The sequence below is a fragment of the Lycium barbarum genome, chromosome 7, assembly GCF_019175385.1.
Source record: "Lycium barbarum isolate Lr01 chromosome 7, ASM1917538v2, whole genome shotgun sequence".
NCBI classification, from domain to species: Eukaryota; Viridiplantae; Streptophyta; class Magnoliopsida; order Solanales; family Solanaceae; genus Lycium; species Lycium barbarum.
In genome coordinates this window covers 7,416,381-7,488,469 of record NC_083343.1, presented here as the reverse complement: position 1 = coordinate 7,488,469, position 72,089 = coordinate 7,416,381, and the positions used below count along the sequence as shown (strand labels likewise).

At 34.3% G+C, this 72,089-nt stretch overlaps 1 protein-coding gene across 6 annotated transcripts; it reads left to right on the top strand.

Moving 5' to 3' along the window:
• Positions 1–37,001: 37,001 nt before the first annotated feature.
• LOC132603055 (protein ENHANCED DISEASE RESISTANCE 2-like) lies at positions 37,002–61,032 on the top strand. Of its 6 annotated transcripts, none has more exons than XM_060315921.1 (22): positions 37,006–37,413; positions 40,882–40,947; positions 41,025–41,078; positions 41,409–41,474; positions 42,534–42,592; positions 43,007–43,083; positions 45,310–45,435; positions 46,253–46,287; positions 47,693–47,793; positions 47,864–47,959; positions 49,673–49,737; positions 50,253–50,324; positions 51,184–51,351; positions 52,609–52,802; positions 53,581–53,647; positions 55,785–55,954; positions 57,227–57,328; positions 58,259–58,306; positions 58,766–58,909; positions 58,979–59,074; positions 59,683–59,784; positions 60,598–61,032. In XM_060315921.1, exons 1-22 carry the CDS (start codon positions 37,177–37,179, stop codon positions 60,688–60,690), a joined length of 2,238 nt encoding a protein of 745 aa, XP_060171904.1. In that variant the 5' UTR covers positions 37,006–37,176; the 3' UTR covers positions 60,691–61,032. The 6 variants fall into 6 exon arrangements, with proteins under 6 accessions (XP_060171906.1, XP_060171904.1, XP_060171909.1 ...); XM_060315924.1 differs by lacking the exon at positions 37,006–37,413 and adding an exon at positions 37,843–37,993; XM_060315922.1 differs by lacking the exon at positions 37,006–37,413 and adding an exon at positions 38,709–38,844.
• Positions 61,033–72,089: the final 11,057 nt, after the last annotated feature.

Sequence of the window (72,089 nt, the reverse complement as noted above, 5' to 3'; positions counted from 1 at the left end):
CGGTAAGTGTTTATATATATATAGACACACACACACAAGGATGGATAAATTTCAAAACCTATATACTATAAATCAAATCACAAATTGATAACGGAAAAAAAGGAAATTAAATTAATTTTCCTAATTGTGGTTCATTGTAAATCTGTAGCATAATTGGTAATGCGTTAAATAAACATCCATTTTGTCTCGCAAAATCTAATTAAAGCAGTAAAGAAGGAAAAGTTGTTATTTGTGTAGATATAGAAAAAATAAAGATTTTACCTTAAAAATATTTTTGTGACGAGTAAACTAGTTTAAGTAGATAAAACTTAAATTTTATCTCTCAAAATCTAATTAAAGCAGCAAAAAAGGAAAAAGTGTTATTTGTGCAGATATAGACAAAACTTCAAGATTTTATCTTGAAATTATTTTTGTGACGAATAAACAAATTTAAGTAGCTAAACCCTTTTTTAGAAACTCGATAAATTTTTATCTCAAATGATCCCTTAAGTTTAGGAGTATGCGTGTCTTTTCGTATTCTTAGATACTGTATTTAGCTTTCTTACATAAGCATTATGTGTATTACATGACACTAAGTATGTTAACTTATAATGAATAAGTACATTGAAGTTCGACTTGTTTAGACCAAAATATTCCCACTTAATAAACATTGATTATATCTTTTAGTGTTATATAAGATAACAAAAATATATCAACCTCCACACTTAAAAAGTCGTAATTAACCAATTCCTTTGTTTTAGTCAACCATGTTGGAGTTCCTAAGGACTCTAAGCATCCTATACAGATAGAGGCGGATTCAGAATTTCGAAAAGGTGGGTTCATTATAGCGAAGAGGTGAATTCAGGATATATATTTAACTAGTTTAACCTTTAAGTTCTTGGAATTGAACTCTTTATGTTTTTTAAATTATGTTCAAAATTAATTACTCTTATCTGAAATAGTTTTTTTTACATATATGATTATACTATTTGTCGAAGATATTAGAATTAGTCAAAGCCATTACCTATATGCTTTATCATCTAATTTAGTTTTAATATACTCATTGGGTTTATCTATATAAAATTTTACGGTGGTAATAGAAAAATAGGAATTACAGTATGTCAGATTTAAAATCTTTGAAAGATTAATCAAATAAAGAAAGAAAAACAAAAAAGTATTTAATTAAAACACAAGAAGTAACATCATGAGTCACTTCGAGAGGTGCACCAATTTTAGAAAAAGAACACGATAGAATAAGATTTGAACTTCTAACCTAACTTAGAAATTAAAGTGCACCAAAGCATCACATTATACAATATTATATTTAAAGAATTTTGGAAATATATAACATTACTATACATGATCTAAGGAGGGGAACGTGGACTCACATGATGTCATGCCCCGAATCATGGCATGTGCGCAACACGACACTCGGTGCCTGTCTGCATGTGACCAAGCGAACCAACTGGCTAGCTGAATCAACATGTGATATCAAAACATACTAAATGCGAAAATAACACTAACACATGTTGATCTACTAAAAGTCTGACTGAAATATCACAAATGCGAAAATACTGAATAGGCCCGCAATCTGAATAAGTAGCCGACAAAGCTAACACAAAAGCCAGCTAAACATCTGACTAACTGCAATTATAGTCTATGAAGCCTCTAAAGAATACTGAAAATGCTAATTGTCTACTAGGACAAGGCCCCCGGCTTACCTGACTAACTGAACTACTATAAAGACTGGGAAAGGGAAAATGCCCCCAAAGACTGGGGCTCACTAACAGCTGATACGAGATGTCCTTGCAAGTAGAGCCTCAACCTATAAATCGTTACCTGCATTGTGAGATGCAGGCCCTGGGCAAAAAGGGACGTCAGCACATATGAATTGTACTAGTATGTAAAGCAACTGAAAGAAAAAACTGTAATAGTAAAATTGAAACTGAACTGATAACTGATAACTGAATTGAACAAGGAAGTAAAGATATGAATACTCCTTGTTCTGAATGGAGAATCGCCTCTGCTCTGTAATGAACCATACTGGGGTCTGTAATCCATTTTAACTAAGAGAATAGCTATTTCAAACAATGCACCATAGGTCGTGACATGGCAGGCAGCATCACCCACTACCTGTCTATATCTCAAACAATCCACCATGGTTCATAATATGGTGGGTAGCTTTATTCACTACCTGGCTATGTATCATAATGCACTGAGGCTTATAACATGGCGGGCAGCATCATCCACTTCCAGGCTATATATATCAACCAATGCACCATAGTTCATACTATGGTGGGTAGCATCATCCACTACCAGGATATGTATCATATCATCATGCATCATGCTTCATAACATGGCGGTTAGCATCATCCACTACCAGGCTATGTACGTGTTATCTGCTATGGCTACTCGCGTATACATATAAAGGTGATAGTCAACCGAAACTTACGGACCTATAAAGCAATGTATCACGAAAGCATGTTTAAACATCACTTTCCACGTTGTTGAAGGCATTCTTAGACTTAGACATGCTTGTCAATTGACACCATTTCATCTAGGAGCTGAGCATATTGTGGAGATTTCCCTTTACTTTTATTTTTCATTTTTCTTAAAAGGAACTGGTCCCAATGTTGGGGAAACAGATCTGGCCATTTGTTTTGTTCTCCGTCGAATGTTTGACTCACCTCTGCACCCTCTGTTGACTGTATTCTCCATTTTTTTAGTGTACATAGAGTGTATTTTTTATATTTTCACCGAAGATCCGACCGGATTTGACTGTATTCTCTATTTTTTTTAGTATGCTTAGAGGGTATATTTTGTATTCGCTTGTATTTCTGTATTTCGAAGGAGAAAATATGTATTTGAATAATCAAATATAGTGAATATTCCAAGTATAGAGCCTATTTTTTTTTGTGTAAATATAGGAAAAATTGTTTTGTGTTTTTTTAATGATAAATTAGATTAAATAAAAAAGAAAATGGTTGGAGTCGTTGAGATCGTGTCACGTGTCCCTGTTAAACGGAGTCGTTAGACGCGGGGGTATATATGAACAAACGCTTACAGCAGGGGTATATATCATCGAAAAAACAAAACGGGGGATGCACACAACTATTTGGGGATAGTTCAGGGGTATATATGACCCTTTGCCGTAAAAAAAAAAAAAAAAAAAAAAAAAAAAAAAAAAAAAAAAAGAGAGAGATTTATTAAGAAATTTTGATTTTGAATTGGGGAAGTTCTCAAGGCCCATCCTAAATAAACATACAAAAGGTTGAGACTTTGGCCTAAACGGACATCTGGAAGGTTGAGACTTACGCCCAACAATACTTGTGTCCTGCCAATACAACTCAATGCATTTTTAGTCCACCTCGCCAAGAGCTTGTCCACAGCTGACGCCCAAAAACACATATGAAAATGCTAAGTATAACCTCTTTATTTTCAATGTCCTCTTGAATACATCACGTAGTTCAATATTCTCTTATAATTTTGAAGAGGATAAGACATCTAAGCTTATAATCAGATCAAATATATTCCTCAATGGAAATGCCTATACAAGATGACAGATCTACTAGTAAAGCAAGGAGCTAAGAAGTACTTTTTCATAAATTTGTGTATCTAGCAATCTCTTTTTTGTTTGCTGATAGACAATTTATGAACAACTTTAGTACTTTTTTCAAGTAAACTTCGAAATTACTAGGTTACAAGGACATAATGTCTATCGTAACACTGTACTTTGTTATGATGCATATTAATTAGTAATATTACTATTGTTTGAAACCTATAAAGTAAATCAGGCTAAAGGTTCGAAGAAATTATATAGACCCTTCTTGTTCAAATTAATCTAACCAAGTATTTTGAAGCAACGAGCTTTGTGATATAATATGATTAGCAAAATAAACAGGTAAACTAACATAGTTTAAAGATAAAATTACTTCACTAAATCATCTTCAAAATCATTTCAACAAAACTATTTTGGCATTTTGAATTTTGTTTTCTTTTTTCCCAAATATTTGTCTTTCTAAAAAAAAAAAAGGTAGATAACATTGGTGGTTTTCATTTCTAAGCTTCAACATTAGCCTTCCAATGAATTGATTTATCTTATATAATAAATGCACACATACATATACATAATGTGTGTGTGTCTAAATTCTTTTTTAAAAAAAATAGGTTTTTTCTTTAAAAGGTTAATAAATATAGAAAATGCAAATTAAAATAAAATAAAGAGAAAAACCTAATGAAGTGCGAGAACAACTATAACATCGATCAATCACTAGATAGCATCACAAGACCAATAATCATGACACTTGGAGTAAAAATAAAAAGAGAAATATAGAATGACAAATGCTATTTTTAAAACAGACTTAATTATTCAATATAGGAAAATTGAAGGTAAGATCCCAGGTCTTCCCCCTTACACTAAAAGTGTATAATTTTTCATATTCAATAAATTGATAGGGTTCTATCTAACCCCTGCATACAGATAACTTTAATTTCTCAAACTAACAACACAAAAAGAATAACAACAATAATAAATAAATAAAACTTGATCCATATGTAAGATAAGGTTTGACCTTCCTTATCGTCGCGACTTCTTTGATCAACCCAACCTCATCTTCATCAGCTTCCTCTTGATAATATCAATTTGAATTCGAAAGTGTCAGAGGAAATTAATAAAACAAACAGTTATAGTAATCAATTTTATCAAAGATTGAATAATTTAAGGAATCATAATAATTTGCTTGCACAAAGTGGATGGACCAAGTAAGGAAGTTCAAATCTACTTGTTAGATAGTAACTATATCATATATGAATAACTTAAAACTTAAAAGATGCATTTTGCATCTGATTTGATTAAAATAATTGAGGAAACAAAATCTAAGACGACCATTATAAACGATATATAGTATTGGACATGGATCCAGAGATAGTGGATCAAGATACATTAGGTTTGGCATATATTTCTGAAGTTCAGGGGTTGGGGTCCAAGGAAGTGGTCGAGCTTGTCCCAAAGGGAAAGATACTGCTGTGGACAGTAAGAATAGGAAGAAGTATGTTAAACTTCTAATTTGATTTTGCCATGTCACGTCTATTGCTGAGATGGTAGTCCATTTTTCTAAAGGTTTTACTGATATAATAACTACCTCAAAGCTCCAAATGGATAAATCTTGAAGATCTTGACTCGATGCTAGATGGAAGTGGAATTGTTGTTTCTTTAGAAGATTGAAAAACAGCTCTTCCGTTGCTTGGTTATACATTGGGCTACTTAATTTAAATATTTTGAAGATGACTATTTCCATCTTTTTTTTCAAAATTTGAAAGTTGGTCAAGGAAAAATCTTTTCTACTCACAAAATTTCAATTTGTTAACAAGTTAAATGCATGTCAAAACACAACTTTAGTTCCTAAATATTATTTTTCAACTTAAGTTCAAACACTACTTTTTTTAAATCACACGTTTATGTCCAAACGCCTATTTAGATTCCAATAATTACGACCTTCCTATCACACAGGCTTACAAGGAGCACGCAAATATGCAGTGCCAGTCGATATAATCACACGGCGATAGAAACGCCTTATATCGGTGATAGCAAGAAATATACTGCTCAAGAGGAGCAAAAGGCCCTTGTTCCATACAAGGGAAGTGGCACAACTATCACATATGACAGATTGATACTATCAAAAGACGTAAGCCACAGCCCAAAGTGGAACATGACCCAGAGAACAACCGACTATGGAACCTCTTAATGGGAAATGAAGGCAGTACAAAGACAGTGCGGAGATGAAAGGAAAGTCATCCGTGGATGGGTAGACTCTTTTTTCGCACGAACGCGCCTTGTTCAAGGTAACAAAGAATCACATATACCATTCATTCTTCAATTTAGAAGTCAAGAATAGTTGTTGATTTCTAAACTGAAGAATGAATTGTGTATGGGATTCACTGTTATCTTGAACAAGATGCATTCGTGCGACAAAAGAGTCTACTCCTCTGCGGACGATTTTCCTTTCAGCATGGCTGTAAAACCTCCAAGTACCATCCTCTGTGACATAGTAATTAAGGTGCAATTTTTTATTCAAATAAAACGAAAATTTATCCTCCGACAAATTTTGGTTGTCGTTCTTGAGGATGTCATTTTGATGCTCGATTTTAAGGTTTCTAAACATTGTATGGTTGAATTGTCGAGCCATATGACGTTATAGCAAGAATGAAAAGGACTAGAATGAGTGGATTACGGGAAGAGAGGCAAAAAGTGAGATTGTGCTTGGATGAAAGCGATAAGTGAAGACTTTATATATATATATATATATATATATATGTGTGTGTGTGTGTGTGTGTGTGTGTGTGTGTATAAGTATGGATAAATTTCAAAACCTATATATTATAAATCAAATCACAATTGACAACGGCAGAAAAGGAAATTAAATTAATTTTCCTAATTTGTGGTTCATTGTAAATCTGTAGCATAAGTGGTAAAGCGTTAAATAAACTTCCATTTTGTCTCTCAAAATCTAATTAAAGCAGTAAAGAAGGAAAAGCTGTTTTTTGTGTAGATATAGAAAAAATAAAGATTTTACCTTGAAACTATTTTTGTGACGAGTAAACTAGTTTAAGTAGATAAAACTTAAATTTTATCTCACAAAATCTAATTAAAGCATCAAAAAAGGAAAAAGTGTTATTTGTGCAGATATAGACAAAACTTCAAGATTTTATCTTGAAATTATTTTTGTGACGAATAAACAAATTTAAGTAGCTAAACCCTTTTTTAGAAACTCGATAAATTTTTATATCAAATGATCCCTTAAGTTTAGGAGTATGCGTGTCTTTTCGTATTCTTAGATAATGTATTTAGCCTTCTTACATAAGCATTATGTGTGTCACATGACACAAGTATGTTAACTTATAATGAATAAGTACATTGAAGTTCGACTTGTTTAGACCAAAATATTCCCACTTAATAAACATTGATTATATCTTTTAGTGTTATATAAGATAACAAAAATATATCAACCTCCACACTTAAAAAGACGTAATTAACCAATTCCTTTGTTTTAGTCAACCATGTTGGAGTTCCTAAGGACTCTAAGCATCCTATACAGATAGAGGCGGATTCAGAATTTCGAAAAGGTGGGTTCATTATAGCGAAGAGGTGAATTCAGGATATGTATTTAACTAGTTTAACCTTTAAGTTCTTGGAATTGAACTCTTTATGTTATTGAAATAATGTTCAAAATTAATTACTCTTATCTGAAATAGTATTTTTTACATATATGATTATACTATGTGTCGAAGATATTAGAATTAGTCAAAGCCATTACCTATATGCTTTATCATCTAATTTAGTTTTAATATACTCATTGGGTTTATCTATATAAAATTTTACAGTGGTAATAGAAAAATAGGAATTACAGTATGTCAGATTTAAAATCTTTGAAAGATTAATCAAATAAAGAAAGAAAAACAAAAAAGTATTTAATTAAAACGCAAGAAGTAACATCATGAATCACTTCGAGAGGTGCACCAATTTGAGAAAAAGAACACGATAGAATAAGATTTGATCTTCTAACCTGACTTAGAAATTAAAGTGCACCAAATCATCAAATTATGCAATATTATATTTAAAGAATTTTTGGAAATATATAACATTACTATACATGATCTAAGGAGGGGAACATGGACTCACATGATGTCATGCCCCGAATCATGGCATGGGCGTTACACGACACTCAGTGCCTGTCTGCATGTAACCAAGCGAACCAACTGGCTAGTTGAATCAACATGTGATATCAAAACATACTAAATGCGGAAATAACACTAACACATGTTGATCTACTAAAAGTCTGACTGAAATATCACAAATGCGAAAATACTGAACAGGCCCGAAATCTGAATAAGTAGCTGACAAAGCTAACTCAAAAGCCTGCTAAGCATCTGACTGACTGCAATTATAGTCTATGAAGCCTCTAAAGAATATTGAAAATGCTAATTGTCTGCTGGGACAAGGCCCCTGGCTTACCTGACTAACTGAACTACTATAAAGACTGGGAAAGGGATAATGCCCCCAAAGACTGGGGCTCACTAACAGCTGATACGAGATGTCCTTGCAAGTAGAGCCTCAACCTATAAATCGTTACCTGCATTGTGAGATGCAGGCCCTGGGCAAAAAGGGACGTCAGCACATATGAATTGTACTAGTATGTAAAGCAACTGAAAGAAAAAATTGTAATACTAAAACTGAAACTGAACTGATAACTGATAACTGAATTGAACAAGGAAGTAAAGATATGAATACTCCCTGTTCTGAATGGAGAATCGCATCTGCTCTGTAATAAACCATACTGGGGTCTGTAATCCATTTTAACTAAGAGAATAGCTATTTCAAACAATGCACCATAGGTCGTGACATGGCGGGCAGCATCAACCACTACTAGTCCATATCTCAAACAATCCACCATGGTTCATAATATGTTGGGTAGCTTTATTCACTACCTGGCTATGTATCATAATGCACTGTGGCTTATAACTTGGCGGGCAGCATCATCCACTTCCAGGCTATATATATCAACCAATGCACCATAGTTCATAATATGGTGGGTAGCATCATCCACTACCAGGATATGTATCATATCATCATGCATCATGCTTCATAACATGGCGGTTAGCATCATCCACTACCAGGATATGTACGTGTTATCTGCTATGGCTACTCGCGTATACATATAAAGGTGATAGTCAACCGAAACTTACGGACCTATAAAGCATTGTATCACGAAAGCATGTTTAAACATCACTTTCCACGTTGTTGAAGGCATTCTTAGACTTAGACATGCTTGTCAATTGACACCATTTCATCTAGGAGCTGAGCATATTGTGGAGATTTCCCTTTACTTTTATTTTTCATTTTTCTTAAAAGGAACTGGTCCCAATGTTGGGGAAACAGATCTGGCCATTTGTTTTGTTCTCCGTCGAATGTTTGACTCACCTCTGCACCCTCTGTTGACTGTATTCTCCATTTTTTTTAGTGTACATAGAGTGTATTTTTTATATTTTCACCGAAGATCCGACCGGATTTGACTGTATTCTCTATTTGTTTTAGTATGCTTAGAGGGTATATTTTGTATTCGCTTGTATTTCTGTATTTCGAAGGAGAAAATATGTTTTTGAATAATCAAATATAGTGAATATTCCAAGTATAGAGCCTATTTTTTTTTTGTGTAAATATAGGAAAAATTGTTTTGTGTTTTTTTAATGATAAATTAGATTAAATAAAAAAGAAAATGGTTGGAGTCGTTGAGATCGTGTCACGTGTCCCTGTTAAACGGAGTCGTTAGACGCAGGGGTATATATGAACAAACGCTTACAGCAGGGGTATATATCATCGAAAAAACAAAACGGGGGATGCACACAACTATTTGGGGATAGTTCAGGGGTATATATGACCCTTTGCCGTAAAAAAAAAAAAAAAAAAAAAAGAGATTTATTAAGAAATTTTGATTTTGAATTGGGGAATTTCTCAAGGCCCATCCTAAATAAACATACAAAAGGTTGAGACTTTGGCCTAAACGGACATCTGGAAGGTTGAGACTTACGCCCAACAATACTTGTGCCCTGCCAATTCACCTCAATGCATTTTTAGTCCACCTCGCCAAGAGCTTGTCCACAACTGACGCCCAAAAACACATATGAAAATGCTAAGTATAACCTCTTTATTTTCAATGTCCTCTTGAATACATCACGTAGTTCAATATTCTCTTATAATTTTGAAGAGGACAAGACATCTAAGCTTATAATCAGATCAAATATATTCCTCAATGGAAATGCCTATACAAGATGACAGATCTACTAGTAAAGGAAGGAGCTAAGAAGTAATTTTTCATAAATTTGTGTATCTAGCAATCTCTTTTTTGTTTGCTGATAAAATTGTTATGATAGACAATTTATGAAACACTTTAGTACTTTTTTCAAGTAAACTTCGAAATTACTAGGTTACAAGGTCATAATGTCTATGGTAACACTGTACTTTGTTATGATGCATATTAATTAGTAATATTACTATTGTTTGAAACCTATAAAGTAAATCAGGCTAAAGGTTCGAAGAAATTATATAGACCCTTCTTGCTCAAATTAATCTAACCAAGTATTTTGAAGCAACGAGCTTTGTGATATAATATGATTAGCAAAATAAACAGGTAAACTAACATAGTTTAAAGATAAAATTACTTCACTAAATCATCTTCAAAATCATTTCAACAAAACTATTTTGGCATTTTGAATTTTGTTTTCTTTTTTCCCAAATATTTGTCTTTCTAAAAAAAAAGGTAGATAACATTGGTGGTTTTCATTTCTAAGCTTCAACATTAGCCTTCCAATGAATTGATTTATCTTATATAATAAATGCACACATACATATACATAATGTGTGTGTGTCTAAATTCTTTTTTTAGAAAAATAGGTTTTTTCTTTAAAAAGTTAATAAATATAGAAAATGCAAATTAAAATAAAATAAAGAGAAAAACCTAATGAAGTGCGAGAACAACTATAACATCGATCAATCACTAGATAGCATCACAAGACCAATAATCATGACACTTGGAGTAAAAATAAAAAGAGAAATATAGAATGACAAATGCTATTTTTAAAACAGACTTAATTATTCAATATAGGAAAATTGAAGGTAAGATCCCAGGTCTTCCCCCTTACACTAAAAGTGTATAATTTTTCATATTCAATAAATTGATAGGGTTCTATCTAACCCCTGCATACAGATAACTTTAATTTCTCAAACTAACAACACAAAAGAATAACAACAATAATAAATAAATAAAACTTGATCCATATGAAGATAAGGTTTGACCTTCCTTATCGTCGCGACTTGTTTGATCAACCCAACCTCATCTTCATCACCTTCCTCTTGATAATATCAATTTGAATTCGAAAGTGTCAGAGGAAATTAATAAAACAAACAGTTATAGTAATCAATTTTATCAAAGATTGAATAATTTAAGGAATCATAATAATTTGCTTGCACAAAGTGGATGGACCAAGTAAGGAAGTTCAAATCTACTTGTTAGATAGTAACTATATCATATATGAATAACTTAAAACTTAAAAGATGCATTTTGCATCTGATTTGATTAAAATAATTGAGGAAACAAAATCTAAGACGACCACTACAAACGATAGTATTGGACATGGATCCAGAGATAGTGGATCAAGATACATTAGGTTTGGCATATATTTCTGAAGTTCAGGGGTTGGGGTCCAAGGAAGTGGTCGAGCTTGTCCCAAAGGGAAAGATACTGCTGTGGACAGTAAGAATAGGAAGAAGTATGTTAAACTTCTAATTTGATATTGCCTTGTCACGTCTATTGCTGAGATGGTAGTCCATTTTTCTAAAGGTTTTACTGATATAATAACTACCTCAAAGCTCCAAATGGATAAATCTTGAAGATCTTGACTCGATGCTAGATGGAAGTGCAATTGTTGTTTCTTTAGAAGATTGAAAAACAGCTCTTCCGTTGCTTGGTTATACATTGGGCTACTTAATTTAAATATTTTGAAGATGACTATTTCCTTTTTTTTTTTCAAAATTTGAAAGTTGGTCAAGGAAAAATCTTTTCTACTCACAAAATTTCAATTTGTTAACAAGTTAAATGCATGTCAAAACACACGTTTATGTCCAAACGCCTATTTAGATTCCAATAATTACGACCTTCCTATCACACAGGCTTACAAGGAGCACGCAAATATGCAGTGCCAGTCGATATAATCACACGGCGATTGAAACGCCTTGTATCGGTGATAGCACGAAATATGCTGCTCAAGAGGAGCAAAAGGCCCTTGTTCCATACAAGGGAAGTGGCACAACTATCACATATGACAGATTGATACTATCAAAAGACGTAAGCCACAGCCCAAAGTGGACCATGACCCAGAGAACAACCGACTATGGAACCTCTTAATGGGAAATGAAGGCAGTACAAAGATAGTGCGGAGATGAAAGGAAAGTCATCCGTGGATGGGTAGACTCTTTTTTCGCACGAATGCGCCTTGTTCAAGGTAACAAAGAATCACATATACCATTCATTCTTCAATTTAGAAGTCAAGAACAGTTGTTGATTTCTAAACTGAAGAATGAATTGTGTATGGGATTCACTGTTATCTTGAACAAGATGCATTCGTGCGACAAAAGAGTCTACTCCTCCGCGGACGATTTTCCTTTCAGTATGGCTGTAAAACCTCCAAGTACCATCCTCTGTGACATAGTAATTAAGGTGCAATTTTTTATTCAAATAAAACGAAAATTTATCCTCCGACAAATTTTGGTTGTCGTTCTTGAGGATGTCATTTTGATGCTCGATTTTAAGGTTTCTAAACATTGTATGGTTGAATTGTCGAGCCATATGACGTTATAGCTAGAATGAAAAGGACTAGAATGAGTGGATTACGGGAAGAGAGGCAAAAAGTGAGATTGTGCTTGGATGAAAGCGATAAGTGTTTATATATATATAGACACACACACACAAGGATGGATAAATTTCAATACCATTTACTATAAATCAAATCACAAATTGATAACGGCAAAAGGGAAATTAAATTAATTTTCCTAATTGTGGTTCATTGTAAATCTGTAGCATAAGTGGTAATGCGTTAAATAAACTTCCATTTTGTCTCTCAAAATCTAATTAAAGCAGTAAAGAAGGAAAAGGTGTTATTTGTGTAGATATAGAAAGAAATAAAGATTTTACTTTGAAACTATTTTTGTGACGAGTAAACAAGTTTAAGTAGATAAAACTTAAATTTTATATCTCAAAATCTAATTAAAGCAGCAAAACAGGAAAAAGTGTTATTTGTGCAGATATAGACAAAACTTCAAGATTTTATCTTGAAATTATTTTTGTGACGAGTAAACAAATCTAAGTAGCTAAACCCTCTTTTAGAAAATCGATAAATTTTTATCTCAAATGATCCCTTAAGTTTAGGAGTATGCGTGTCTTTTCGTATTCTTAGATATTGTATTTAGCTTTCTTACACACGCATTATGTGTTTTACATGACACTAAGTCTGTTAATTATGAATAAGTACATTGAAGTTCTTTAGACCAAAATATTCCCACTTAATAAACATTAATTATATCTTTTAGTGTTATATAAGGTAACAAAAATATATCAACCTCCACTTAGAAAGACGTAATTAACCAATTCCTTTTGTTTCAGTCAATCATGTTGGAGTTCCTAAGGACTCTGAGCATCCTATACAGATAGAGGCGGATTCAGAATTTCGAGAAGATGAGTTCATTATAGCGAATAGGTGAATTCAGGATGTATATTTAACTAGTTTAACCTTTAAGTTCTTAAAATTGAACTCATTACGTTTTTTAAATTATATGTTCAAAATTAACTACTCTTATGTGAAATAGTGTTTTTTACATATATGATTATACTCCGTGTCGACGATATTAGAATCAGTTAAAGCCATTACCTATATGCTTTATCATCTAATTTAGTTTTAATAGCCATTACCTATATGCTTTATCATCTAATTTAGTTTTAATATACTCATTGGATTTATCTATATAAAATTTTACAGTGGCAATAGAAAAATAGGAATTACAATATGTCAGATTTAAAATCTTTGAAAGATTATAACTATATATAAGAGAGAATGAGAGTTTATTTGTAGTCCTCACAGGGCTATTTTTGTCATTTACAGCCCTTCCATTCCACCATGAAAGAGTGACACATGTTGAGTAGAATTTCAACTCTTTGAACTTTACACGTGGCTAGCTGCTGTAATTGTTGTTTGTCCTACATATCATTTTTTACTTTATTCATTTTATGAAGCCCACTCCCTCATGGGCTTTTACAATTAGATGTGTAGTCCAACTATTTAAGGATCTGTTTTAGGCCCTTATCGGATTACTTTCGGTATAATAGTATATGGTATTTTAAGTTTTTTATTCAATTTAAAATAAATAATATTTTAAATAATCAAGAAGTATTAAATTTTTACATAATAAAAAATTATATTAAATAAATACTATTTAATTACGAAGAATTTAGTGAAAATAAATTTTACTTTTTAGAGTGAGTTAAATTCAAAAAAGATGTGTCTAAGCTATTAAATTAATAATGTGTAAAACAATAATTGTATTCTGGGTGTTTGAATCATGATCAATATTTAAAAATAGACTTAAGTAATGTGTTTATTTTCTATCTCGATTTTAAAACATGACGGAAGCACCTAATGACCTAAGATTTGATGATCAATGATTAAATATTCAATTTTATTGTGGATCTCCAAGATTCACAATATTACGGAACAATAATAATAAATAAGTTGCATCATTGTTAATGGTCCTCACATATGTTCCATCGCCGCTCTTGATTTTATTCCCTTTTCTATTTTTTATTTTTTTTTGGAATTGGCGATTAATAATACCTTACAATACGAATGCTTCTAGAAAATAATTTCAAACTATTTACTATTTGTTAATAAATGATTCTTGAATCTTAATTTATGGGGAGGATTGTCCAACAACATATAAAGATACTAATTTCACATCTTATAATTGATGTCGGACTGGATAAATTAAATAATGAGATGGAGGTATTGATACCATATTACTACTATTTATAAGTGAGGATAGTGCGTTTTTGTAATCCTCACATCCTCACAACACCAATAAGATGCTTACTTGTGCCTTCTCTTATTGACTTTTTCTTGCATGTTTTCATTTTTCATTTTTTGCTCTCATTCATTTTTTTTTTAGACCACTCCACATGGATTTTGATATTACCAACTTTTTGTAGTCCTCAAATGAATTTATTTTATATTTTTACCCCTAATTAAAGTTTTTATGACTTTGTGAATCCTCAAACATTTTGGTAAATTTTGAGAATTTTAGGGACTTTTTTTATGCCACTAAAAGTAATGATGTTATGGAAAAGATTATAGTGGACCCCACAAAGCCTACTCATATGTATTTGAATATTTTGGGGAAATATTATTAAACTTGTTTTAAAATATATTCTTCCTTAAGAATTTATTATAGACACGTAAAGAATTATCCTGTCATTCAAATTCTATCTTAGTGTAGGCTTAATTATTGAATTAACATATTATTCTTATAATACTATGTAGTATTTGTTGATATTGTTTATTGATTATCATTTGCTATTTTTAGTTTTTATTCGTCTAGTTAGACGTAAAGTTGTTTTATTTTCTCCTGTAATTTTGTGTCGTACGTGCTGGCAAAATAAGTAATTAGCAAAGATTTCACTTAAGGTAGAATTAAGTTTAAAATTAAAGTAATAAATACATATAAACTTATATTAATGTTAAATACTTTTAAAATGTAAATTATAGTCCTTTCGTTTCAATCGAAAAATGAACTTCGAAGTACAATAATAATTAATCAAAATTTAATTGCACACAATTTTAACATAAAACTTATCTAATACTGTAATATCATATAGTAAAAAATAAGTTAGCCAATATGGGTTCAATTCGAAGAATCAAATGAAATTAATATGACATATGAAAAGCTCAACTAGGATAATCGGAGAGTTTAATCTCAAAATATTTAAGTAAAATATAAATTAGAAGAGCTTTCTATTGTTTGATTTTTTTTTTTTTAAGAATCTAATACAACTAAGAAAAATGTTTTCTAACTTTCATATACGTTTTTTTACTTTGAAATTTTAGAAGTCTTTTTAAAGTGTCAAATTAATGTTAGAAAAATAAAGAAGCAAGAGGAGAAAACATTTTAAAAATATCTACAAATTAAATTTTTAACGTCAGTTTGGGCCCGGGCTTAGCACGGGCCAAATGACACTAGTTAATCAAATAAATAAATAAAGAAAGAAAGAAAGAAAAAAGTGTTTAATTAAAACGCAAGAAGTAACATCAATAACCACTTCAAGAGATGCAACCACTTTTAGAACAAGAACATGATATAATAAGATTTGAACTTCTAACCTGACCTAGAAATTAAAGTGCACCCAATCATCACATTATACAATATTATATTTAAAGAATTTTGGAAATATATAACATTACTATACATGATCTAAGGAGGGGAACATGGACTCACGTGATGTCATGCCCCGAACCATCGCCTGGGCATAACACGACACTCGTTGTCTGTCTGCATGTGACTGAGCGAACCAACTAGATGGCTGAATCAACATGTGATATCAAAACATACTAAATGCGGAAATAACACTATCACATGCTGATCTACTAAAAGTCTGACTGAAATATCATAAATGCGAAAATACTGAATAGGCCTGAAATCTGAATAAGTAGCTGATAAGGCTAACACAAAAGCCTGCTAAACATCTGACTGACTGCAATTATAGTCTATGAAGCCTCTAAAGAATACTGAAAATGCTAACTATCTGCTGGGGTAATGCCCCAAAAGACTGGGGCTCACCAACAGCTGATACGAGATGTCCTAACAAGCAGAGTAGTCAACATGTAAATCGTTACGATGCAGGCCCCAGGAAAAAATGGACGTCAGCACATTTGAATTGTACTGGTATGTAAAGCAACTGAAAGAAAGAACTGTAAATATTGAAACTGATAACTGATAACTGAACTGAACAAGGAAGTAAAGATATGAATACTCTCTGTTCAGAATGAAGAATCACTTCTGCTCTGTAATGAACCATACTGGGGTCTGTAATCCATTTTAACTAAGAGAATAGGTATTTCAAGCAATGCACCACGGGTCATGACATGGCGGGCAGCATCACCCACTACCAGGCTATAGCTCAAACAATGCACCATGGTTCATAATATAGTGGGTGGCATCATCCACTACCGGGCTATATATATATATATATATATATATATATATCAAACAATGCACCATGGTTCATAATACGGTGGGTAGCATCATCCACTACCAGGCTATGTATCATATCATCATACACCATGCTTCATAACATGGCAGGTAGCATCATCCCCTACCAGGCTATGTACGTGTTTCTGCTATGGCTACTTGCGTATACACATAAAAGTGATAGTCAACCGACACTCATGGACCTATAAAGCAATGTATCATGAAATCATATTTAAACATCACTTTTCACGTTACTAAAGGCATTCTTGGACTTAGACATGCTTGTCAATTGACACAATTACACCTTTTAAACTCTATATAATTTCGTGAATCCTGTCATGAGTTCGTAAACTATAGAGTCATCTTATTTCTACCCCTTTTCAAGAAGTATCATAAGTTGAGGAACATTCATATTATTGTTCTAACATGGATATCAAGCACAAGTCTATATTTATTATGTACTGAGCTCGCAACGTTCGGAATGAAATTCATGAACAAGTTACGAAACTACATCATCTGGAGAATAGAAGTTCTGCAACTATTCGTGGAACTAAGACATAACTATGTTTCTGAGGCAAATCGTAATAGTCATAGAAGAACGTGGCATAGGGAGAATCATCAACATTCCCAAATGTAGAGAGTTAGCCTCACATACCTTAATTCCAGCTTTTGAGCATAATACAACGTTCGTCAATCCTTTCAACTTTAATATATATCAAAACAAGTCCAAAGGGATTCCACATTAGCAATAATATCCATGTTTTGGTCACATAAGCATTTTATCAAACACTTGGTGGGCATAAAGCTCCACAACCTTCTTTAATGGTGTTTCCTTCACCCAATTCCCATTATATTACTTCCAGGTGATTCTACAATCTCAATTAGGTGTAATTAACATCATTCTCCATCACTCATATGATTACAACAATCCAAAACTCTAGCATAGTTCATATGATACTCTCTATCAAACCCATTTACTACTCCCCCAATAAATCATCAATTCACAACTATAAGTGATTAGAGAGTAGAAGTATAACCTTTTTGAAGTTCAATCCTCTTGAATTCGAGTTCTACGGTTCTTTCATCCAAAACCAAGTATCAATCGATTACCTATAGATTTGAAGATTTTAATCATGTTAATAAGGTATTGGGGAATTGAAATCAACTTAGAATTATCACTAATACTCACCTTGAAGTGTTCTTGAGGCTTGGGACGAGTTCTATCTCCTTCTAATTCGTTTTTTGTGTTTGGGGAAGTTGGGGAAATAAATCTGAACTTAATTATATAACAAAATATGTAATCTGGAAAAATACGACACCTGCACCACTCTTGCATCGCAAGTGTGGCGCACAAGGAAAAAATTGGGTCCAAACAGCTTCTTCTTGTGCCACCCTTGTGACGCAAGGGTGTCGTTGCGCTGTCTGCAGTAAAATAGGAATAACTCTTTGTACAGAGCTCTGTTTGGGCTCCACAATATACCGTTGGAAAGGTTTTTCAAAGGGCTACAACTTTTGATGTTTTAAGGTGTCTCAAATTCTCAACGGATTTTCAAGAAATTGGGATGGAAGGCATATGTATCGAAAACTTAACCGATTCTATCGAATCTTAAGCGCCTTACTATTAGCCATATTGTGACGATCATATCTCCTGCTTCAATATCTGATAGGCCTGGTACTTATATGGTTGGAAAGTTATTTCTACATACTATAACTTTCATTCAGGGTACTTTCCCAAATTCCCAACTAATCAAAGGGTTACAGCTGCCCGAAGTAGGCCTATCAACCATTGTCGCAAAACGTTCAAACCTTCAGTTTTTTCACTAAAACCCTAACAATACGAGTCTAACCTTAGTTCTAAGATACGGGGTGTAACACGTGAACCCAGGATACCTCTTGATACGCTCCTATTTACACGTGAATATTTTAAATAGAGAGACTTCACTCAACAAGTGTGAGCCTTGAGAAGAGGTAGAAAAATAGGCTTAATGGGCTAATAAGTCAGTCAGGAGGAAAGTTAGCTGCTCGATGGACTGAATTTTAGAGAAATATAGACAAGTCATAGCAACTACATATGAGCTAAGTTGCGAGAGAACGATTTTGGTTTATCAAAATTTGTCTCTGGTACGATGAGAAAGAATGTGATTATCCAATCCAAACCTTAAGGCAATGGGTGGCATTGTCAAATTAAGCTAAGCTAGCTTAAAGGGGGAGAGGATTTCCCAAGCCTTATAAGGAGCTGAGGGTTCTCTTTCGTCACTGATGAGACATGTTCTCTTCAGCCCCCCCCCCCCCCCCCCCCCAACCTCACTCCCAAAATTCGGACATTTTTTCTTTCAGGGTCTATTGTCCGGTTTAGCGAGTGCACATTCATAAACTTAGGGTATTTTCAACCCTCCCCCCTCCACCCCCCCCCCCCCATCGGTCCGAGGACATTCTGGCCCTTTTTTTAGGAGCCCACTGTCACGCCCCGAACCATGGCCTGGGCGAAACACGGCACTCGGTGCCTTACTGCATGTGACCGAGCGAACCTCATGGCTTGCTTGTCAACATGGGCATCAAAACAATATACTCTATATGATGCAACTTAAATGAATCGTGAAAATGTAATTTGCGGAATAAAGTCTTGAAATTATCTCATAGCGTGTGTTGACACCCAATTTCGTCCCTCCTTTATTCCTATTTATTTCCTTGGGTTTTAAATTTATTAACGAGCTAAACACTTTATTTTCACTATTATTTTTTACTGCTACTACCATTAATATCATTACTTTCATTTTCACTATTCTACTATCAACAATACTAGTATTACTTTATCACAAATTTTTAAATGGTTCGTCTTCGTTTCGTTTTAGGATTTGTACTCGTTAAATAAATTTTACTTTATTAAGTCCTTTACTTTCTACATACTAATTACTATTTGTCTTCACACAATATATATTGTACTAATTATTAAATTAGAAGCCCAATGGAATAACTAAAATGGAGGAGAAAAGATCAACATTTTTCAGCCAATTAATGGCCCAAACGGACCAGCCCATTACCACTATTTCTAATTAACCCTACAATTAGCCCATCACCAACTATTTCTAATTACCCAATCGGCCCATTATCCGTTCCACCGATCCAGCCCAACAATACCTTACCCACGACCCGACCGGCCCAACCCATCTCCCTTCACTTATTCATCATCAACCCTAACAAAATTAACAACGCCGCACATGGTCATCTTCTCCTCTTTTCATTTTCAGACAAACTGCCATGCTTCCTTTCAACCATGGCAGATCCGTGCCCTTCATTTTCGTGCAATACGCACAGCTCCTCCGTCCCTTTCTCTCTCCCCTCTCCCACTTTAGCAAAACGCAGACCCCTTTTAGCGAAAGCAGTCCATGTCTACCCCATTTCCACACAAAATCGTCCTCTCATTTGGCTTTACGTACTTAGTCTGTCGTTGAAAGGGAGAGCCTTCCCATTTTTTCGTTTCAAACACACCAGATTCAAAAAGAATAGAAAAATCGAACCATTTTCGGTAACCCCGAATCAAATCACGTGAGTGAATCCCTCTAACGTTCGGATTTGAAAGGAATTCAATTTCAAATCCCGCCCAAAAAATGAGTGAAAACCCTAGTTTCATCTACTATAAATGTGGACATAGTCTTCAGCCGACAGGGAGGAAAAATTATCATCAAGATTGCCTCACTCTAAAAAGAACAGACAACGTATTACTCTATTTCACTTCTCAGTTTGAAACTTTGGTTACTTTAATCGGGTTCGGGTTCGTTCGGGTTCGTTCGAGTTCGAGCATAAATCTGAGACCTCGACGTCCCATTTCACTGCACCACGAACAGGTAAAATCCGACACATTTTAACTTACTGTTCCGTTAGAATTCCGTTAGTATAGAAAATCATGTTGTGATGTCTTGTTACTACCATTTCACTCAAATATATGCTTAATGTTACTAATTGGATTGGTTTAGACACTAGCGCATTTTTATGTTTGTTATCGTTGTATGACCTTGTTCCAGCATGTGTTACGTTTTGTTGATGTTTTAGATTAAATTTTCCTTTCTTCATTTATTTTTTGTATTTAATTTCTGCTCTGTGTTTGTATGATTAGTTTAGTTTATTTGGCAGATGTTGTTTAGTTTGGCATGCTAGTTTATTAGATTAGTATATTTTAAATCAGATTAATTGTATTTAATCATGTATTATCTCACTGTTAGCTCAGTTGCTAGAATGGTTAATATCAATCTTCCACTTAACATGTTTAGTTTATTGTCTTAGCTTAATTATTAGACTAGTCTTGTTGTGTTTTCTGGCTTAATCTGAGAATTATTGCTAAGTGTTCAAATCAATTCATTTTCTTGGTACTATTCGGTTAGCCTAAACCTACCCATGCCTAATTTAGCTAGTCTGCGAGTCTGTTCAGATTTCCTCCCTGTTTAGTGTGACGGATAGTCTGGTTGAGCATGTGTAGTCACTTATCCACGACTGTTCAGGTTGTTCATGTTTAAATGTTGCTTAGCTTGGTTAAATGTAGTCAAATATGGTTTATTCAAGCCAGCATGAATCAGTAGAATGACTATGTGTTTAGTTTGAAGGCATAAGATAACCTGCTCTTTGTTGAATCTATTAAACCGAGGGAATTAACAAAACCAGCATTTTTTCTTTAAAAGACTTGGGCTGTAACTTGTTTTGACGGGGTTATTGATGATGAATACTATGCTTCAATGTAGAACCATCTGCTACTTTGTCATGTCCTTGATTTGTTGCAAGAACCACATATAGTTAGACTAGTTCAGGTCTTTTTGTGCCTATGTCCGTAAAAAAAAATGATCAAGTTTGATGTTTATGCTGGATATGACTATGTAAACATTTTTCTCTTCCCATATTCCGTTTCTCAGACTGCTTCTGTCTTTGCACCATCTTGCATGCTAATAGATTCATCAGCCTTTTACATGCTATTAGACATAGAAGTGATTTCTAATCTTTATCTTTTTTTTTTACATGTACACATCGGAAAAATGGAGTCCCAACTCGGGACTCGTCATCTTCCGCATTCGGTGTTGGGCAAAGCCCAACGAAATCTCTCTCGAGTCAGCCCCATCAGCCTCACCCGCAGCAATGTATTAATTTGTTGGGCCAAAGGCCAACAGCAGCGAACAACAGCAATTCTGAAATGGGCTGAGCCCATTTAAATCATTTTACTCCTCTGTTTTACGTTTTATTTGGTGCAATAATTTGTATTGTGCAACTAGTACCTTACTTTGTTTGTTTTGTCTTAGCTAGAATGAACCTTAGTGGGATTAATGGGTTAGTTTTAGTACGATGGGTAGTTAATTTAAAAGAGAAACTAACAATTAGTTCATAGGTTTCATTCCTCCTTTTTATGTTAAACCATTTATAGTATCTACAATATTTTATTAGAATAATTGATTTTCAAAATAGCATGACTACATATTTTGAGTTAAAAGAATCAAGATTCACTCTTACTATCTTAGAAATTTAAAACGTTACATATTTCACACTAACGCTAACTTATTTGAGAAATAAAAAGGCAAACTAGTTCTGTGGATAACTTCTTCACTTTAGCTTTTTTAACACTTGAAACATGTATTTGTTACAACAACCTTTACATAATCTATATTGAACTAATAGTCTTTCTATAAAAATTTTAAACTTTACCGATATTAATTTTACAATAACGCTTTTAAATTTGTTAGTCGGCATAACCTACTTTCTCCAAATATTTATAAAATGTTGTACAAATCCATACTTCCCTAGGTTTATTTATAACTAAAGTCTTTTTATACAAACTATTATCCTTTTCACAAATCTTATTTAAAACAATATGATCATATTTCTTACTATAACCTTAGCAACACCCACAAGGTATTTTCTTAAATACGTAAAATATTATATTTGCATTCTTAGCCTAATTAAATTTTAGTCCGGTCGGTTAACCATTATTAATGGAATTTATAGGATGTCGAATACCTTCCCTCTAGGTTAGTTGAACCCGTACCTAGAATCATTTGGTTTCGTAGACTTTAAAATAAAATAAACTTTAAAAATTACTTTAATTAACCTTAGGTGCCCTAATTCACCATAAATAATTAGGTGGCGACTCCTAACTTTAAATAACCCCGGAATTACCGAAATGTTATAAACTATTTTGACCTAGGTTAAAATAGGGTATAACACCGTGAAAAATCATGAAAACATAATAGTCTGCAAACATGAAAGCATAACTGACTCTGTGAACTAACATCTGTCTATGAAACCTCTAAAACATGTCTGAATACTAACTACCAGGACATGGCCCTGGACTACCATAAACTGAATACTAATGCAGACTCCATGTTGAACCCCGAGAGGAGTGGGGCTCACTAATAAGCTGATAACTGAAGTGATCCTACTGCGCAGGTGTATGCTCCTGAAAATCGGTATCTGCACCGTAAAGTGTAGGCCCCGGGCAAAAGGGACGTTAGTACATGGTGAATAGTACTAGTATGTAAAACCTGCTGAAACGAAGAACATGGCACAACATAGGTATAGGACATGAATTGAAACAGAATGTAACTTGAACATGAGCATGAAACGTGAGTAAAGTCTGAAAACAGAAAATCAATGGAAATACATGTATGTAAAACTGCTTGTAACGTGGGGAACGCTATAGTATAACCAACAACATGGTCTGGTACTTGCGTCCTACCAGCAGAACACTCACAACCTTGCCAGGGTTATGAGATTTAAGTAATAATAAGCATGTAAGGATCCAAACTGCATAATGAAGGTGTTGCCTCCTTGCTGACAACCCTTATCCTACGGTGGCAACGTAGTTTCAGGCTATCTAAGCCTTCTCGGTTAACTAAGCAATTCCCAAAAATATGGACATGATATAGTTGGCTAAGAAGCCCATGATTTTCGTGAAATAACTTGTAACATGGTTTCATGAAATATCTTGTAATATGGTTTCATAAGATAACTTGTCATAGTTTTGCAAACATGTTCTTGATTCATGAGTAATAACAATAGTTCATAATTATATATATATATATATATATATATATATATATATATAATTGACTTGAAACATGCTTGTAACTTGCTAGATAAAATCATAAAGTTTCATATAAACATAATGAGAACACATGAGGAAGAATTAATGATTCATGGATTAAGCTAGGGTTCCTAATAACCGTGATGGAAGATTAGGAATACAATAACGAGTATAGATACAAAATGCATATATATAAATACATAAATACGGGCTACCAATATGTTGGATTTAATGCCCTAGGAGTTGAACTTCATGGATATCAAGAAACGGAGCATGGGGAAGAACGTAGAGATTCCCACATGTGGATGGAAGTTCTACATACCTTAATTGCTCCAAAATTTGAATTAGAGACTTGAGTTTTGAAGAAGATTTCCTAAATCTTGATTCTTGAACCTTGAGATGGATTTTCTTGAAAACCCTAGTTTTGGAATGATGATTTCTTGTTTAGATTACAAGGATATTTATTAGAATTGACTTGGAATAATTAGAGTAGGCTTACCTTGGTGTTCCTGATGATGGAAGAGGGTAGGAGGTCGCTCCAGGGCTTGAAGGAATGAAAAATAATGATTTGAACTGATATGGACGAATATTTACTGTTCTGGAAAAATAGGATTTTCGGCCCAGTTAAATACTGGCCGTATTTTGAAATACAGTCCGTATTTTGAAATATGGTCTGTATTTTGAAATAAGGACTGCACTGCGTCTCTTCAGTAAAATGGCCATAACTCTTTGCACAGATGTCCGTTTGACCCCCATAATATACCGTTGGAAAGGTATTTCAAAGCTCTACAACTTTCATCAAGGAAGTTTTCCCAAATTCCAAATACGTTTTGAAATACGGGCCGTATTTTGAAATACGGGCCGTATTTTGAAATACAGTCCGTATTTAACCATATGACATCCAAATGTCAAATTCCAGAATGCTCAGAAATCTTTGGTACCAGTTTACGACTTGAATTACGGCCCGTATACTGAAATACGATCACTGTTCATGGGCGTAAACCCCCATCTTACAACTGAACAGGGAAATTCCAATTCCCACATTCTTTATCTGATTTTCTAAGTCTAGGATCATGGTCAAAGCTTAGGTTAAAGGTACGGGGTGTTACAATATCTCCCCCTTAGGATCATTCGTCCTCGAATGATGGGTCATGGTGAAGAACATGGCTGGACATGGCTTGAATACATGAACATGAAAAAAAAACATTACGTAAAACATAAGAGCTTGACATGGTTACATGGGAACATGGTCATGGATCATGAGAACTGGATACGTGATTACATGGAAACATGTACATGGGGAACATGAAACTGAGTAGCACCCACATGAATGAGAATCATGAAACATTTGTCCTCGATTTATGACTAGTGGTTAAGAATCGTTACTAACTCTTGAATCTATAAAATTTATGGTAGGACTTCCTTCATAATCCGGACCCTCACGACATTTCTCAAACGCCTGCCAACTAACTAAAGTACCAACACAGAACTCACAGGGTATCTTAATAGGCATGATGTGACATAATGTGATTACTGAATCTTGAATGTAGCTAACATAAATACTGAGCTGGCCTGAACACATGATTATTAGCTGAATGATTACATGATTACTATACATGGGGTTTGGAAGAGAATTTGTGGCCATGAATGACATGAGTACTGGAAAATAGGCACAAACATGACATGATTACTTGGACGTGAGGAGCATGACATGGGACATAAATGCATGAAGACTGGATGACATGGATACATGAGTGCTAAACTGTCATGAGATACGAATACGAGTAAATATGGATATCGTAACATGGGATCTGAATGTCGAAAACATTATTGTTACAACATGAGGGTTAAATACTAAGCGCAGGTAGGATTTGAATACTTAGAGACTTAATCATAGACGTTCATATATCACCATGGTAATATTAGATAGGAGTATGACTTAGGCTTTGAATGTAAGCGCAACTCGATGTGAATGCGACAGACTTGAATCGTATAACAAGAATATGATCCTAACATAGGTGTTCATAAATCTCTAGCATAGGCATGACATGAATACGTCGAATCTGAGTAGAATACTCCCGAGATAAGTACCATAGGGTACATTAAAATATATCTATTTGAATATAGGAATGCACCTTACTTCTGATTATCTTGTTAGCTGTTAATCATGATTATGAATACCTTAGCTCATCTTGCTCATTCTCGTGAGCGAATTATAGAGGACTGAGAGAAAAGGAATTATTGGTACTATTCATATAAAATACTTTGCTTTAGAGAACAGACATGACATGGTGCATTGTACATGGAGGACGTAACGTGGAACATGCGTATATGGGAACGTGATTCATATGGCATGAAACGTGAATACGTGAATAGCATGACATGGGACATGGGTACATGAAAAATTTGGCGTTTATATGAATACCTACACACCATGGCGTATGGACTTGAGTTCATGAGTATTGAACTCATGCTAACAAGATAATCAACAAAATTTGGCGTTTATATGAGTACCTACACACCATGGCGTATGGACTTGAGTTCATGAGCAAGTCAAATAGGAAAAGAAAAGAGTAACAGCAACACAACAACATGCTAAGCAAAGCACAAAAGAGAGTAAATAATAACATAAATCAAAGGACAAGAAACTACAGGGGAAAAAATACTGCGACTACTAGTAAAGCAGAAAATGAGAAACAACACGCCACTTCCCTACTAAATTTCTACCCTAATCCATGTCCTCTACAACTTCCTATCTATGGTCGTGTCCTCGATAAGCTGCAACTGCGCCATGCCCTGTCTAATCATCTCTCCCCAATACTTTTTCGGTCTACCTCTACCTCTCCTGAATCCATCCATAGCCAATCTCTCACACCTCCGCACCGAGGCATCTGCGCATCTCCTCTTCACATGTCCGAACCATCTCAGCCTCGCTTCCCGCATCTTGTCCTCCATCGAGGCCACTCCCACCTTATCCCGGATAACCTCATTTCTAATTTTATCTCTCCTAGTACGTCCACACATCCACCGCCTCATTTCCGCAACTTTCTTCTTCTGAACGTAAGAGTTCTTGACTGGCCAACACTCAGCCTCATACAACAAAATATATATATATATATATATATATATGTGTGTGTGTGTGTGTGTGTGTTTGTTTTCATATAAAGAATTGAGAAATCTGATATTTTGGACAATGAACCGCCATGAGAATGAATGCGGTCTGTAGTATGAGAATATATTATATATATATGTGTGTGTGTGTGTTTGTTTTCATATAAAGAATTGAGAAATCTGATATTTTGGACAATGAACCGCCATGAGAATGAATGCGGTCTGTAGTATGAGAATATATTATATATATGTGTGTGTGTTTGTTTTCATATAAAGAATTGAGAAATCTGATATTTTGGACAATGAACCGCCATGAGAATGAATGCGGTCTGTAGTATGAGAATTTTTTGGCACTGCCTATGAGAATTTTTACAAGAATGCATATAATACCATATATCTCATGTCTAAATGAATATTTGAGATATTTGAGTGGGGTACTAATCATGAGTTGCTAGCCATCAAAGAATTATATGACTATTGTTATATCTATGTTCAAATTTAGACTTATATAACTTTGAAGCTAGCATGTTTTGATTCATTTTTCCTATATGAAGCATGGAAGCTATTTCTAGCGTTATATAACACGAAAATAACCAAAAATACCTCTAAACTATTCGAAATGGGTCAATTTTACTCTCCGTTACGTTTTTTGCTCAAAAATGTCCTCGCCATTAGTCAAATAGCTCAAAACTAAGCTCCAACTAGTCAAATAACTCAAAAATACTCTTCATACTAATTGTTGCTTCAAAACAAGAGGAAAAGGGCTAATATTACCTTTAAACTATTTGAAATGGGACAATTCACTCGAAATAAGAAGATATACTAAAGTCAAGCAACCCCCAGCTCTCCAAGATATATGAATATTGCTATATCTATGTTCAAATTGAGACTTATACAACCTTGAAGCATGTTTTGATCAAATTTAGGTGGGAGCTTTTTTAAGTTTTGAATAATTTTAAAACTAGAATAGGAACTTTCCTGTCAATTTTCACCACAAAATGGCCAAAATGACTTTATTATGAAAATTAGTAAAAGTTAGATAATTTTCTGGTTGAAAAAAATTAGTTTGATGAAACTACAAATTCGACGACTTATGTGAAAATAACCCTATAAATGTGTATATAACTAATTGCTATGAAACAAAAATCATGCATCCAAGCTAATCCCTCAAGGACTGATTGAATAATATTTACATTTTGTAATCAAAACCTAATTTCGTCATATCAAATATCAAATATCAAATATCAAAGCTATGATTGATAATAAACAGACCATGCATATACTAAAAAAATAAAGTGAAAAAGGTACACAAATATAATTGTTATGTGAAGCTGATAAGAAAGGAATACCAGATCAAGAAGAATTTCATATGTTTAAACTACACTATACCTTTTATTTTATTTTTTGCTCAAATGAAAGGGGGGGAGGGAAAGGATGATATTTCATTTTCAAAAGAATAAATTCTAAGTTGATATTCTTAAACAAATAAAAATAAAATATACTTCTGCTATGACCACTAAAATTTGCTTTTCTTTTTGGGACCATAAAGCATCATTTTCCACTAGTCTATGCAATTTTTGTTTGTTAAAAGAAAGATTGATTAGGATTTAGGCGCAAATACATTAATCTGTCACCTAATTCTGAGTAGGCGTTTGCACATGATTTCAAATTAATCAGGTTGATTTGAAGTTAAAAAAAAATTGGACATTTAATTTGGATTTTAAAAGTTGTCTTTTTTCTCATAAATATGAAAACCCAGAAAACTATCAAAACTTCTCAAAATTTTACAATCTTATCAAATGAGCGAACCATAGTTCATAAACAAAATATCAGAATATTCTAAGGCGCCATATTAATAAAACATAAATTTCCATGTTCCTTTGATAAATAAATATTTGTGATTATATGTTATTTAAACTTTTAAATACACATAATTTTACAAAAATTCACTAGTCCAATAAATCAACAATAGTAGTAACTAGCTATTATAACTTTCCCACATGGTACGGACAATCTCTTCATGTTGAGCATGGGTATGTTTCTGCATTTAAAATTTGGGTCTTTTTTTATAAGTTAACGGTTGCTGCTGCTGTTGTTGTGTGTTATCATCATTATTATTATATGATTTTCTTGCACTGTCGATATATATATTTTAAATCCAACAATAATTTGCTACAATTTTACAACTTAGGGGTGTGAACAAGTCCTCAATGCTTAATTGGTCATGTGCTGCAGGCCTACAAGTTTTTAAGGCCTACAAGTTTTTCTTATTTCAGGTAAGAAAGTTTCTTGAATATTTATTTTTATTTTATGAATTATACTAGAGAAAATTTCAGAGACCTCCCCTCACGTTTTACTTTGTTTCACTGATCTTCCCTCACATTTGCAATATTACGGCTACCTCCCTTATTTTAACTTTTTATGTAACAACTTTTTTATTCTATTTATTATTAATGAAAAAATAATATATGTGGACTGATTTGTCCTCCCTAAAATCATGCTTAATTAAAAATGGGGCCTCAAAAATTTATTAAAAAATTATTTTATGTATATAGAAACTACATAAAAGCCATTGCTTAATCTTTTTCTTGCACGGATTACCCTTCATTTGGGGTGGTCTTTAATTTTTTTTCCCTTCAAATTAGTGGTCTTTAAGTTTTTCTCTTCGCCTAATACCCCGAGGTTGTGGGTTCGAACCCCAACTCAGTGGAAAAAAAAATCGCAAGGCAGAATTTTACAAATCTGTCCATCCAAATTCTTCCTTAGGAAGAATTTGGGTCTTAAGGGAAAAAGTTAAAGACCACCAATTTGAGGGACAAAAATTAAAGATCACCCCAGCGAAGGCCAATCCTGCAAATTGCCTTTGCTTAGTTAGCATAAAACTTCATCATTTTTTTGCGCAGATTGCCCTTCTTTTGGGGTGGTCTTTAAATTTCACCCATCATATTTGTGGTCTTTAAATTATGCCCCTCATATTGTTGGTCTTTAATTTTTAACCTTCGCGTTGCAACCCTGAGCGTTCACGCAGAAATCATGAGGTTCTGGGTTCGAACCCCCGCTCAAGCATAAATTAAAAAAAAAAAAATTGCAAGGCAAGGTTTGGGTCGCGTTTATGCCGGACCCGGCATACACTTGTTAAGGAATTACCAAAGTTATGTCAGACCCGGCATACTCATGCCTTACGGGCAGACTTGGCATAAGTATGCCGAGTCCAGGATAACTTTGGTAATTCCTTAACAAGTTTATGCCGGGTCCGGCATACTTATGGGCAAACTTTTAGTTAAGCCTTAACTAAAAGTCTTTTCCTAGTTATGCCTTATGGGGTAGACTTTTAGTTAAGACACAACTAATAGTATGCCGCATAAGGCGGAACTTTTCCTCAAGGCATAACTAAAAATTTGCCTTATAAGACAAAGTCTATGTCTTAAAGAAAAGTTATGCCTTATGGGCATACTTTTAGTTATGCCTTATGGGGCATACTTTTAGTTATGCCTTAATTAAAAGTCTGCCCCATAAGGCATAACTAGGAAAAGACTTTTAGTTAAGGCTTAACTAAAAGTTTGCCTATTAAAAGTTTGCCCATAAGTATGTCGGACCCGGCATAAACTTGTGAGGAAATTACCAAAGTTATGCCAGACCCGGCATACTTATGCCAAGTCTGCCCATAAGGCATAAGTATGCCGGATCCGGTATAACTTTGGCAATTCCTTAACAAGTGTATGTCGGTGGGGGCATAGCGAAATTTAAACTCTGCCTTGCGATTTTTTTTTTAAATTTTGACTGAGCGGGGGTTTGAACCTGGAACTCATGGATTTTAGCCGAAGGGCAAAATTTAAAAATTTCAAATATGAGGGGCAAAATTTAAAGACCACCCCAAAAGAAGGGCAATTCTGCGAATTGCCCAAACTTAATTAAAAATGGGGGCCCAAAGCCATTGTCTTAGTTGCTTTGGCCTTGGGCCGGGCCTGTTCGTAGTATAGAGACCTTTACCTTTTAATCCCCATTCATCAAATCCAGTCCAACAGAATTGAGATGGTATTTTGTAAATACGTAATTATCTTGAATATATTAATCATTTTTTCTTTTCCGATCGCCTGAAAGAGACAAAAGAAAGAATACTACTTAATTCGTAAAAGCAGAAACACGAGGAGCACTTGACATACTTACTTACAAAAAAGATTGCAAGTAAATTGCCTTTATTTTCTGAAAACAACTCAGTAAAAAGTAATTGTTTTTTTTTTTGTTTTGGCAGAAAATATAATGAGAACATTGGAGAGAGGTGAAGAGGAATAGGAAAAGAGAGCCCTTGCTGAGAAGACTGAAGAGCACTTTGCATATTTTGTTTTCAGTTTATCGAAAATGAAATATTAATAACATAATAATTAATCCAAAAAGCATGATCTTAGGGAGGACAAGTCAGTCATAAATGTTATTTTTTTCATTAATAAGAAATAGAATAAAAGAGTTGTTACAAAAAAAAGTTAAAATAAGGGAGGTAGCCATAATATTGCAAACGTGAGGGGAGGTCAGTGAAACGAAGTCTCTGAAATTTTCCCATTATAACATTAATTCTCTGTTGATGAAATTTACCTTGATCCTTAGCACAGTAAAGTTTCCCTCTTTTTGTTCTCATGCAATAAAAAAATATAATCAATGACTTAAGCTGCATTTATATTTTTGACCAAACTAGAATTTATAAAACATATTTTGTCTAGAAGGACGCAATTGTCACTGAGCTTTACTTCGTATTGAGGTTAAGTTCTGCATATGCGAATCTGTGTCCTACAATAATAAATGTTAAATTTATTATTTGGCTTCTCTAATAATCAAAATTTCAAAAATAAATAAAAAGAATATCCTTCACTCTCGTTTAAATATATTTCATAAGAAACATAACCATTTTCTTCAAGATCTTATGTTTTCTTTTCTTTCAATTTAAGATCTTATGTCTGAGTAACTGTCTTTTTTTAAAGGGGAAATTGCTAAAATGACTCTAAACTATGATCGAAATTGCACACACTCATATTTTACGGGAGTCCTATTACCCCTGACTATTTTTAGTGCATTTATTTAGCATTTATCGGGTGATTAAAATAACAACCCAATTTTTTTTATGTCAAATGCACACACGAGCTTAACAAAAGGCCGAAAGACCCCCGTTTTCAATCAGTTTCACTCCATTTTCACTTCGAACGTAACCAAAAAAACCTAGCTCCTTCACTCTTTAATTTTTTAGTGGAAAAATCAGTTGATTCTCTTGGAATTTAATCTCGTCACCCACTATAACATTTCAATAATCGAGTCTTGGCGTCTATCGCGTTGGATTTTGGCTCTATTTTTTCAGAAATTTGAAAAGTTTCATGGGTGTCACACAACTGAACAATCGAGTCGACATTTGCAAGCTTCATTTTCGGGCTTCATTGTCCATACAAAGCCTATTTAGCTCTGATCTTAGCTCTTGCATAACTATTCCTAATTGTGTTAAATTTGGGCAAGATATTACAAGCCCTAACCTTTTATAAGATAGAAAAGGAAAAAGAGAAGAAATTTACACAAATAGGAGCTTACATTTTCAAGACAACCTTGAATTTAGAGAAGAAGATCGATTTTTTGAGCTTCAATGGAGAAGAAAATAGGTCCTAAATCAGGATAGAATAGAGAAGTAATTTGGGGATAAGAGAAATTGCAGTTAGAAGCACCTGCGTGGCCAAATTTCAATGGGTGGGCTGAGTTTTAATGAGCCCATACATGCTACGTGTGCGGGTTATCACTTCCTTGTCTAGTTCACATGATAAATGCCAAATAAATGCATTAAAAAAATAGCTAGGGGTAATAAGATAGTCGTAAAGTATGAGTGTGATACTGCGAATTCCGTCACAATTTAGGTGTCATTTTAGTCATTTCCCCTTTTTAAAATCTTTTACTATCAGAAAATATGAAATGCAGTGTGGTGACAGCCACATTCTCATATATTTTTTAGTCTTTTTGGATGTGTTAAATTTTCGAGACTATTTTTATATTGTGTTTTGTAAATTTTAAGTAAAACACTGATAAAACAAAAATAGCAAAATAAACTTGCCAAATTTGACCAGGCTTCATCATGGCGACTTTTCTCTTGAAACACAACATGCTAAGCTTTAATTTTATTTTGTGATTTTGGCAAACAAAATTTAGTTTAAAACATTTAACATTTTAGAAAATTTTAAAAAGTATTTATATACTAGGAGTTGAGATGGATGTGTGTGCATACTAGGAGAGATAGGATTAGGAACGAAAATATTAGGAGACAAGGTGGGAGTGGCCTCCGTGGTGGACAAGATGAGGGTGGCGAAACTGAGATGATTCGGGCATGTGAAGAGAAGATGCACAGATGCCCCAATATGGACTGCGAGAGGTTAGCTATCGTGGGTCTTAGGAGAGGTAGAGTTAGGTCGAAGAAGTATTAGGAAGAGGTGATTAGACAGGACATTGCGCACCTGCAACTTACCGATGACACGACCCTAGATAGGAGGACATGGAGGTCGAGGATTAGAGTAGAAGGTTAGTAGGCAGTCGAGCATGGTCTAGTTTTCCTTATTAGTATTATTATTAGTAATCCCCCACAATCTTTTTCTTCGATTTATTACTTGTTTTTTTTTTTGCTTCAATTATCGTATTATTTGTTGTTGATACTGTTTTCACCTCCATTATTTTCGATGTGGTTTCTTCACTATTGTCCTTCCTTTTCCTAATGATTTGATATGTTTTACATGAGCCGATGTTCTATCGGAAACAACCTCTCTATCTCCACATGATAGGGATGAGGCTGCGTACGAACCACCCCCTCCACTTCCCTGACCCCACTTGTGGACTACACCAAATATGTTATTGTTGTTGCTTTTGTAGATATTTTTATTCTTAGTTATATTAATTAAGTAATACATTTAAAATAAATAAAAGATAAATAAAGGAGTACATAAACCTAAAAATAGACAATAGGGTAATTGCAAAATAGCCGAATTTGGGGTTGCTATTTATAAGTCATGCTTTAACTTTTAAGTTTACAATTTTTTACAAATATACCTATTTGCAACAAATTTTAAGTGATAGAAATTGACTGCAAATCACCAAAAAATAAATAAATGTTGAAACAGAGATTTTATTGATGAATACTGCGGTACAATTATGTTTATTTCCTTGATTCTTTGCTCCTGAATTTTCTCTGTAATTCGAGGGCCGTTAGTAGCGTACCTTTCGAACACAGGATGATCACCTTGTGATGTATTTGATCTTCAAGAACGTCGGGCAGTTTGAGAAAGGCAATATTTGATGTCTTGATATCTTTATGTATCCCAAAGATATATGGGATTTCGATATGTGTTTTGATCTCTTTGTGAATATCCAAGTGTTTATAGGATATTCGAGATGTCTTTTTAAGAGAATATGTGTCACTTTATATAGGGTTTAGATTAGAGTAGCCTCCAGATACCCTAACAGACCTTAAGAGTTTGAAAATGGATTGAACTGTCTTGTAGAATCTTATTTTAAATAGGGTAAATTTTCGATGCCTACAATACCATTTCAAAATAACTTCATACATACAATAACTTCAGAAATTTGAACTTCACAATATGGTCATGTGTAGCTGAAATTCAGGCATTTTTACCTGAATTTCAAACAACTAAAACTTCAAACACGTTCGAAGTTTAGCCATTTTTGTCTGAACTTCCGTCACATATAATTAAAGTTTAGGCATTTATGCCTGAAGTTTAGGTGAATAATCTTTTGCTCAGAAACAACAACTTGTTATTCTAATTTCAACAATCAAACATACGACTCAACGTCCAATTCTACTTCAAATGAGTTCAATTTGAAACATAAGTTTCAAATATCATAAAAAAAAAATAAAAAAAAATCAATCATCGATTTGTCAAAACAACAACAAATCCAACCAACTCATTTCGCAACAATAGTAATCGGTCAATATTTTCAAGCTTTTCCAACAACACTAGCTTTTTAAAACTTATTTTTCATAAAAGGAGACAACGGGATTGTTTGATACTTGCCAAAACTGCATACATATTAAATAATTTAAAACTATTTATTACATATTAAGTAGCCGTTTGGCCATAAAAATTATTCACTTTTTTTTTTTTTTTTTACTTTTAGTCTTTTTTTTTTTTTAACTTTTAGGCGTTTGGCCATAAATATTTGGAATACAACTCCGGAGTTATATTCCGGAATACCAAAAACAAGAAAAACTTGTTTTTCAAAATTTTTTTCACTTTTTTACACTACATTTTACCAAAAACTACAATTTCAAAAACTATGGTCAAACACAACTCTAACTTCAAAAATTTCAAAAAAAAGTGAATTTATTTTTTATATTTATGGCCAAACGGCACCTAAATCTAGCAATATTCAAATAGGGCACCCTTAAATTTTTTCTATGGACAGACGAATGGTAATATTACTATTACTATTATATATAAGTGTTAATCCAAAAGAGTTGTCGTCCTCACATACCATTTGACCCTATGAAATTACTCCACGTGGATGCTGCTCTTTTGTATTCTCATTTTTCCATCATTGATTTTCTTAACACAGTTTACGTGGGCCTTTGTAAATGGTGTAATTTGTTGTGAATTTCTTCTTATCTCTTACTTCATCTGTTTTAATTTATGCGGTATCATTTTCTTTTTAGTCTATTAAAAAAAAGTTATTTTTTTATAATTAGAAATAACTTAACTTGAAAAAATTTCTTTTGCCCTAAGTGAAATAATTTATAGATACACAAATGTCTAAGGTTTGTTTTAGACCACAAATTTCAAAAATCTTCCTTTATTTTTTTAACTTTTGTGTCAAGTCAAACGATGCCACATAAATTAGGCGGGGGAAATATTAGAGAAACATATATTTCAATAATCACTTTGAAGAAGTTCAAACTACCTTGAATTTTGGTGATGGTATGATGTCATATTTTATTGGTATTGAATCAGTAAGATTCTCAAATAATTGATTTTTTTTCCTAGCTAATTTTTTTAAACGGCAAAAGAAGATTTTGTGAATAATTTTATCCACAAAACTTATCAATAAGAAATGATTTATCTACCATTAGATTAAATTAATTATGCAGTAAAAAAATGTGACACAAGTAACTATATTTTTTTAATTAAAATTATTATTTCTGTATTATGAGTCGGCTCGGGCCTCATGAAACTAGTAGTAGTTAATAAATACTCATAAATCTTGACAGTCTAATCATCCAATCAATGAACATGGGGGTCGTTGAGATGAGCTGTCCCCACTCTCTTTGCCGACAAAGTCCCAAAATTGTTTAAAAAATTAGTTAAAACTCCTAAAAGAGAATAAACCGAATGGAACATGTCTACTTTAAATCTGATTGTCTTATGTAAAGCAGGATATTATAATTTAATAACTACTCTAGAACAATATTTTTTATAGGTTTAATACATTGACAATCCTTTAAATTTACAACTAAATTTTATTTAGATATTCGAATTACGGTTGTTCTGGTTGACCACTTGAACACATGATAAATTATTCTTGTTAGACACCTCTGGTTTAAATTATGGAAATTGCGTGTATTCTCAAGCGTCTATTCGGTAATTAAGTTAATCACATAAAATATATCACCTCTTTTAATCACATACATTAGCCTTAATTAGAAAACGCTTGGGTTTTACAACTTATTGAAGTAAACACATAAAATTAAAGGAGGTAACATTTTTAAGTGGTTAACTTATCTACTTAACAAAGACTTGACAACGCGCACAACAATATTTTCATAATTTGAATCGAAAGTATCTAATAAAAATACTTTATCATGTGACTAGCTAATGAAATGTCTGATAAAAATATTTTATCATGTATTTAGCTGTTCAGGTGATCATATAACTTTGTAATAACAAGATGATCATATATATATATATATATATTTTTTTTATTTTTTTTTTTGACTAAAAAGAGATCTTTTCCTGTTTGGTCTGTACGAACTCTAACCATTTTGTCTGACCTTTGACTTTTTCTTGTTTCATCCTCAAATACAACAATGCGATACAACCAATGAAACAAAATTCTCCCCCACAAATCCCCTTTCTATATTATTCTGATTCCCAAAGGCAAAATATCCCACTTGTTATCTTTTTCTCAAGTTTTTTTTTTTTTACATGATTCTTGAAAAATGGCTTCAGAAATTTTCTCTAAGGTGAAAAGTGAAGGCGGATCATCAGAAAGTGGTGGTTCTGAGAGTGGAGCTGATGAAAGAGGTGTAAATAATGATATGTGTGAATATTTTGGTTGGGTTTATCATTTGGGTGTTAATTCAATTGGACATGAATATTGTCACCTTAGATTCTTGTACATACGTGGAAAGTATATGGAAATGTATAAGAGAGACCCCCATGAAAATCCTGGCACTGTAAGTTTTGTTTCAGCTTTGTTATGGTTTTGTTACTTTAAGATTCTTGTTGTTTTTCAACATGTGAATACTAGTTTAGTACTTTTGTACCATGTCTTTTAATAACTGTGGTGTCCAAGCCAGCTTGCGTGTAATTCGAGCAATTTCATGGGTATGCGTTACCTCCCACCAGCATAGGTATCGGGTAACTCTGACTATGTTGCTTGGACTCTTCAAAACGGATGCCACACCTGTATCAGATCCTTCACACTACTTTTGGAGGATCTGACACACACCTGTTGTCATTTTTGGAGAGTACGAGGAACATATCTGTCCACCATCACCTAGTGTCCTATGTTAAAAAATGTTGTCAGGACTCGGGTGTGTGTCGGAAGTAGTGTATTTTTTGGAGGATCCAACAGGGGTGCGGAAACATTTTTGAAGAGTCCTAGCAACATAGTTTTTGTATGAGTATTTTTGTTGGGTTTATCATTTGGGTGTTAATTCAATTGGACATGAGTATTGTCATCTTAGATTCTTGTATATAGGTGGAAAGTATATGGAAATGTATAAGAGAGACCCTCATGAAAATCCTGGCACTGTAAGTTTGTTTCAGCTGGATGAAGATTTTGTTGCTTATTAAGATTCATGTTCCTGTTTCAACATGTGAATACTGAATAGTAGTTAGTACTTTTTGTACCATTTGTTTTAATAACCATGGTGTCCGAGCTAGCTTGCGTGCATTTTGACTAATTACACAGGGTAAATCTGTTCACCAAGACATGGACAGATGGAAAGAAATCACCTAGCGTATTTTTCCTATATTGCTCAAAGACTTCAAAATGTTGTCGGGTGCGTGTCGGATCCTCTAAAGTAGTGCATTTTCGGAGCATCCGACACAGGTGCGACAACATATTTGAAACCATTTTTTTAAAACTGTGGTGTCCGATGAGAAGAAATTACCTAGCGTTTTTGTCCTATGTTGCTCAGAATCTTCAAAAATGTTGTTGGGTGCGTGTTGGATCCTCTAAAAGTAGTGTATTTTTGGAGGATCCAGCAGGGGCGCGGCAACATTTTTGAAGAGTCCCAGCAAGATAGTTTTTGTATCAGAGACTGCTAGGCAACACCCTTAGGTGTAGTTTGTACTTTTGTACCGTTTAAGTAGATTGAAATTGGAAGAATAAGGTATGACTTAAATGATGATTAATGGAATGACTAAAAAGGGAAGAATAGGGTATGACTTAAAGTGAAGGTGGGTCATCAGAAAGTGGTGGTTCTGAGAGTGGAGCTGATGAAAGAGGTGGAAATTATGATATGTTTGAAAATTTTGGTTGGGTTTATCATTTGGGTGTTGATTCAATTGGTCATGAGTATTGTCATCTTACATTCTTGTACATTCGTGGAAAGTACATGGAAATGTATAAGAGAGATCCCCATGAAAATCCTGGCACTGTAAGTTTGTTTCAGCTAATGATGATTTTGTTACTATAAGATTCTTGTTGTTTTTCACCAGGTGAATAGTATTTACTAGTACTTTTTGTACCATTTATTTTAATAACCATGGTGTCTGAGCTAGCTTGCTTGCATTTTGACTAATTACACGGGGTAAATCTGTTTACCAAGTCATGGACATGGACAGATGGAAAGAAATCACCTAGCGTTTTTGTCCTGTGTTGCTCGGATACTTCAAAATGTTGTCGGGTACGTGTTGGATCCTCTAAAGTAGTGCATTTTTTGAGCATCCGACACGGGTGCGGCAACATATTTTGAAACCATTTTTTAAAACTGTAGTGTCCGAGCTAGCTTGCGTGCACCTCGACAAGAACACGGGGTACTTGCTATCTCCCATCCGCATAGATATCGGATGGTCTGTTCGCCAAGGCTTGGACAAATGGGAAGAAATCACCTAGTGTTTTTGTCCTATGTTGCTCGGACACTTCAAAAATGATGTCGGGTGCGTGTCGAATCCTCTAAAAGTAGTGTATTTTTGGAGGATCCAACAGGGGTACGACAACATTTTTGAAGAGTCCTAGCAACATAGTTTTTGTATGAGAGACCGCTAGGCAACAACCTTAGGTGTAGTTTGTACTTTTGTATTGTTTAAGCAGATTGAAATTGGAAGAATGAGGTATGATTTGAATGATTATTAATGGAAGACTAAAAAGGGAAGTTTTTGAGCTGTGAGATGAGAACCTTTTGGATTAGCTGGAATCTTTAAGCGTTACTTGAGTTGGATTTACTTGAAATGGCTGTAGAAAATTTAATACAACAACAACTATGCCTCAATCCTGAATAAGTTGGGCCAGCTATAGAAAATATAATGTATGTGGTAAAAAAAAAAAAAAAGCTAGACAGTTGCTTAGAATGGTTTTAATTAAACGAAAGATTCATGTGGATGGCATCTCGGAAGAGGGGGGTTACCATGTAAAGGGATCAAAGTTATCATCTTTGTGTTAAGAAGCACAAGCGATCAAATTGTACCTTCACTAATCAGCAGACAGCTGAATTGAGGTGAAAAATACGCAAAGATCATATAGGCGATACCAATTGGTGGGTTAAGGTTTGGTCATTTTGGTATGTTTACATTAGTTCCTATGGTCACTAAGAGTCTTGTAGTCTTGTTTATAGAATTGTATGTTTGTAGAAAATTTAGAGAACTCTAGTGCTAGAGTATCCAATTTTTTTTTAATATGTTAGTATTTACTATATTTGAGCGAGATAGGTCTAATGGAGCGATATCATAGATAGTGATGATTCACATAGCCAACCCCTACTAGCTTAGGATTGAGACTTAGTTGTTGCAAATTCGTTAAGCTAGTTTTGTTGGCAGTATGTGTTCGTCATATATTTTCTGACTGGATTTTTTCATATTTTGGTTGAGCCCATTTCTAGTTGAAGGGGAATCTGATAGATTCAAGTGGATCAACAGAACCAAATGGTATGTTGGTAGATTGTTTGTAGAGGGAAAAAAGAGTAGAACTTAAAGAGAGAATAAAAAGTAAGACTCCTTGCAACACAGTTTAGTGGACTGTGAGGTCAGAAATACTTGGTAAAAATGAGGAGGAATTGGTATCTTGATTATATGGTATATGCTGTTAAAGAACATGTGGGTTTCCATAGAATACAGAGTGCTTGTAGTCCTTTCTAGAGAAACACCTAAGTATTCTATTTATAGAAAAAAGGAAGTTGGATTTCCGGGTAGGTAACACATTGGTGATCATCTTTATATCTTCAAATTTATCTTCTTTCTGTTATTTTGTATGCCCAGAAGTTGCTGGCCATCTTTAGTGGCAATGCTTCTAAAGTTTGCATACTCAGCCCATTTCCTCACACGCATTGTCAAGCTTGTATCGAACAATTGCTTCATAGGATACAAGCATTTGTAGTGTTTAATTATAACAAAAATGAAAAAGGAGTATTTTAGTATCTGATGTATTAGCTGCACAAAAATCGAAGGCCTGGATTTATGTTATTACATCCTTGTTGCAGAAACCAATAAGGAGGGGTGCTATAAATCACACACTTATGGTGGAGGAAATAGGCCGTCGACATGGGGTGAGACTCAAAACCGTTAACATTACATAATTTCTTTGCATCCGCACGCTAATGATATATTTTTTTGTCCTTTCTAGGATCTCTATGTGTTGAGGTTTTACAATCGATTGGATGAGTCAAAAAGGGGAGAAGTAAGTGGGACTTCATTCTTCATGCATTGTTAATAAAGCTGATGATCCTTATCTTTCTTTTGTTAACAAAAATTCTTACTACTTAAAGGAGACGGTGTCCGTTCAAAAATTGGATTGTCAACATATGCTGAATATTTCAGGGCTCAATTGATTCATTGTATATGTAGTGAAGATAGTATTTTCACAGCAGTTTATTATTCAATATGTTTCCCTGCTTTTCTATACTAATTCTCTCTCAATTGTTAATTTCCTCATTGTGGAGTTAGCTAGTTTCGTGGGTTATTTTATATTGAGAAGGCTAATACTTGATTGAAAATTTATTGCTGTAAGATTGCTTGTGCTTCGCCTGGTGAAATTCGAAAATGGATGGAAGCCTTTGATCGAGCAAAACAACAGGTAATGCATGATGGGTGTTACTGACTTGATTTTCATTTTCCTTTTATTCATGAAGTTTTGCTTACATGGTTTTCACATTACTTGAGTTGTAACATAGCAAAGGCATTAATATGTTCCATATGAGATTATATAAGACTAAAGGCATTAATATGTTCCATATGAGATTACATAAGACTTTCCAAGTCCTATTAATTGAAGTCGTAGGAGTGGCAAACGGGCGGGTCAGGCTGATATGGGCGGGTCTAAAACAGGTTAAACAATAATAGATAAAATATCCGATCCACCCATATTTAACATGAATAAGAAATGGGTTAACTGACAGATAATATGGATATATCCATATTATCCAGGGTTTCAGGAATAGTCAGGAGAGAACACAAGCTAAAAGCCAAAATAAGCTTAGACTCCCAGAAAGTAAGAACTCATGAGAAATAACAAATGGGTATTGATAATATGGATATCCATTTTTTAGTGGATAATATGGATAATATCCATATTTGATCCATTTTTAAAAAGTTAGTTATCCAGCCCATGACTAATGTGTCAGATTGGATGGTTACTTGTTTTTATTTTGCCAGCCCTAATTGAAGGTTATGCATGAAAGATGAGAAAATAAAGTGAAGGCAAGTGCAAACAACACTTAAGAGGCACCACAATTTTCTTTCTTCTCTGTTCAAAAATTTTCTTCTAATTTTCTGCTAGTCAAAGTAGGTCAATCTTTTCAAGAGGGAGGTGTACTTTAGTTCATCTACATATGCGAAATACTGAAATCGACCTTTAGTATTGTGGTTTCTGAGATTAACAGAAAGATGTGATAATGAAGTACAAAAATAGAATGAGGAAAAGTAGTTGTTTGGTTCCTGCTTAAGAGTGCATTGGTAAGAGGTCATGATGTCTGATGCATGAATAAGTTTATTTTTTGAACAGATAACATTTCTATTATGAACAAAGAAATACACCAATAGTGTACTTCATTACCATAAAATCGTGCTCGCGAAAGAATTTGGCCATGTTACTTTCATTAACTGTTATTTCTCATACTGGACTATTTCATTGCAGGCAGATTATGACCTTTCAAGAGGTCAAAGTGCAAGAGATAAACTGAAGTTAGAGAGCGAGTACGTCCAGACTGTCCTGATTTGGGAAAAAAAAATATGCTTATTCTGAATTTAATAGGCTCATTCCAGTGAATAGCCGATCTCATTTTTATTTGGAGTGTCTCGTACATGAGCCTTACCAATTTATGATTTGGACTACATTACTCGGATCTTCCAAAAAAGCCGTGCACCTGCGTTGGATCCTTCAAAAATCTAGTATTTTGGAGGACCCATCACAGGTGCGTTGGCATTTTTGGAGGATCCAAGCAACATAGGATTTGAATAGTGTTTATATCTGTGTTACAATTTTCATCAACTCTTTGACCTTGTTGCTTGAGCCCATTGTGATGTTTATTCTTATATTTTTGGTTCTTTTCCTTGCTTTCTCTTTAAATAGTTTCTATATCTCATTTAAATTAGTTCTCTCTATTGAAGGATTAACCTTGCTGGGCATCGACCTAGAGTACGGCGGTATGCACATGGCTTGAAGCAGCTGATAAGAATAGGACAAGGTGAGGAGGGAGGAAATTGTTGATGGTACTCTGTGAAAATTATGATTTTGCCTCACCTTGTTAGAAAAATAATTATGATTTTGCCTCACCGATCAAAAAGAAATTACTCCCTCTGTTTCAATTTGTTTGTCTTACTTTCCTTTTTAGTCTGTTTAAAAACAAATGCCTGTTTACTAGTAATTTGGTAACTCTTTAATTTCAACATCACACATGGCATGTTTAAGACCACATAAAGTGCATTTTGGTACATTATACATACTTTAATCTAAGGTACCACAAGATTCAGAAGTCTTCTTTACGTTCTTAAACCCCGTGCCAAGTCAAACTAAGACAAACAAATTGAAATAGAGGGAGTATGATTTTGCCTCTTCCAGCGTAGAATATCTTCTTCATTTCTCTTACTAGAATTTTATTGTTGATACTTCCTGTTGATTTGTCACCATCTTCAAGGAAATAGAGACCTTCAGACTCTTTAGCATTGCCAATCGTCCTTCCCGAGACCTTGTCCTGAAATACACATGCAGTAGAGTCAAAGATAGCACGACAATTAAGATTTCGAGTCAATTTGCTGATGGACACAAGATTGCAAGACAATTTTGGAACATGAAGGACATCAAAAAGAGTCAAATGAGGGGTTAATTTGATTGTCCCTTTTCCAGCAATTGCTGAGAAGGAACCATCTGCAACTCTTGACTTTTTTATTTCCTGCAGAAGGAGTGTAAGTCGAGAAAAAATGGGAATTCCATGTCATGTGATCACTAGCCCCTGAATCTATAATCCAAAAACTTACACCTGTTGAATTTGTACTCATAAAAACAGATGGTACAGTACCTGTTTGGGAAAAAGAACAAGTGGGAGTGGAATTATCGGGTTTACTGGTTTGGATTTGAGATTGGAGAAGTTTGTGCAGTAGCTCTAATTGCTCCTTGGTGAATGGTGGCGCTTCTAGAGAAGGTTGCAGCCCTGATTCTTCGCTGGAACTCTGAAAGGCCTGGCTGCCCACGGTTGTCTGCCCCCTTTTTCTTCCTTGTTTCTTATCGCCTAATCTCAGAAAAAGTTTCCCTCAAAGTGGGCAGTGGGTTTTTTCCAAGAATTCGTGAACGAAGTTCACCAAATTCATGGTTCAATCCTGCTAGAAATAGATATACCCTTTCATTTTCTTCTTTTTTCATTGCTTTTACGCTATCCTTAGGACACCCCCATTCATCATTATAGCATTGATCGGACACCATCTCATTATAGTAAATAGTAACACCCCTCTCCCCCTGCCTAGCTTTCCACAATTCAATTTTTAATTCAAAAATCTGAGAAGTATTTTCTACGTCAGAATAAGTCTCTCCAACAACCTCCCAAACATCCCTAGCAGTGGGAAAAAACAAATATGGTTTACCTATGGCAGGTTCCATGGATTTTAGTAGCCAAGCAATTACCATTGAGTTTTCTGATCTCCAGGCGTTCAATTTCGGGTCTCCTGGTTCAGGCTTTTTTGTCTCTGCAGTTAGGTGCCCAAATTTTCCTCGACCATCAATAGCCAAACGAACAGATTGCGCCCATTCCAAATAATTCTTGCCATTCAGCTTGTGAGAAGTAAGCTGAAAAGACAAATGAGAGGAATCTCCGCCTTGGTTCATAGTTGTCTCAGTCGGAACTTTGTTAACAGAGCTCTCAGCTTCTGTTGATGCCTCTGGGTGACGTTGCCCAATAAATGCTGTTTTGGTCATGAGCAACACAAGAATAAAGCTGCTCTGATACCATGAAAGTTTTGGTACCAAAATTGCACACTTTATTCATCTGTAGAGGTACAAATTTATAGTAGAAACAAACAAACAAACTAGCTATCTGATCCCTTGCTTCTAGCAGATTTGATAATCAAGGGATGACTTTATTTGATCTAATTTCCTAAAATATCTAATAGCATATCAGATCAATTAAGATCTTACAAAATCAGATCTGATCATAATAAGATATTCACAAATCAACACTTCTTGTAACAGAAATAGATTCTGAGCAGTATGGATGACTTCAGGGATGTTAAAACAGAGAAAAACTTTTATTTCTCCGGATACTGTGTGTGTAACTGCATACACACGCATCTGTGAGTGCATGTGCGGCTTTTCAATTGTAGATGACTTTTCTTTCTATCCAAATTAAGTGTCCTATCCTTGATGTGTGAACCCAAAAATTCAAAATAACAATGAATTCTCTAAAATGTTCTTTAATGCACAGGTCCCGAGAAACTTTTGCGCCGAGCCTCAAGCTTAGGCGCCAACAGGGAATCAGATGTATACTTTGAAGCAGATGGTGCAGATGTAATTGAAGCACATAAGTGGAAATGTGTTCGTACTCTTGATGGTATGTCTTTTCATCTTCTCCCATTACCCTTAATGAAGTGATCTATAGCCGCAAAAGTTTCTATGGCTATTAGACCACAAGTTTCAGAAGTCTTCCTTTTACTCTTAAATTCCCTGACCAGTCAAATGCCTTCACATAAATTGGGACAGAGGGAGTACTATTTCGAAAAAGCTGCTGGATTAGAAGAGGAAAAAAACAAAATAATGCCGATGAGGAAAAAGATAAAAGAAAACAGAATAAATGGAGCTTGATATAAGTAATGAAGTAGGTCAGCAAGTTCATGCCTTCTTTTAGTTCTGTAAGTTAACAAAATATAAACAAACAAAGGAGGTGACAGGAAGATTTGCAGATGAATGGTACAACTTTTTGGTCCAAATAGTTGTTTAAACCTGAAGGATGAATACCTTTCTTTCAAAAAGAAGAAAAAAATGAAAAGAAAACCGGGTTTTAAATGAAATAAACACCCTGACCAGCAATCAAATAGGGTATTAACAACTTGCTTAACAGATAAATGCTTGAAAGCCTAGTATAGTTTGCTGTTATGAAGACTCTAAGTATTGCGATGAATCCCCAAAAAGATTACAATGCAGCAGTCAAATAGAGGAAAGAAAAATGTACCTAGAATACACCTTAGCAGCAAAGTTTTAACTTTTAAGTACAGAAAAAAGCTAGGTGATCATGCCTGTTAGATCTTTACTTGAATTTTAGAGTTGGAATATATTCTTTTAGAATTTATCTTCTGTGCCTTTAAAATATTTCCTTCTTCAAATGTTATAATTTGTTTCTAATGTTGTTTCCCACCTTCTTTGTAGTGTAGGTGTTCGGATATTTGAAGATATGGCAAACAAAAAGGTATCTTCCATCACTAGATTTGCTGTCGTGATTGCAAGTCTATACTGTATTGGGATGTCTATAATGCTGTTTATTGGTGCATATTAAGAGACATCATAAATCCTTAAGAACTTTAACCAAACTTATAAAAGTCACTCTTTAGTTCACTATAACCGTGGTGTCCAGTACAGCTTGCATGCACTTCGACTAATTTCATGGGGTACCCACTACCTCCCACCAACACAAGTATTGGGTAACTCTGTCCACCAAGGCCTGGATAAATGGGAAGAAACCTGGTGTTTTTGCCTCTGTTGGATTTGAACTTGAGTCCTCAGGGTTTTCCATTCACTTCATTGACCTTTAGGCCACACCCTTGGGTGCTAAAATATGAAAAATATATACCTGCATATAATAGTTTTAATATATGCACGACCTTCAGGATTGAAGAAATTGAGCCACTGGTATATTCTCTTAAGACTTTTTTCTAATTCCTTCGTCGCCGATTCTCAGTGATTCTGATTTCTGATTAATATGACATCTTGCTGATAGCGAGATTGAGAAAGGGAAGAACTCAGTTTGATAGGCTACTTACTGTAGCCCAAGCAAATTGCTTCTAAAATATAACAACATTATTGTTAGAAGTCTACTGAAAAGTTGGAATGGGCAGAAGATTTCAAGTGTCCAAAAACAGTTTTGGAGGACTATCCCTTTGTGTATTTTCTGGACCATTTGGAATGAGAGAAATAGTGCTTGCTTTGAGAACAAGAAGCATCATATTTCTAGAGTCAAGAATTTGTGCCTTCAAAATCTGTTTTCCTGGTGTGAGAGGAATCTGCTAGACAATATGGATCAGTATATGGAATTTTTGGATTCACTTAGGAACTCTGTAACTTGATCTTATTGTAGGGCTATCTGTTTCTGTATTTGGTAAAAAAAAAAAAAAAAACATTATGGTTCGTAGGTAAAAGGAGACTAAGATGAATTTCCAGAAGCTATTTGTTTAATATCTTTTTTTTATAAGGTAGCTAATGATTTGATATCAATGAAATGGAAATTAGTTATAAGCTTACTGTTCTTTTCTTTGTCATCTATCTCGTCAAAGGGTAGCCCGGTGCACTAAGCTCCCGCAATGTGTGGGGTCCGAGGTAGGACCGGATCACAAGGGTCTATTGTACGCAGCCTTAACCTGCATTTCCACAAGAGGCTGTTTCCACGGCTCGAACTCGTGACCTCCTTGTCATCTATCTCTTCATATCTTTTTATGTTATGGCAAATCATCAAGGATTCCACATTGTCTGGGTTTTATTTTATTTATACAATAAAAAACTTGTCTGACATGCGCTTTTTTAAGGTCCTTCATATTATCTTAGCTTTTATTCGTACAATCAAAAACTTGTCTTGCATGCTCTTTTCTTCTTTCCTGTAGACTCGTAAAGGAGTTCTCGTCAAGGCTGTTGGTGTTGTCGAAGCTAGTGCAGATACCGTCTTTGAAGTGCTTTTGAGTCTTGATCGACGTCGAAGATATGAGTATGTTCGTCTGAATATATGAAAGTTGTGGAATTATATGGTTCAATTCTGCCTAATAGTCATCTTGCAGGTGGGATACATTAACAGGGGACGTGGAGTTGATAGAATCTTTGGATGGTCACTGTGATGTTGTTTATGGGACACTTGATCTCAGAAAACTTTCTTGGTAAGTTCCAAAATTCGTATGCTGCTTCTTAGTGGTGCTCCACGAGGATGTATGTTTTTGAGAATTGTGTAAGACCATTTAAAATCTGATTGAAGAGCTTATCACTAACCGATATGAGACAAGCTATCAACCAGTCTTCAGAACTTTAAGAGTATTCCTCAATCCTCATACATCAAGTTGGATGGGTTATCAAAAAAAATAATAACATCAGGGTGGATGAAGTGGCTAACTAGTTTTTTTTTTTTTTTTTTTTTTTTTTTTGAAACTGGTAACTTTAGTGGTTAACTAGTATTTTCCCCCTATACATGTTGGATATGGCTGCTTCTAGGGTGGGGGATTGGGCGGGTCAAAATGGGCTGAGTAATAAATGACCCCCCCCAAAAGTTACTTGGGTTAAAAACCGTGTCATAACCCACCCCACCCAATTCGTACTTAGTTTTAATTTCTTTGTTTGTGCTTTTACAGCTTTTTAAGTACCTAATAAAACTAATTTTTTTCTTTATTATGGTAATATATAAAATTTCAAATGAAAAAAATGTATTTTTGAAAATATTTTGACGAGGTCACTATGGTCAATTTGGGCTACATATCATCCCAATCTGTGCTAAGCTAATAAATATTGACCCACCTGGGTTGGGGGGTTCATGTTTTTTCTTTTGGCTAATTTTGCCACCCCTAGCTGCTTCTAAAAAGCTCACTCTGCTGCTAATAGCATCTTTGGTGCAAGACTAGTACTAAAGCTAGTTGAGTCAATGAATCAGGTATGGTGCTGTATGATTATGGTTTGGCTGTAGGAATTTGTAAATGTAAAGCTTAAAGTTAAAGAATATAACTGTAAGTGGCAGAAAAAGAAGAGAAAGACAAAGAAACAAAGGAATGGGAAGAACAAGTTGAGAAAAGAGTCCATGAGAGGAATGGAAGCTTGGATGTGCTTCCCGTATCAACTTGCCTTAAATTTATTATAGTACTGATAACCACCAAGTCACAGTTAAAAACCCTCAGTGACAGAAAAAATGGATAAGATAATGAAAAGATATATAAAATCACAGTAGTGGGGAGATAAGTACACATCATAGAATGTTGGGGCTGTATCCATGATTGAGTTTAGAGATTTGGGGTGGTGAGCGAGATATTAACTTAGGGATAGTAGTTTCTTTTTCTCTATTTCTCTTCTCTTTTAGCTGTTTATGAGGTACGAGGGTGGTGAATTCAAAGCCATTCACCAGGAAATAGGAAGGGACTATGGCACCAAAGAGAACTGTGGTGATCAGTATGATGCTTGTTGAAGCATTATGACACTTTTATGTATGAGAAAGAAGAATGGAAAGGGCTGCTGAGAAGCAGAAGATAGCATTTGGATACATAAGCCGTGTAGAAACATAATAGAAGAAATAGTAGCATCTGTGAGCAGTTGAATTCAAAAACTAGGTGGTACGAGTATGAGAAGCAAATGAAAGAAACACTGTTGGTTATGAATCTGCCTTGATATTATGGTAAATGTATCGTTTAGGTGTTTATATATGCAATATCAAACCTTATTTTCTTGTCCTATTTTATGTATTACTTGCTCTCTTGATAGGTCTATAGTGTAAAGTTATCATATTTCCGACCCTTTGATGTGGGCGATCCTTCTCTTCATGTTTGGAGGTGTTTCGAATTTGGTCTCCTTGAGTCTTTCTTCTTTTTTAATACATCAGAGGTTCTCTTTTTCAGGTGGCAATCTAAAAGAGATTTTGTCTTTTCTCGGAGGTGGTTTCATGGTCAAGATGGAACATATAGTGAGGATCCTGGGCTTTCTCTATATTAAATTTTTTCTATATCCAAATTTCGGTTGACTTGAACTTTGCACCTAAAGAGATGATGCGTTTTCATTAATTCTTTAAATTTCACTTTCCATGCTGGTCAATTGCTAGCTGTCTTTTTCCTTGAATAGGTGGCAAGAGTTCATCCTCCAATTTCTGGTTTCTTGCTTTGAGCTAGCTTTACTAATAATCTTTGTTCTTTATTTCTTTTTTGGTAAAAAGTAAGATTAATGTGCCTGAATCTGTTCATTTCCTTAAATTGGCTGACCCTATTATTTTAAAACCTAATACACCTCTAATTAAAGATGCAAGTATGGTATACTTATTCAATTTTTGTAGAAATTATATATGGTTTATCTGATGAGTGTTCTGGAAGGGTGTTCCTCTGCCACTGGACAGTGTGTATATTTGTATTTGCGGATCTTTTTCTTTACGAAATATTATCTTAAGAAATAGGTTGTAATAACTGTATTTTTCTAAATTTGGTGCAGCAATCTTGCATTTTCCAACTGAATACAAGAAGCGGCCTCCGAAAAGTGGATATCGACGTATAAAAATGATCGGTAAGAAACTCCACAATCATAAAAGATCTGCTACTGGAAGATTTATTAAAAAATATATAGCATCTGAAGATCTCTCTTGTCTAGCACGCTTCGCTTGTTACTAGTTTGGTTAGGATATAGGCTTGACTTTGGGATCGCTATCACCTTGTCCATGCTATTTTCTTACTCATGTGTTGTTGCCTTGAGAGGATGGGTAGAATACAAGTTAGTGTCATGCAGTTGGTAAACATATTAGAGATTTCAGTTACCTTACAAATATTAGTTTACCTTATTAGAGATGTTTACCTTGCATGAAGAAGGGATGTGCTTCAAATTTCTTGTTGGGCCACAATGACACCATTTCTTTTCCTTCCTTTCTCAATGATCAATATATTCTAATGTTTGTTTATATAGATCCTCGGGTAGCTACACATCTTCTCTTTGAAACTTGTCCAGATAACTTTGGATTCCGCTCTCTTTGGTTAGGTTTTTCTGAAGAAATTTTATGCTGTATCACCAATCAAAATTATTTGTGGTGCAGTGAGGTTCTATTTCAACTGTCTTACTCTGAAAGTCTTCCTCAATGGTAGATCTGCGCGAAAATGTGACTATCTAATGGTGTCTAACAAACTTCACTTTCTTATGTAATATACTGTCAAAGTGATGTTAACATTACTGTTTCCATCATTCATGAACTTTAAGTTTCCTTTAATAAGTTTGTGCATTTTTACAGTCGTATATGCATGAGTGCTATTGTTCTTGCTGGTATCATTAAAATTTTATGAGTTTGGTGTTAGGATTTCTAGATTAAATTAAAGATAAGAGACTATGCATTCTTAAGCTTGCCGGTAATTACTGACTAAACTATGTTGAACTGTAGCTTGTTCTTGGGAGATCAGCAATTTAAGCACTTCCTCATTAAATCCTGCCAGATGCCTTGTGACATTGACTCTGGAGATACGTTCTAAGGCCTGGCTTAAGTGGAAGAATAATGAGTTCTCTAAATTCGAGAGAACGCTTCCTTTCGGAATGTTGAGTCAAGTGGCAGGTTGGTTGATTTGATTACCTATGTTTTCTGGAAGCTTCATGTCTTGTGTTAGGAAGCCTAAATTCACTATTCATTGGTATCTTCTCTTTTTCAGTTTTGGAATTATGCTCCTCTCTACCCATCCCCTTAAAAGGGAAAAAAGAACCATGACCTTTATCTGGTGTATTCGGTGATTCATAGAGCATATTCTTCTGGATAATTACATTTTTGGACCGCTTAAAGGAACAACAGTCAGCAAATGTATAGGTTTTGTATATTAAGTATAAGTATCAATATACATATAACATACGTATTTTATACAAAAATATACATTTAATATACATAATCAATGTATAGCGCCCGTTAATTAATTTTGGCTGACAAGCCAAAAATGGAAAAGGCCCTATTCTTCTTGGCATTGGTGATGATCTGTTGTTTTCTTCTGTTCGCTGTTTCTAGTTTGCGTGTCGAATGAAAGTTGAGAGATATGTTCCTGGCTTTGCTCTTACATTATGTAACTGAAGCTTATATGGTCTGCTGAACTCTAGACACTTTATTTTCCTTTCTGTTTTCTCTGCCTTATTCCTTTCTTAAGCAGTGGAAAATTAATTCTCTCTACTTTATTTTCCTTTCTGTTTTCTCTGCCTTATTCCCCGGTTTTCCTTTGTTAAGCAGTGAAAATTAATTCTCTCTTTCTACATCTCACTTACTGGTTAAGAGTTTTTTTCGAATCAATGTGTAGTTTCTCCTTTCCTATACCTGAGAGTTGTCTATGTTCTTCCTTCTGTATCATGCCGGAAAGCCTGGACTGCTTAAACCACTTGTATTTCCTTTGTAATTTGACAGTAGTAGTGAACCAAAAGCTCCTTTTTCTTTCGTTCCCTTTAACACTGTATTCTGATTTGCATGCCATTTTCTCGAAGGATCCAAGGGAGCAGTTAGTTACCCTCTCCTTCCTCCATTCCAACGGTTATTTTGTGTTTGGCCTGTGGTCATCATCTTCTTGTTATTCGAGAAGGATATTCCTCCATGTCACCATCCAATAATTCTGAAGTCATAATGGCTTGACCATGCAACCTTCTTTATATCACAGGACTAAATGTATAACCTGATAATTTGTGTGACGGTGTTTTGAATAACATATTTCCTTTTTTTCGGTTTGCAAATTTACCTCCCTTGTCTATTGGAGTTAGCTTGCTGACAGTTGACGGAGTGCCGATATATGTGTTTATTGCACTGGTGATTTTACACCGTCTTTATGTTTTGTTATTTGTGTAGGTCTGAAGGAATATATTGGAGCAAATCCAGCACTTACATTTGAATCATCCACTGTGGTTGTTCAGTCAAAAACATCTGATGTTTCAAGCAATGAGCTTGAGGATGCAATGGGATCAGATGAATTCTATGATGCAACAGATGGTGATTCGTCATCAGAAGATGAAGATAGGGATGATGAAGTATCCAATAAGCAGGTTTGTCATTTCTCGCAGGGGCGGACTTACGTGGTTTCAAGCTATTTATACAAATAATAATAAAAATTATTTGCAAAGGATTAAATAATTATAGGATGACTCCACTTGACAAACTCATGTGGCTAGTCAACTGGTTAGGCCGCTGTTTGTTTCTGCAAGGTTGCAGGATTGATTCCTGCATGTGGAGACCTTACTTATTTTTTTGCACATTCTTTATCACATCACTAAATCTCTAGAACTAAACCCAAAAACGATTCAGCGAAATTCCAAGTAAAAATAAAATACTATCATGATAACATGTTACAATTAGGAAGAACTCAGCCTAAAATATCAAGAATGTTAGAGAGAAAAAAGGTTTTTATGAAACAATTTTAGTGAAACAAAAGTATACTGTATATATATTCTTCGAAATTAGTGTTAATAACTAATGATTTTGGATTTGGAATGTAGAGATTTGTTTTACCATTTTGTTTTAGAATAGAATGTAAACATAATATTTTCATGATTTAAAAAGTGTAAGGGGTTCAATGATTAAATGCTAAAAGGTTAAACCCATCATATTTAAAGCATGGGTCCACCTTGATTAATGTGTTTTATTAGACATTTACTTGTTCGTTTCTTAAAATGTCAACACCGCTTATACAAAATCCTGAGTACGCCCCTGGTTTCTCGTGTTCCTCAATCAAAAGCAGTGCAATATTTCCAGGGTCTTCCTGGTTCAATTACCTTGCCTTTGAACCCTTGATGTTTTTCTTACCTCTTTATTTATCTCTAACAGGACAAAAAAGTCAAGCTAAAAAATGTTTCATGGGCCATAGCAAACTTGGCCTTAAAGAAGACATCGGGTAATAAACACTATTCTTCTCGTCCTGATTAGTTTCTTCTTTCTTTCTTCTTCTTCTTGTTTCTTTTCCACACCCACCGGTCTTGCTTTGGTATATGTGGAAGCATCTGAGTAGAAGTTCAGTTTGTAATCCTTTATCTTCGTGATCAGTTACTCTAAAATACAGAGCAGATCATGAATGATTTACTTGAGATGGTATTTCTGGAGAACATTAGTCCTTGTTTCCAAGACCAATTAAAATTAAACACACAAAAAAAAATTGTTTACTCAAAACAATCTCCAGAAAAGGGGCCTTAACACTTGCAACAGATGTGCTTTCTGTGAAAAAGAAAGTAAAGGTGTATATTTAGTCTTCTAGTCAGCTGGCAAGGTCAAAAGATAGCAAGGAATCAGAAACAAATATGGAGGAACATTCCATTATGCATATTTTGAATCATCTGAAAAGAAAGGAATGATGCTTGTTTTGAGAACAAAAAGATTCACATTTCTAGATTAGAAAAATACTTGTCTTCAAATTCTGTTTTATTGCTGTTAGAGGTCTTCAGTGGAGAGTATAGACCGGTACATGGACTTCCTAGATTTTCTAGGAAATATGTAACTGGATGTTTATTTCTGTAGACATTGTCTGCTTCTGATGTATCTTTTGTACCAACTTGTTACTTCTGTTAATAAAACTTTACCTTATCAAAAGAAAAAAGATGTCAACCATCTCTTCTTCCGCTGCAGTTTCACCTCCCAATTTGGAATGTAATGTTCAGCTTTTTGGTACTTAGTTGAGCAATGCCTAGAACAGCCAAGAACTCCTCCTATGCCAGGACAAGAAAGGTTTCATAAAAAGCTTTAACCTTGGTTTTGAACACAATCCCTATGACAATATGGTGGTCCATCTGGAAGGAAAGAGATGGAAGAATCTTTGAAAACAAACAAGGATCCGTGATTACTGTAGAGATGTATCTCTTCTACTATCTTGATCCGAGATTACTGTAAAGATTAGATGTACCTCTCTATTATCTTTTTGGTGCTATATGGGCGTAGTAACTGATGTAAATCATATAGATGCGAATTGATTTTTTGAGCTCAGTACAGAATATGTGATTGAGGCATTGTTGTTTGGGGTCGTTTGGTTGTTGGTTAGGACGGTTGTTATTCATGTGCTGAAACTAGCATAACTAATACCATGTTCGGTAGCTTTTTAGTTGTTTTTTTATAAAATTCACCAAGCACGGTGTTTGATTATCATTTTACAATTCCATTTGAACTGTTTCAAAAAAAGAAAAAAAAATTACAGTCCCATCTGAATAAAACATGTATAAGTTATGAGTCAATTTATGTATTATTTTATGCGGGATGGAATACATGAATAACTAAATTTGCATAACTGATCCCTGCATAACTAATTCCTGCATTACTAATACTTGGATAACTCTAACTGGCAACCAAACAAGACCTTGTTGTATTGCACAATATTGGGTGTAGCTAATCTCCTGATGTAATAGCACTTATTGCTGGATATCAATAAAATTACCTTTACATATCAAAAGAACACAGAAGTATTGTTCTATTAGCCTAGAAGGCTTGAATGTTTAATGTAGAAGTCTGCAAAGATAATAAACACCTTACATAAACACTCTTTCACTACGTATAAGGCTGGCAAAATGTTTAAAAAATACATGGGTTGGATAAATGACCATTTAAAAATGGATCAAATGTGGATATTATCCATATTATCAATACCCATTTGTCTGCTTGTTATTTTTTATGACTTCTTGCTCTCTGGGAGTTAAGCTTATTTTGGCTTTTAGCTTGTGTTCTCACCTGATCATTCCTGAATTCATGGATACTATCCATCAGTTAACCCATTTTTTATCCGTGTTAAATATGAGCGGGTCAGATATTATATCTGTTTTTGTTTAACCCATCTTCGACCCGCCCATATCCGATCCGACCTGCCTGTTTGCCACTCCTAACTACGTACCATTTTTCTTGCAGTAGGGAGTGGGTGATGTGGGTCATTTTTATGACCATTCAAGTGTAGGAATTTGTTTACAGTGTTTAGATGATACTGCCTTTTATCCTTCTTCGATTTAAAGTCTCTTTAACAACTTTATTAAAACATTTTGTCTTTTATGCTGCACCAGACACGTGTAAGGAACTAAATCCTGACGTACCTCCAGTAACTCTTGATCCAAGTCAATTTCATGGTACCATGCGGCATGGGAAGGGTGATGGTGACTCTGATTGCTGGTCTTCCCCAAGTGGCTCTGGTTTCATGATCAGAGGGAAAACATACTTGAAAGACAGTACAAAGGTAGCTTTTTATACTTGAAGGTTTTTTATCCAAATATTTGGATTAAGTTTTCACTTGTAGTTGTATACATGTTTCTCAATTTTTTTTCCAGCTTTCTAACTTCTGCTTCTCTTTTATTAGCTAATTAATAACAAGAGTCACCTACTTAACAGTGTTCAATATAAAGAAAAACAAAAATGCCATGGGTATTATTGGCTGATAAAGCATTGCGCCTTTGGACAGTTGTTTTTTTATTTATTGACGATAACCAAGGCCGTGCCATCTTTTAAATCCCTTGGTTACCTCTTGGTTTATGTCATGGTAGTATTTACTGTGTTTGGCACAAATAGGGGTATCAAATGGGCGGGTTGGACCAGCAAAGGATGTAGTGCAGTGGATGTGGCTGCTCCTCCCAACTAGAGATCTCGGGTTTGAAAAATCCTTGGCAGGGAGCGCTTCCCCCGAATGGTCGCGAATCTGGATTTAGTCGGGCTCCAATGCGGGTACCGGACACCGGGTTGGAACAAAAAAAAAAAAGGGGGGGGGGGGGGGGGGGGGTTGGGCTGGATTTGGCAGGTCAAAATGGGTTGAGTTATTGACTCTCTGAAATGGGTTGGGCTAAAAGACGGGTCACAACCCGGCCAATTGTTACTAAGTTTCAATTTCTTTGTTTTTTCTTTTATAATATTTTAAGTATCTAATAAAACTATTTCTTTTATTTATTACTGCTATACATAACATATCAAATAAAAAAATATCTTTTTAGAATGTTTTGACAAGGTTCCTATGGGTCAATTTGGGCTACATATCAGCCCAATTGTTTGATGGGTTGAAATGGGTTGGGCTAAAATGGGCGGGTCAAACTTGAGCGGGTTGGGAGGTTCATGTTTTCATGGGCTAATTTTGCCACCGCTAGGCACAAATAATTTCCATAATTTCCTTTATAAAGATGGTACTATAAGAAATTAAGCTTGATAGAATCATTAATCATAGTAATTGAATTTTTTTGATTTTGCTAGTGCTGAGAAGATTGCACCAGCGAAATTCTTATTTACAAGTTTATTGAGGCAGTTTTTAGACAGAGGAGTCCCAATCTTAGTGGATCAAATAGTTCAAATTTCACAATTGATAAAACAATTAATATGGTCAAGCAAATAAGATATATTTTTTTTTCCTCTTAACACTTTCCGCGCATCTTACTATACTAATTTCTATAATTTCCCATATAAAGATGGTACTATAAGAAATTAAGCTTGATAGAATCATTAATCATAGTAATTTCAATTTTTCTAGGTCACTGGTGGAGATCCATTGCTCAAGCTTATTGCAGTTGACTGGTTCAAGGTGGATGAATGCATCACAAATGTTGCTCTGCATCCTAAGTCTCTTGTTCAGGTAATGAAGAATCACCTATTACCTAACTGCTCTTTGTTTATCCTCCAGAAAAAGATAAAAAAAAATCATTTTGTGAATCTTGCTGAGAGGATACTGGATATGCTGTTGCTAATTATCTCCTACTCTAAACTGAAGATGCAATCAAGTAGCTTCTCATAGGGAGCTTTAGGCTCAGATACCTGACCTTTTGAGGCAAATCCTTAACGTGATAATTCAAAAATTATCTGTAGCAAAACACTGCCTGTAGACTTGTATAGTCACCTTTTGTCTCTTTGAAGTTGCTGCTAACTTTGTTGTATGATGGAAAACTTTGTAAAGTTCTAGATATTCAGTTTAAAGGGGAAAAAAAATACATGAAAATGACAATGCCAGAACTTCACTTTTCTAGCTTTTTATATTTGGTCATGATTTATTGCTGTATGATTGTTTTTCAAGAGTAGTCCCTTTTATCACACAACGTGCCATAATGATTGGAGAATGGATTTTAGCTTTTGACTAGTCCAGTGGCTTCTTTGATGCCGATATTTTACCTCTGAATTACCAGAGGTGTTTTCTACCCTTTCATCCATTTCTCGCCTCTTGGTAACCTTTATGGTAAGGGCGGAGTTGTCCATATTTACGATATTTTTTCTACTATCAATTTTTAAGTCTTTTGCAAGATTTTTAAGAGGTAAACTTAAATGCTTCCCTTCTTCAAGACGGTGTCAACCCCTATGTGAAGCATTGAAAATTGTTGCAAGGTCTTAGAGGACCCAAAAACAGTGTGAAACTAAGTAAAAATGAGGACAACAAAGATTTCTATATACTATGCACATTATAGTCATATGTATATCAGTTCTACACTGAAGCATATTTCTCTATCCAATCTTATTTCCTTATTATATTTAACTGCTAAGCATATTCATTACTAACAGCGTTTCCTAACTGCAGTCTGAAGCAGGGAAAAAAATTCCATTCATCCTAATAATTAACCTTGAGGTATGTCTTTTTGGCTTTTTCCCTTGTTATTATTTAATAGATCATGGCATACCAAATACTTTCTAAATTTTTTCTTAAGTCTCTGTTTCACTAAGTTTTGATTCGACTTGTTTCATTTCGGCTGTTTCACAAAAGACTTGATATAAACACACACACAAGAACACGCACCTTTTGCATACTTTATCAGAACATCGTTTATAGCCACTGTGGATCCAAAAGTATGAAGAGTAATTTGAGGTTGAAGACTAACAGTTTGAACTGTGTATTAGAGTTTTTTTTTTTTAAAAAAAGGCCTAAAACATTCAGGTTGATTATTATCTTTGACATTATATAGTTGAAAAATACAAATACAGTTTTAAAAGGAAAGGACATAGCGAATTCGGGTCTTTAACCTGAAAATGCAACCTTGTTGAATAAAAGTTCATTGTAAGAAATATTCTGTTCTGACTTGGTTTTCAGGTTCCAGCTAAACCAAATTACAGCCTGGTTCTTTATTATGCTGCTGACAGACCTGTAAATAAGAGTTCATTATTGGGTAAATTCATTGATGGAACCGACTCTTTCCGTGATTCAAGATTCAAACTGATTCCAAGCATTATTGAGGTATCAGTTACTTTGTCATGAGCAGACTTCTTTCTTTATACACTATTTGCTGATTGCTTTTGATGACAGGGATACTGGATGGTTAAACGTGCCGTTGGGACTAAAGCTTGCCTATTGGGGAAGGCAGTAACATGCAAGTACCTTAGACAAGATAACTTTCTGGAGGTTCGGTTCCAAGTTTGATTTTCTTAGTTTACATTAGACATGATCTTACCATGCTCCTTTTACTGCCTTTAGGGTGTGTTTGGTACGATGGAAAACGTTTTCCGTAGTAAATGTTTTCCTAAAAGATAAGTGATTTTCTTACTTATTTTCTGGTGTTTGGTGAGTTAGCAGAAAATATAATTCCAAAAGCATCTGTATATACTTTGGGCAAATACTTTGGGCATGGGGGTAGGGGTGGGGTGGTGCAGGTGGAACGCTCTGGGCTTGGTGGTGCGATGTGGTATGTTTGAGGATGGGGAGGGGTGCAATGTCACTTATGGAACTTTTTTTCCCAAAGAAACTGTTTTCCAAAATTTTGACCGTTCAAACATGGAAAATTGGAAAGCATTTGTTTTCCTCCATACCAAACAGGCAAACACACTCTTAATGTTGAAAGGGCATGGATTAAGTTGCTATAGTTTTCCCTTGAAAAGCAAGGAAATATTTCTCTTGTGCTAAGGCTTTTATGCTTATATGGCTTTGTCCGAACTACTGAGCTCAAGTGGCTTCCTTCAATGCATATGCTTTCTTCACTGACTGAATCCTCAAATGGAACTTCATGCATGCAGATCGATGTGGACATCGGTTCATCATCTGTGGCAAGAGGTGTTATTGGTCTTGTACTGGGTTATGTCGCAAGCCTTGTTGTTGATCTTGCTATTCTAATAGAGGTATGTTCTTGTTCTTATGATCATGGTCCATCTAATCATTCCCTATTGAAGAGGGAACCCGACTCAATAGAAGTAAAACTATTAACACGTAAAGTAGTTTAGAATGACAACTCTATGAAATGAAGTAAAACTATTAACACGTAAAGTAGTTTAGATTCTATGAAATGAAGTAAAACTATTAACACGTAAAGTAGTTTAGAATGACAACTCTATGAAATGCTAAACCATTTTCTGGAAAATATGAGTAGTTATTTTCACTAAGAAAGCAGAACGGCACATAATTTATTATGTGCCGTTCTGCTTTCTGTCTTTCCACATGACATAGTGATTTTGTTGCTTCCCTCTCCCAGCATTGAGGTTTAAGATGCCTAAAACCCAACCTAAAGTACGATAATCATAGATTACCTAATAGAAAGCTCGTTAGTGTACCACCATCTATCTGAATGATCAGTCTCAACTAAGGAGGAAGAACTGGTAATAGACACAAAACTATCTATTCTGGCTCTATTATTTGTTCGAATAAAATGCTTAGGCGATTTCACACATCTGACCAAAAAGTCCTTTAGAGAAAACTTGTGCCTCTATCCAATCATTCACTATCAAGTCAAATGTAGAACAAACGGTAAAATATACTGAAGCAGCTGTGAATGTCTGTTTAAGACGTCTTCATTTTCAAAAACGACAGATCTCCATGTTAATAATGAACAAGTTCTCGACATCATTGATTTAGATATGTAAATTGTTCGGTTGCATTTGTTATTCCCTAACAATTCATGTCACTTGCACATGACCATGTTGTATACACACTTGCAGGCAAGAAAAGAGGATGAACTCCCTGAATATATTCTTGGAACTGTTAGACTAAATCGAGTGAAGGTCGATTCTGCTGTACCATTGGAAGGTTGATGATTCTTTCGTTGGTAAGTAGAATTAATCGCCGCCCTGAAATCGAATATAGCAGAATCTTTATTATACTAATATGATATCCCTACATGTTCGGGACCGAGGTGTAGTACTTGTTGTACTGTAATGATATACCAAGAACAACACAGAATCAAATGCTGTACTGAAAATATCTATTGTTGAAACAAAAGTTGTAAGATGAATGTTGGAGTGAATACTAAAAATCCATATACTTTTTGTGACAGATATAGTGATTGTCACTCCTGTATGTAAACAGTGAAATTTCAAACATACATGTTTGAAGTTTGGCCTTGGCAAGCCAAACGTCGGGCACGATTGTCAGAATTTTTGCAACTTCAGTTCCATATGCATAAAGTTGGTTTTAAAACGCTAAATTTTTATACACTGCGGCTTTGGCTTAAATAGTGGTTACAAAATCAACTATTTGTGGACTTGCCCTTATGCAAGCTAAGTTTTTGTACGAATTTCCCTTCAAACGCATTGGTCTTTAATTTTTGGCCCTCACTGTGGTCTTTAATTTTTTCCTCTTTTGCTCATTTAATGAAAATATTCAGACCTACTTTGCTACATAAGTGTTGTAATATATTTATCTTCGAAAACTATACTTTTGCATCTCTCGGCACAAGTTCGGTAAGTATAAGTTATGCATCATAAGTTGTGTTGTATTTGTCAAATTATATTGAGTGTTGAAAATTTTGCCGTGTTTGGCATAACTTGTGGAATGTTATGATACATATGTCAAAGCTAAATGTAAATTATGTCGTGGCAAAAATACTGAAGAGCAAAAATTAAAGATCACAATTTGAGGGACAAAAATTAAAGACTACCCCGAAATAGGACATTTGTGCGAATAACTCTATGTAAGCTTGGCAAAGCTTAACATGTTCAACTAATAAAAATAATGTACAATTAGAGTATGATTCGTTTGATTGTTGGTCTATAGAGGTTCTATATGGTCGATTTCAACTAGTTTAGCATTGAGACATAATTGATGAACCCTTGTTTATCCTACTAGTTAAGCTCAATAAATAGCTCACAAAAATCCAGGTTCTCTGGTAAACCCGATTAAGAACAATATTATGAATGCCAAGATAGATTTATGATTTACTAAATGGGGTCATGTTCTAAAGGTGTTTTTAATTGTCATACATTCTTCAATTATTATATTAGGAAAAAGATGTCTTTTTTTTTTTTTGCGCGGATTGCCCTTTATTTGGGGTGGTCTTTAATTTTTGCCCTTCAAATTGGTGGTCTTTAAATTTTACCCTAGCCTAACACCCCAAGGTTGTGAGTTCGAACCCCAGCTCAGTTAAAAAAAAAAATCGCAAAGCAGAATTTTGCAAATCTGCCCAGCAAAATTCTGCCTTAAGCACAGTCAAAATTTCTTCCCATGTAAATTCTGCCTAAAATAGAATTTCTGCTTTAAGGCAGAATTTACACTGGCAGAAATTCTGCCTGTGCAAGCTAAATTCTGTCTCAAGAGTAGAATTTAAAAACCACCCCAGCTAAGGGCAATCTTGCAAATTGCCCAAAAGATGTCACATTATTATGTGATTGAGTGATCCAAAGGATTAGGTATGTCTTTTTAATTTAGGGAATTACTATTCCCCACTTGAAATTGTATGGTCAAAAGAGTAGGTGGAAAGAGGAGTTTACAAAGCCTAAAAAGAAGAAAAAAGAATGGAATGGTTTTGCCTTTTTCCCTTTGCTTCTGACATCACATTTTTCACCTAATGCTTTATATAATCTATAATTTATATTTGCTGAAATAACCTCTTTATTTATTTATCTATTTCGATAAACGATAAATTTTTTAAAGGCCGACTGGTGGTTCAAAATTTGGTGGATAAAGATTCTGCCTGATTACCCTTCTGGACTCAAATATCAAATCTTTTACTCTGCAATAAATTTTGAACTTGTGACGTGCGTCTAACTTATTGATTAGGCTATTATTTATATTTTTTTCCTTTTTTAAAAAAGTTATGCTGATATAGCCTTTGGACATTACCTTTCAGGATAACTCTAGACGTGGGTCTAATGTTTGATCGTATATTGCACCTTACACACAATTAATATTAGACCGTCGTCTGATATTTGTAATAACTTATAAAATCTTAAATCGTGATTTAACATTTTCTCATAAAAAATTTAGTCTGCTCGAAAGAAATCTTTAGACTGTGGATTAAAAGGTCCATAAGTTATAAGAAAAATAAAAAATGAGATTTTTACTAAATAACTATCTCAAATAAGAATAACCGGTAAATATTATATTCACCTAACAAAAACCACACGTTATGCTCTTACAACTTAGCCAAACCCCTCTAGCAAACATATTTTTTTAATAGAAAAAATAAATAAATAGTTTTTCACTCAACAACGTAAACTAAAAATAGCCGGAGAATGTATAATATATGTGTAATTCATATAATAAGTGTTTAACCGTGTATAATTTATGTTTACCGCCTAGAAAAAGTAAACATTGACACTACTAAAAAATCTCTAATTTTTCATTAATTTACCACTGAAAAATATTCAGTGGCTATTTCCCACTGAATGTCGATGGAAAATTTAAATAGTAGTGTTTTCACACAGAAAAAGTGGAAAGTTTCTTAGCGTTTCAGCAAGAACTTGTTTCCCACCATGCGTTTTTCCAGTGAGCTGGTTCGGTGGGAATGAAGTAGGACACTCATGTTTTATAGCACAAATTTTCCACTAAATGTTAGTGGGAAAAATATGTTTTTCTAGTAGTGTGAATTGAATCGGCTATTGAAAATTTCCATTTTAATTTGCTTAGATATAATAACCCTTCTTATATATTTTTATCTGAATTATTGGGGTTTTACTGTTTTGATAGTGGGTTTTGTTTGCCACTTCGTCCACACATACGTTTGTTTCTGCACCCACCAATTTGACAAATTCACAGAATTTTGCGTCAATCTTTGTCCCACCATTTTCTCCATTTAAACTGAAGGGCCACTCTAAATTCTAAAAGCTTCTTTCAATTTTTTTTCTTTTTCTCGAGCTATTAAAAAGAAGGCATAATACTGATATACATCTTAATTTAGCCTGAACTGGGAGCTAAAACACTTCAACTTTGAGAATATATATATAAATAACTCGCCTTCACTATGTCTAGTGGACATCCTACACTGACGTGACACCTAAATTTTGAAGGTGTCTAGATGATTTTATAAAGTTGAAGTGTTTAATTGACACGGTGGAGATGAGTTGAGCCGTCTAGATAATCATTTATAAGTTTGAGTCATTACAAGAAAGAAGACATTTGTCAACAAATTTTTTTATTGTCATAGTATTGACTATTGTTGCAAAAAGTATTTTTGGCAACAACATTTTTTGTTGTTGCATAAATTTTTCCCATCGGTTGTTATTGCAACGATATGCAACAATTATTTTTGTTGTTGCAAAAAGTACTTTTGCAACAATAGTCAATATATGACAACAAATTAAAATTGAATTGTTTAGCAACAAAAAAAAGGTTCATTTTTAAAAGTTTCATCATATATACCAACAATAAAACTAAGTTATAGCCAAATATTAAATTTTGCCAATAATATTATTTTTATTACCAAAAAGTTGTTGCTATTCCTGTTCTTTCTTGCAGTGAGTGTTTAACTATCAGTAAAGACCAAAATCACGTGTCTACCTATCTATTATGCCTAAAAGGAAGTGAATTTGAGTTGAGCTCCAATTTGCAACTGTCTTATGCTGCCAAATTGTTAGTAATTCATCCGAGGGAAATAGTTAAGATTTGTTCCTATATTATTTGAAGTCTTTCAATATTATCTATCGTTCCACTTTTAATTTATTTTTATCCATCGGCTTGTTTTAGGCAACATGAAATACACTATTAAAAATAGAGGTTTTTCCTACTGACATTCAGTGAGAAATTTGTGTAATTGAATATGATTTTTTCACTTCATTCTCACTAAACCAGCTCACTAGGAAAATGCATGGAGGGAATTAAACAGGTTTCATTTAAACGATGGAAAACTTTCTAATTTTTCCGTGTAAAAGTACTACCATTTTAATTTTTTCCACTGACATTCAGTGAGAATAGTCACTGAATATTTTTCAATGGGAAAGTAGTGATGGATAAACTTCCTATGTTCAAATTCTTCGAGAAAAAAGGTCTAAATTTACCTCTCCACTTCTCATGTAATTTATAATTTAATAAAAATTTCCTTAATAAATAATAAGACTGCCTCTAAGATACTCTGTGAAAAAGAATAATTGTGTTATAAAATAAAACTATTAAGTAAATACACAGAGGAAATATGTAGAGAGAATATGTAGAGGGATATCAGATTATATTACTTCTGCTCTTTCAACATTGCATATGTGCATCCTATTTATAGGAGCAACAGGACATGGGATATTTTGAGATATTTTGGGATATTTATAACTTAATGGATATCCACTACTTAGGATATTTATAACACTCCCCCTTGGATGTCCATTAATAGATGATGTACCTCGTTAAAACCTTATTAAAAAAAAAACCTGTGGGAAAAAGTCCTAATGAAGGAAAAAGAGTGCACATATCTAGAAATACGCTTTGAGAGCTGCCTCATTAAAAACCTTACCAAGAAAACCCAATGGGACAAAACTTGGTTAAGGAAAAAAGAGTACAACGCGTATTTCACTCCCCCTGACGAAGACCAAGATTCAGATGTCGGAGTCTTCGCATTCCAATCTTGAATATCATCTTCTCAAGAGTTGAAGTTGGCAAAGATTTAGTGAACAAATCTGCAGGATTGTCACTTGAACGGATTTGTTGCACATCAATATCACCATTCTTCTGGAGATCATGTGTGAAAAATAACTTTGGTGAAATGTGCTTTGTTCTATCTCCTTTTATGAAACCTCATTTTAATTGAGCTATGCATGCAGCATTATCTTCATATAATACTGTGGGTATTTTTGTATCACACTTCAAGCCACATCTTTCTCTGATGAAATGTATCACTGATCTCAACCACACACATTCTCTACTTGCTTCATGAATAGCGATTATCTCAGCATGATTTGAAGAAGTAGCAACAATGGACTGCTTGGTCGATCTCCATGATATAGCAGTACCTCCGCATGTAAACAGATAGCCCGTTTGAGATCGAGCTTTATGTGGATCAGATAAATAACCTGCATCTGCATAACCAACAAGATCTGTACTACCTTTGTTAGTATAAAACAGACCCATATCGCTAGTTCCCTTCAGATATCGCAATATATGCTTAATCCCGTTCTAATGCCTCCGTGTAGGAGAAGAGCTATATCTTGCTAGCAAATTAACAGAAAATGCTATGTCAGGTCTTGTAGCATTAGCAAGATACATAAGTGCACCTATTGCACTAAGATATGGTACTTCAGGACCAAGTAGCTCTTCGTTTTCTTCCTGAGGTCGGAACGGATCTTTGTTCACTTCAAGTAAGCGAACAACCATAGGAGTACTTAAAGGATGCGCATTGTCCATGTAAAACTGATTTAAAACTTTCTCAGTATAGGCAGATTGATGTATAAAGATCACTTTTGCGAAATGTTCAATTTGCAGACCAAGACAGAGTTTTGTCTTTCCGATATCTTTCATCTCAAATTCTTTCTTCAAATATTCAATCGCCTTTTGGAGCTCTTCTGGAGTTCCAATGAGGTTTATGTCATCAACATAAACAGCAAGTATAATGAACCCTGATTTTGTTTTCTTAATAAAAACACATGGACAAATGACATCATTTATATATCCTTCATTTATCAAGTACTCACTTAGGCGATTATACCACATACGCCCTGATTGTTTTAAACCATATAATGATCTTTGTAATCTGATTGGATACATTTCCCGAGACTTTAAACCAAATGCTTCAGGCATTTTATATCCTTCAGGAATTTTCATTTAAATTTCATCAAGTAAGCCACATAGGCCGTGACAGCATCCATCAGTATAAATAATGTGACATCTTCTGTTGTTTGGACTGCTGGCCCAATAAACATTACGTTTACCAAGATGGATCATTTTACTTGGTAATTATTCTACGTCAACATGCTTTAAGAGACGTAGAAATCAAATCCTCACAACCTTATACAATATTGTGCGCTATATTGTATATTGTCGACAAGATATCATGTTGTATCGGTTCGCAATTCGACATAACTTACTGAGATCTCATCACTTCATTATTTTCAGGTACCTGAACCTCCCATAAGGTTTATGAAGTGTTATGTCGTAGCTCTTCAAGAGCACATTGCCTTCTTATTATGATCATTTGCTCCTCCCTTTTTCAAGGATTATTATATTTGGAACCGATTGGTCTACCATGCTCCATGCACGCTGTAGATTTTGTCCTTCAGGGACATTAAGAGCATTTTGCAGATGAAATATGAAATAGTTGGGTCAGCAAATGCTTCCAGCATTTGACTTGAATTATCTGAGGATCATACTGATGATAATTCACAACATATTTCTTAGCTGCTTATTCTCTCCCCCTTATTTTAGTGACATATGTCCCCATTTTCTTTGGGAAAATCCATCTGTGTGCATCATGGTATATCCATTAATCATGTACCGCACATCAAATGCTAAAAGATGGAAATATCTAGTTCCTGACCCTGAACCAAATATGAGGGGAGAATTTATCAAAATTTATTGATTTGAAGCATACAAGTGTTGTTGTATGCAATATATCATATCTCAGACCAACATCTGAAACTCTGTTCTCATAAGCAATGGTTTAGCTGTATTATGGAGGCATCCAATGCCAAACCAACTTAGATATAAACCAACATTATCAAGATGATTGTCTTGATTACATATTCTGAAAATTGTGCTTCCAACTCAATTATTTTGAGCAAGCAACTTTGTAAATGTCAAACTGCCAGTTGACAATAAACATACATGTGACTGTCTTAAATAGATGCATCTATTTAAGACATCACATTGCAGGTGAAGGGGCCCACATTCACCTTTTATATTTTTCAGAATTTTGAGGATTCAGTCCCAACATTAGCTGGTGTAATCAATTTATCATGAGAATAAGCAACACAAACAAATTCTTGAAGAATCTTCTAGTTCTTCAATATGTTTTTAATACTCAATTAGCACATCATATTTAAATCAGGACGATCAAAATGGTCTTGTCAACTGATAAAATTATCTGTACCCGTAAACTTCAAGTTTACTATGACGAGTGCTATTTCTTTTAATAAACTTCTGGTTTACTATTGCATGAAATTTTATGTCAAAACTTCTGGTTTATTGTGACATGCGATCTCATCATGCTCGGGTAACGCTTTACACACGTGTCCCTACCCGTAATAAGTTGGAGATATTCAATCTTCCAATCATCTGTAGTCTCAATATGATGATCATTTTTCTCGCTAGTAAACTTCAGGTTTACTATAATTTATTTTCCGATCGAAATAATTATGATCTGAGATGAATGGTACTATCATATATAAGCTCTTCGAGAGACATCAATTTGTTCACCTTAATCATATATTATTTGGACACTGCTAGTGTCATGATACTTGTAAATAAATAATTAGCTCTTCTGGAGCCTTTGATCATTAATTTCTATTACCAAATATTTCTTAAATATTTCTGGTACCATTAAAGCAAATTTCGACACTACTGGTGTCACGAAATAAACATTGAATTCTAAACTTCAATATTTCAAACATCTCCTTCAGGGAGATTCATCATTAACTGAGTATTTTGTATCTAAGCTCAAACACATAATAATCAAATCCTTCATAAAGAAATATATTAATTGTTATTTCCTTCAAGGAAATCAATAACAACTAACCATAATGTATTAATGTGGTTATAGGAGAAAGCATTCTACTCTACTTCTTTTTGCCTTAGAAATATGTTTCAACGTACGACAGGTACATGTAGCAATGTCTGAATTTCATACCACCAGAATATAACATCTACATTCCTTGTATTTTATCCCTCCAGGAGATAAGTTGTGGTATTTGTTCATTCACTTCGGGGAATGAAACCTGATTATTTAAATGTGCTTGAAATACGACGCTCATTAATAACTCGTTATTTTGCTCAAACACAAGAAAACATTGCTTCAAAGTATTTCTCAGATATTTTGGTAATTCTTTCTGCTTCAGGAGTAAAGTTTCAGAGTTTTACTGCTTCGGGAGTAAAGTTTCAAGTTTTACCACTTCAGGAGTAAAGTTTAAAGGTTGACTAATTCAGGAGTAAATTTCTGAATTCTACTACTTCGGGAGTAGATTTCAGAGTTGTTTCAGGAGTAGAATTAAAAACCTTACTACTTCAGGAGTAAAATACATAGGCTTACTACTTCTGGAGTAGAATTCAAAGTTTGCTACTCGTGGAGCAAAATTATGAGTTTAGTACTTCGGGAGAAAAGCATATAATATTCAGAATATTTCTTCTCAATTATTCTACCTCTTCTGGAGATGGATCATGATATTTTCACAATCAAATGCACGTTTATATTTATAGGCTTTACCACATATTATCACATTCACTTCAGGGATTGGATCTATATTTATAACATTTATCAAAAGTTTTAATTCTTCAGGAATAAAACATAATTATCTGAACGCGCCTTAAGCATATCAAATCGTGATAGCTTATAGCCTCTTTTAAGATATTGCTACTTCAGGAGCAAATCGAGGCATACATTTAATGTGGAGAATTTTTCTCTAACACATCTTCAATCATAAACACAATAAGCCCGTAAAAATATTACCACTTCTGGTGTTCACGGATATAAACTCATTTAATCATTTCATATTTGCAAACTAACCTTCCAGTAGAATATTGGCATAAGGCCTTCAACAACTTTGGTTTCAAGATATTTTGGCAAAAAGAGGCCGAAGTGTTATATTTCATAGTAATATTTAAAAAAAGAAAGGCCATGTTTCTTACTACGTTGATGGTGAGCTTCTCCCAAAAATCAGTTTAAAATTTTCGTAGTTGTTAAAGTCAACAACAATCAACCATCAAAACAAAGATAGAAAAATACTTGGAACATGTTACCTGAACTGTTTAGACTAAATAAGTACTGCAAGTCCTTTACTTTATCTCCAGTGAGGCAACGACTTGTACTCAGTGTAATTCCAAGAATTGCACCTTCGAGGCTTTCAAAGTATTTGCTCAAGATGGCTGAGGCTCGTGCTGATAACGTGTTATAAAATAAAACTGTTAAGTAAATACACAGAGGAAATATGTAGAGAAAATATGTAGAGGGATATCAGATTATATTACTTCTGCTCTTTCAACATTGCATCTGTGCATCCTATTTATAGGAGCAACAGGACATGGAATATTTTAAGATATTTTGGGATATTTTGAAATATTTATAACTTAATGAATATCCACTACTTAGGATATTTATAACAAATTGCGTTTTGTCTCAGCAGTAGTATCGTTAAAGTTCGGATAAAATAGTTGCTAGCTAATCAGGCCAGAGTGGAGGGGTCATCATTGTATGACTATAATAAATACTGTAGTAGTATTATATTCATGGTAATTTAATTTAATTTAGCTACACTTTGCTTTACCGTTTTTTTTGTTCCTAAAAAGAAGTGTACTTTCCCAACAGCAGCAAATCCACACGGAGGACTAAGTGAAATTGCATTATCTTTTATTCTTTTTGTAGGGAAACTCACTTTGTTGAATTCTTGTCCCCCTCTTTTACCCTATTGACTCCTGTTTTTTCACTTTGGTTAATGCAAATTAAACTGTTCAGCATCTATATAACTCTTGTTAAACAAGTCTTCTTTGCACGGATGATTTCCAAACTATGCTAATTGCATGTTTACACTTTTGTTAGTTCCATTTCAAAATTTTAAAACAGTGTTTGAGTGTTACAATTAGTTCCGTACCTTTGAAGGTTCATGCATATATACAAGTTATTGCAACTCCTTGAAAAAGTAGTGTCCTTGATAGTGCCTTTTTGTTTTGGCTTTAGGCTATCTTAAACTTCTTAATACTAATTTTTTTTTTGCGCGGATTGCCCTTTATTTGGGGCGGTCTTTAATTTTTGCCCTTCAAATTGGTGATATTTAAATTTTACCCCTCGATTAACACCCCAAGGTTGTGAGTTCAAACGCCAGTTCAATTAAAAAAATCACAAGATAGACTTTGCAAAATTTTGCCTTACTGCACAGGCAGAATTTCTGCCTGAAGGTAGAATATCTGCCTTAAGGCAGAATTTGCACGGGCAGAAATTCTACCCGTGCAGGCAAATTCTGCCTGAAGGGCAGAATTTAAAGACCACAATTTTGAGGGGTAAAAATTAAAGACCATCCCCAGCGAAGGACAATCCTGCAAATTGCCCATACTAATCGAATTTGCATCGGGTGGGCCTACTAAAAGTATTATAGTATAAAACATAGCTATAGATTTATTGTTAATCTGTCACTAAATAACAAGTAGTTAAGGTAATATAATTTTTTTCATTATCCATCGCTTATTTCTTATCTAGTGTTAGAAATTGTCTGTAAAAAAATGACTGAATCATCGACAGTCCCTTAAATTTATAAGTAAATTTCATTTAGACATTCGGATTATGGCTTGTTCTAGTTGAGCAGCTGCACGAGTTCACAAACATCCATTACATAGATAAGTTAATCATATAAAACATTTTTCCTCCTTTAATTACACATTTGCATCAATTGGAACGTGTATGAGGTTTTTACAGCTTACTAAAGTTAATGCGTAACTAAAGAAAGTATGTGACATAATTTAAGTGGTTAACTTATCTAGGGTGCTTGATGATAAGTTGACATTTTTGCCAACTTATGCTACTTTTAATGATAAATTCATGCCCATTTTGTGAGTTTCCAGTCTAATAATGGTTTGAATGATGTAATTTTAGGTTTGGAGAGCTTTTGAAGAGCATGAGGATTGAAATACCTTCAAATACTTGAGAAAATTAGGCATGAATGTCAAAATTTGAAGAAAAAATGACTAACAGAGCAAAAAGGAAAATCTGTGTTGGACACAGAGCCCACCCACGTAGCTGGCCTCACCCATATAGTCACCCATGTAGCCACCCATGTAGATAAGGAGAAGAAAAATGTGCTTCTAGAAGTACCCACGTAAGCTATGTGGGTGGGAAGCTTACCCACGTACCTCAACCACATAGCTGAACGTGAGGGGTGTTTTTGTCACATTTTTGGATGATTTTAAATATATTTTTAGGGCACTTTCTTATATCATATTGACACCTTTGAGCTTAGTAGAGCCTCCATAGCGTTGGCATGTTTTGAGAGATTTCATCATAAATTTGAATTTTCTTACTTAATTACTCTTTAATTATGAGCCGAGGGTCTTTCGGAAACAGTCGTCCTAACTTGGTAGGAGTAAGGTCTGCGTACAC

Coding starts and splice junctions, on each gene's coding strand:
- LOC132603055 (XM_060315921.1), top strand. CDS start 37,177: ATGGCTTCAGAAATTTTCTCTAAGGTGAAAAGTGAAGGCGGATCATCA. Junction 41,079..41,408: donor ATGAGTCAAAAAGGGGAGAA/GTAAGTGGGACT, acceptor TATTGCTGTAAG/ATTGCTTGTGCTTCGCCTGG. Junction 59,075..59,682: donor GACAAGATAACTTTCTGGAG/GTTCGGTTCCAA, acceptor TCATGCATGCAG/ATCGATGTGGACATCGGTTC.